The following is a 72,089-nucleotide window of genomic DNA, read 5'->3' on the forward strand; positions in this document are numbered from 1 at the left end:
CCATCCCAACCATTGTGAAGAAAATAAATATCTTTAGACTTCCATAAGGTGGAATTTTGATATGACTTGGACCTCTAAAACAAACTCCAGTACCACCACAAACTCATGGGATAAGAAGCTAGATTTTCTTCAACACAAACCACATGTTTCAGCAAACCAAACCCAAAAAAATAATAATAATAATAAAAATAAAAGTCTTTACTCCATATCCTATTCTCAAATCTGAAACCCAATAGTTGGTTGCCATGTATGAAATAATAAAGCTTTTTGAAAAAGAGAAGAGGTCCAGTCATACTGAGGTTGATTTCCCCACATGCATGGATCAGCAATTGCAGATGTGAAACCTATTGCGCTGAAAAAACAATAAGTTAAAGAAGTTTGATAGGTGGGGTCGATCGAGCATTACCTACTGGACAGACCTTCTTGGAGCATACTAATAATAATGTGAGAAGAACAAAAAAAAAAAAAAAAGACGACATAGGATAATGTGGGAAGGCGAAAGGATGTAAATAAAGCGAAAGCAACCAACGATACAACTTTTCTCCCACGTCTGATTCATATATTGGGGTTTGGACATTTTTGAGCTCACGTTTTCCACGCTTTAAATACTGTCAATGACATAATACGTGGCACCCTGACCTCTGTATCTCATGTCGGACTCTTTCTCACGTAGTGAAAGCAAAGGCAGAGAATATCTGTAGATTAGTTACATGGAATGATTACATTGTTTAATTAATTTTAGAAATTTTTTTATGAAAAAAATGAAAAAAAAAAAAAAAATACTAACTTTTTTTTATACAGTTTTTTCAATTTTTTATAAACAAGTTTCCTAAAATGGAAAATAACAGAAAATTTCTGAGATTGAAAGGCTGTGGAATCCAGAAGTTGCAGAGGTGAAGAACAAGAGAAGATGAGCGAGCTGGCTTTTTTATATCGTGTAGATTAAAACAGTGTTGTCAGCTCAAGTTAACTGTTTAGATTTCAAAATGGTGTCGAGCCTTAAGTGAAAGAATCCCTTTTAATTTTCTTATTTAAGTCATAGAATTGCAGTTTTGAAGCTGAGCTGGAGTATAGCTGTTGGTTGCTGTTCTTCCTCTTTCATGTTCAACGTACACCTTGTTTCTCCAAATATATATATATATATATATTCAACTTACAGTTTGGGGTTAACTATTTGGAAAGGTATGTTTTAATAAGAAATGGTGATTTATGAACTGCGGTAAGCATTTGATAAAACTTGTTAAAAAGATTGTTTTGCCAATTATGTGTTTGGATAACATTGGTATAAAGTGTTATTTCGGATACAAATTACAAGCGCTTTTTTTTTTTTTTTTAAGAAAGAACACTCCAAGCTTTAGTTTTTTTTCCCCTCAAGTTGCATCTTAAGTTTTATTAATTATTAAATTAATTTGTTGGGAGTAATCATTAGAGGTGGAAGTTATAAGTTGAAACTATTTCTCAAAAAGATTATTAAATCAATTTGTTATTAATTGTTAAGGTAAAGTTCCTTGAAACAAGGGATAAGCTAGAATGTGTGTGCATGTACCAACCGATTAAGCTTCTAGACACTTGGCCAAAGTATAAGATTTAACAAAAAAATTAATTTATATCAAACTTTATCATTTTAGTTTCACAAATTTAAATTGTACCCCAACTAAAAGTCTAAACACCTGTATTTATCATATAAATTAAAGTAATTTTTTATTTTATTAAAATTAGTTACTTATTTTATTAGCTATTATTACAATTCATTTAATAATTCAGTTTTAATTATATTTTTAAATTTCTTTTGGCTCACCCATGAATCTTCATCAATTTGTGTATAGTATGGGAATAATACTAATATATCGATAACTTCATAGGAGAAATACATTAAAATTTTCACAACACACAATCCATACTAGCCAATACATTTTAGTAAAAAAAATCCTAACCAATACATAAAAAATAGTCTGAAATAATTATATAAAAAACTATTATTAAGAGTCCACAAATTAATCAAGTTCTATTGTCATGAATAACTTTCATCTTTTCCTTGTCTAGATTCACTATATCTATATCTAATATAAAAGTAAAACGTTTGACTTTTTGTTAACTACTTCTTATTGCGTCACATGACTATATAAATTTATACCACGTATATATTTAAAAACACCAAACAATTGTGTATTTTCATTTTTCATTAAACATATTTTTGGTCAATAGGCAGATTTTTGTATATCTAATATGAAATGTTATGACCTTTTAATGTGCATCTTTTGATATATCAAATTTGAAGGATTATGACATTTCAATAGATACCTTTTGGTATATATATTACAACCTATCTTATATTTACATATGTAAACAACACAAACTTAACTAGATATGCAATATTCTGTCTCTTATTACTTCCTACAAAAATTAATAAATAAAAAAACATTTTTGCCTAATTATTAAAACTTGGTTCTATTTCTTTTAATATCAATTTTTTATGCATTTTTACTTACTACTCCAACTCAAAAATAATGATTTTTTTTTTTTTTTGAAACTCGTCCAGTAGCTATTCATATGCATCGCACGGGTTAGCGACTAGTTCTCTTAATTGCTAATACTCCCACCTTCACTGGCATTTTTGCCAAATTTATCTAAGTTATAATCATCCCACCTAGACCTAACATCGTCTCTATCATGTATTCTTGTAATATTATCTAAGACCCATGTAACAACTACAATGTTTTGTTGGGCTTTAATATAAATCATAACTTGACATTTGTTCAAAATTCTTCATCTATTCTTGCACATTCCAAAATTTCTCTTTTAAGTACTATGTGAACATAGTTGAATCACTACACCAAAATTACTTTATTACATTAAGTGCTGGTGCAACAAAAAGTAATACTATTGTAATAGTAATTATTGCAACTATAATAATTAGTTATAATAATTTATAATTTTTTTTCAGTTGCAATAGAAGCCTTAATACCTACTATTGCATTAGAAATTTTCTTAAAATGAAGAAATTGCAAATTGATACAAATTATTTTTGCAACCTATACCTATGACTATGAAAATCTAGAAGTGGTAACCTATTGTAACAAAGATTAGTCACTAAGAAAGTAGGGTCTCCTACTTCACTTAGACTATAGAAGTTTTGTCCCTTCTTCGAAGGAGAGTTTTGTTTGTTAAAATTTTGTCCCCAAAGAGTATCAAGCGTACTCTTCGAGCTAGTGGTAACTTTCATTCGTGGGGTGTGGGAAACAGTTCTTATCTTCTCTCCTTTGAAATTAGGAATTCTCATTGAGCATTGCTAGGAGACAATGGAGCAGTTGACAAGGAGCTGGAACAATCTATAATAATCGGAAAAAGAGCGAACTGGTTCCATCCTTCTGAAAGACCATAGGAGGGGTGAGTTCTTGATTGCTGCAAAATTCTTTACTACATGCTTTCTCCGAATGGAGGCAGTAGCTCGAACTTTTAGGCAACTATAAAGGACAACTAACGGATTTAGAATCAAGAACCAAGGCAACAAAATAGTGTTATTTGTGTTTGATAATCTCTCGGATGTGGATAAGATTCTAAAAAGCCAACCTTGGAGTTTTGATCAGCATTTGACTCATGCAAGGTATAAAAGAGATACCCTAGTGCAAGAGCTTGAGTTTAAAAAGGTTTCGTATTGGGTGCAAGTCCATGACATTCCTACTAGCTTCCAGACAAGGAAAGTGGCAAAAAGTTTGTGTGATACTATGGGAGACATTCAAAAATCCAATGGAGTGGTGGACGAGGATGGAGGTAGCTTTTTTCGTGTGAGGGTGGCAATTGATATTACCCTTCCTTTGTGCAGAGGTAGGGTCATTACTCTACCTAGTGGTGAGAAACGATGGGTCAAGTTCAAATATGAACGACTACCTAGCTTGTGTTATTGGTGTGGTTGTCTGACTCATGATGATAGGGATTGCGTTCTATGGGTCCAAAGCAATGGTACACTAACCTTGGATAAGCAGCAGTTCGGACCTTCATTGAGAGCGTCACCTTACACTTTGGCGAGAAAGGGTGTCATTTATGTCCCAGGATACTATGAGAGGAAAGGAGAAAAGGAAAAGACATAGAGTAGGGGTGAAGGTGGTGATCAGAACGTGGCTCACCAAAATTCAATCACCATGTCTCTGGTGGAAGCCGAACCAATCATGGAAGAGGAAGAGCGGAATGACAGGCGGACAAAAGAGGCAGTTACGAAGTTATATGCAAGGCAAATTTTGGGGGTTGAAATTGATTCAGTGGAGGTTATGAGGGACAATCATTCTTTTCCAAAAATTTAGGAAGCTATTAAGGCTAATGGAAAGAGCATTAACTTGGGTTGCCTTTCTCAATTTGTTGAAGTTGATAAGGAAGTTAACCTTGAATGCAATTACCACCAATTCGTTAGGTTTGGAGAATGACAACATATCATTGGTTTCAACCCTAGTCGCCTCCCATCAAACTAATCACATGGTCACCAATTCATGTGATGAGCTAAACATATCAACGGCTAAGGTTAATGTGCAACCAACAAACATTAGGTCATGGAAGAGAATTATGTGCCAAGCCAACCCTACTGGAGCCACAGACACTCTTGACTTGGAAAAAAAGAGAAAAGTGAGCACATGCATGGCGTCCACCTTAGACTTTCCCTATAAACGAATGCAAGTGTTGGATGACAAAGTTTTATCAGATTTAATGGTGGAGGCTACTGTGCAGCCCCGCCAGAAGCCATGAGTCTCATAAGGTGGAACTGTCACGGGCTTGGGTACCTAGTGTTCATTGTCGAGACATGGATAGATGAAGTAAGGCTAAAAAATAAAATAAAACAAAGATTACATTTTGATCATATGTTCTTTGTACCTTGGATTCATCGAAGAGGCGGACTAGTGTTATCTTGGAAGGAAACAATGAAACTGAAAGTAGAAACAAACTCAAAAAATCAGATTGATTGTATTATTGGGAAAGGCAACAAGGGTGCTTGGAGGTTTACAGGCTTCTATGGTGATTTTAACGAGATTCCAAGAGGAGCGGAGAAGAAAGATGGCAGTAATCAGGGTCATGCTCAAATGCAACTATTTAGGGATGTAGTTGATGGATGTGGATTCAAAGACATGAATGAGCAAGTGGTTGCGTCTATGGCTGAAACATTCCCACTACCTTTTTCGGTGATAGCAATGGAGGTCATAGCTGCAACTAAAGCTCTCTATTTTGCAAATGATCTTGGTTTGCCCTCTATCATGCTAGAAGGAGATTCCAAGATTACTATAGATGCTCTAGCAAGTGAGAACTCATCTTTGACAGAATATGGACACTTGGTTGATGAAGCAAAGGAGCTTGCTAAGGATTTTACATATATTGAATTTAGTCATGTATTGAGACAAAAGAATAGTACAGCCCATAACATTGCTAGACATGCAAGACATGTTAGCGAGTATTCAGTGTGGATGGAGGATGTTCCTCCGCATCTTTTTTCTATAATTCAAGCCGATTCGGTTTATGTTTGAATAAAATTACAGTGTTATTTCTCAAAAAAAAAAATATATATATATATATATATATTGTAACAAAGATATCATTGCAATAACCTAATAGTAATTTTTTTGTAATTTGCTACAATAACAAACACGAAGCAATAAATAATTACACTGAAGATATTATTCTAGTAACTTAACCCGAATTATTTTTGTCAATTTATTTCAATAAGATCCATGAAACAATAGTCTATTGTTATGCATGCAGTATATTGCAATTATGCCTTATTTTGCAATTATATTTGCCAGCATTCTTAACACTAATGGGTGATGAAGCTGTTGTTTAAACAATTAAGAAAAAAAATTAATCAAGGTTATAGAAAGATGATTTTAGATGGAGGTTGAAATGTACAACCCTAGAGCTTTGCTCTTCTTTTTCAGGCATGTGAATTTGGTTGTTTTGTTCTTTCCTAGAATTTCATATACACCTTCTAATCCCATATATTACACTTACAAATCACGAAGTTTTTATTTTTTTTTCAAATAGTGAACTAGCTATCATTGAACTCTAGTCCACAATAAACTATTGACTTAATTACGGACAAAATTCTTCTTTTTCTTCAACCTACTTAATTAGGAATAATTTTATTTTTCTAAAAAAAAAAAGAATATTTTTTTAAGTAAAAATATAGAGTGTAGTGTAGATCACATGAACATCTATCTCTCTAGTCTTGTCCGCCCCCTCGCCTCTTTTGTATAATTGTCCTACTCTCTCTTATGTTTTTTTGTTTCTTTAAATAATACTTGTGAAAAAGTAATTAACTTAATTTCATCATGTCTTAAAGGAATGGACCAGGCACATGAAAGGAAAGAGCAAATGCAAGAACCAAGCAGTGAGAAACAACTTATGCTTTCTTATCCTCCTACTGACCCACAATCATATCCTTGGTTAGTAATATGTGATGGGTATGATAAAGAAAAACAAACTTTTTTCAGCATATCAAAAGATTATTTTTACACCAGAAACATTCCTGAGATGCGCAATAAACTAATATACACTAGTTGTGATGGATGGTTGGTTGGCTGGGTACCTTATGTTTCTTAAAGTTTTGTTGTTCAGCTAGTTTTTTATTTGATTCTCCTGATTGTGGTACATACTTATAATATTTCTGGATAATTGTTATAGTACAAAACATAAATTATAGAAGTGGCACATTTTAATTAGTGCCTTACTGAATTAGAACCATTCTCAATGCCTATTGCATATATGTGTACTCATGGCCTTCCGGCTTAGTGGCATGTCCACCTTTTTGGTGGTTCAATGTTTGGGGTTCAATCTCTAGTAACTTTACCTAATTTTTTTTTTTTTTTTTTAAAAGCCTAATTTTGCAACCAGAAGCTGCCCCATGCCCACTTTCCCTAATTGCTTTTGCATTATTATAATGACATTCTTATTTGCATTTTGTATAGGTTAAACTAAAGCAAGTTCTGAAAATTGCAATGAGCATTTATAGTGAAGGGAATGGATATCTACAAGTAAGTCTAGAACATTTTTGTTTGTACTGATTTGAATGTTTGTTTAATATGTTCTTTTATGAGGATGCATGTTGGTTGGAAATCGCCCTTTGGCTGCCCATGAAACAAAATTTTCTCTCATAAGGTGTACTTTGCTCATGATTGCTATGTAGGAAAAGCCGATTCTGGAAGCTTTACAATGACGATCGACCTTCTTGCTCTCTTGTCATAAGAACTTCAGCTGGGCTAGTATATCTTCTCGCATGTTTGTTAGAAACTTTTATGCCATCTTTTTCACTTGAGGTAATTTAACCTACCAGTAGACCTCTCTGAAGCACTTAGGGCAATGCTAGTATTCTTTATTGTGAATTAGCTAATATGGTTGTGCATGCTGACAATATTTGTATTGTTGGTTGTGTTGAAGGTACTTAAGAGCCTTAATTTGCCTTCTGATACTCCAATTTTTCTTGAAAAAGGAGATATTGATAGGGTGAGCCGAACTTGGGAGATCCTACCTATTGGTCACAAAATTGGGACACCAAAGCCATTGTTTAAGGAATTGGTATAACTCTCCTACTTCTATGATTTGTTTTGTGAATTGTGATGGAGATTTTTTGTTTGGAATTGAGGGTTTTTTGTTTCATTAGTAAAATCTGCTCAAGGCTTAAAATAAGATGTTGGGAGATAATTTCCTTTAAAGGAACGTTAGATAGTGTCATTTCATTTGTACATATTCATTGTTTCCCTTGGATCATTTTGGAATTGAGAGAAGAGTTGAAGTTGGAGATAACGTCACGATTACTCTGTTCATTTATGTCACTGGATTAGTAAAATATATTTGCACTTAACCCTCATCATTTGGTTATGTTTTACTTGGAATCTTCCTTTTGTTATAGTTCAAGAAAGTTGTATGTACATATATGTATTTATGTATTACATACATAGATACATATATATATCCAATGCATTTGCCATCTGGCCAGGAATAAAAAATAAAAATAAAAAACTACAGCCGCGTTTTAAAAACGCAGCTATAGCCAAATTCAAAAAAAAAAAAAAAAAAAAAAAAACAAAAAAAAACAAACAAACAAACAAACAAAACAAAACAAAAGGGATGTAGCCGCATTTTTAAGATATGGCTGTAGCTGTCTCCTATAGTCACTTTTTATAAACGCGGCTAGAGTATGTCCTATAGCCATGTTTCTAAAAACACGGCCATTGGTCCTAGCCTATAGCCACATTTGTAAAAACCCAGCTATAGACCCCTGAGCCTATAGTTACGAGTTTTAGGCCACAGCTGAAAACGCAGCTATAGGCCGAATTGTCCTATAGCCACGTTTTTAGGAGCTATAGCCGCATTTTAAAAGCGCGACTATAGGACTTTTTTTGTAATGTCTAATCAATGCATTTACCAGGTCTTTTCCAGGTTTAAGCCTCTTTAGGAGCTTCCTTTCAAGCATGGCAATTTCGCCATCAAGTGCAACTAACACTTTTGGCAATGTTAATGCTGATATAGCCATTGTAACAATGCCATTAGAGCACTAGCATTAGGTGTGTCAAATGACAAAATTTTGCCATTTGGCACACCAAAAACCCTCTCACATGAGGTATTTTAAATGCTAAAAGTTTTACCAATAATTAACAGTAGAATTCTATCTTTGGAATGGTATGATACAAATGCTATTTCTTTTTTATTCATCTTCTCTCTCTTCTCAAACAAAATATCTCCTTATTCTTTCTCCCAACCACTCATTAATATGTCCTTATTCTTTCTCTCAACCACTCTCTCTCTCTCTCTCTCTCTCTCTCTTGTTCTTCACTTCTCCTCTTCCACTTTTGTGAGCCAACACTCCAAATCCTCTCTACAATTTTTATCACTCAAATTCTAGAGCATCATTACTAATTTTTATCTCCATCTCCTTCATTGAATTTTTTTTTTCTTAATTTTATCTCCACCTCTCTCACCGATTTTTTATTTATTTTTATCTCCATCTCTCTTATCAATTTTTATTATTATTATTATTTTTTTTTTTATGTCCATCTCCCTCACCAAATTTTGTGGTGGTGAATTGGGTGTTCTGTTTTCTTTCTTTTTTTTTTCTTTTTTTTTTTTCCTTTCTTTCTTTCTTTCTCCAGTGGTAGTGAGTTTCAAACATAAATAATGTGATTGTGATTTGTTTTGGTGGATGTGTGTGATTTCTTTTTTTTTTTTTTGGTTGTGGGTTTGAGTAAGGGTGGCAATTCATGTTTGTGGGTCGGGTTCGTTTTGTGTCAAGCCATTAGTATTCAACTATATAGGTTAACCTGAACCTGACCTATATAGTAAACGTGTCAGGAATCCTTAATCCGAACACGACCTATTTATTAAACAGGTCGACCCAACCCGACACATTTAACTCATTTAATTAACAAGTCATGTAAAGGTCAATACAAATGACCCATTTAATAACCTATTTGATTAATAGGTCATACCAAACCTATAAAATTTTTATCAATTCCCATATATCTAAAATTAAAATACAACTACAACTATAAATATAGTAATAAACATATAAAAATAACCATTAATTAAGCAATAATATCAAAATAACTAATAATTTTATAAGTTAAACGGGTCAAACAGGTTCGCATGTTGAACACAAACACGACCTACTTATTAAACGAGTTAACCTTGTTAACTCGAATATGACTCGAACCCGTTTAGCCTCAACCCATAACCTGTTTATAAACGGGTTAGTCGTGTCGGGTTCGAGGGTCGTGTTAGATTTTGCTACCCCTAGGTTTGAGGTGATGGTGTTTTGGTCTTTCGTTTCTGGTGGTGGTCAGTTTAGAGAGAGAGAGAGAGAGGTTTTGGGTTAAGAGAAATTAAATAATTTTTTATTGGTTATTTATATTATTTTAATGTGTTGTAATGTTAAAATAGAACATTTTATGAAAGGAAAATTAAATGATGGGGTAAAATAGATAAATTAAGTTTTGGTGTGCCAAAATGGCATTTGGGATAGCACAGTTAATGTTAGTGCTCTTATGTGATGTACAAGCTGACACCACCAAATTTTGTTTAGTCATTTTAAAAAGAAAAAAGTTAGGACCAAAACAAATTATACAAATTTTGCCATAATTTATCAAGTGGTAAGTTGTGAGTGGTGGGTCTACACCTTTACCACTGATCAAAATTCGTCACATGGTAAGTTGTGATAAAAGTTGTGTGTGTGTGTGTGTTTTTTTTTTTTTTTTTTTGTGGTCTTAGCATTGTTGTTATAAATTTTTCAATACATATAGAAAGAACAAAATACTATATGACAATTAAAAAAAAAATCAAACAAGCCCATTTAAAAATTGGATTTGTACCTTAAAGTTTTGAGAAGTTTGAGGAATGATAGATAAGAGTAGGGGAATGAAAACTTATAGCAAGAATGGAACAGAGGAAAAACAGATAGTAATGTCTAAGTTATTGAGCTGAAACAAAGAGGTTTGATAGATTACAAAATAATTGCCAAAGATCACAATTTGGCCTTATTTTTTGCAATTATTTTTGTCAATTATGCCCAGGGATGGACCCAAGTGGGGGCACGGGCCCTCTTGGCCCAAAAAAAAATTAGTAGGTAAATTTTTAGTAAAAAAAATATATATATATATATATATACTTGGGCCCCCATTACTTTGTAGCTTAGGCCCCTTTCAAAATCATGAACCATTAACCTAGCCCAAGCAAATCTTAAAAAAAAAACAAATATAAATCCAAAGTTTATTAAAAAAAGAAACGAAAAAATGAATGGAAAAATAAAAATAAAAATAAAGAGACCTAGAGACTAGAGAGTAGTCAAGACAGAGAAACTGAGAGGCGAGAGAGATCGAGAGGCCACTCACGCCCATGCCGACACACGAGACCCATCTCGCTGCCCTGACACAGAACCAAATGGCCACACCAATGCTGCGACGTGAGACCCATCTTGCCACCGGTTGCTCAATTTGCCCAACCCAGCTTCATTGCTCCAGCTTCACAATTCACAATTCACACTCAAGTATTTAATCTCTCCTTCAAAACCTAATATCATGTTAGTGAATCTCAGAATTTGTACTTGTGATGTTTATGTTTTTACAGATGAGTGATGGTAATTGTGAATTGAATATATGACACTGCAAAAAAAAAATGAGTTATAATAGTCGTCTTTTTTGTGGCGCTTACAAAAAATGCTACTAGAGCGGGTTTATTGTAGCGGATTTTCAAATGCTACTATAAATCTCTTTTTAACAATGGTTTTCTTTTTTGTAACCGCTACAATATACTCTTTTTTTTTTTGTAGCGGTTTTCTAGCTGCTACAATATATTTTATTTTTTGTGCTTCTATAGTTGTTTTCAAAATACAAATTTTTTTTTTTTTTTTTTGTTGCGGTTTCCCAACTGCTACAATATACTTTATTTTTTGTGCTTCTACAAGTGTTTTCTAAATACAAAACTACAAAGTTTAGTCCATTTTGTTGCTGTTTTTTTTTTTTTTTTTTTTTACTTCAATGTAGAAAACTAATACCTTAATGACCAAAATACCCCTAAAATACTCAAAATGACACAAATACCCCTAGAAATAGAAAATGACCAAAATATCTCCAAAATGTCCATAACTATAGAAATATTTTTTAAATTTTCAAAACGAACAATATACCCCTAGGCCTCCAGATTTACAAAATACATTAGGAATTATTAAAATGAACAAAAAAAAAAACCCTAAAATCACTAAATGATAAAAATACCCCCAAACCATAGTATTACTACTATTATCTATTGGTTTAAATTGTGAAGATGTTTATCCTCAGGAATCTTAGTGTGGTGTCAAACACCTATTGAGAAGACCATAATTTCCTAACTCATTTTAGTGACATGTAATACACACACACACACATATGTGGGGGGGGGGGGTGGGGGGAGAGAGAGAACTAACATTTTAGTTTTTATTATATGTGATTAGAAAGATTACTTATAGAATAAATATGTTTTTTTTTGTTATAGTAATTATTTTAAGCATAATGAAACTTTAATGTCATTTTTCTAAGATTTAAAAGAGAAACAATTGAATTTTTATTATATGTGAGAAACAATTGGTTTGAAATATGGTGTTCTTGCTCAAATTAAGTTGTTTTTGCAACAATTGAAACAATGTCCAACAAAAAGGGAAAAAAAATTTTAGTTACACACAATCAAGAATGTAAAAAATTAATAATAATTAAAGGATATTTGCATTTTTTTTTTTTTTTTAGTAGGCATGAAACATGCTTGTCTATATTAGCCACTATATCATGCAATTTTCAATTTGTAAACACACACACACACATATAGTGTAATCAAATCACAACAATATTCTTGCAATCTTTCTATTTTGTATATAAAATAACTAAATATTACAAATTTTTTTCCAGGAAAAATTATTGAAATAAATTTTTTGTACATCGATTGTTGGGGTGGGAGATTTAAACCTTGGATATCTCTGTTGGAAATGTGCCTACAAGTTAAACTACAAGATTCTTGGCTAAAATTATTGAAATATTGGAGAAAACTTAAGTTTCCCTACAGATCGTGTAGGAACTCAGCTAGCATTAAAGAGCGTAAATTCCAAACTATTGAACTAGGAAGAGAAACAAATAGAGAAGTGAAAGCAATAGAAACAATTAAAGAGAACCAAGGCAAAGCAATGGTTTGTGACTCTCTGTCTCATAAAGTACAATATTTTATTAAGATTCTATTTCTTCCTTCAATTAAAAAACTCAAATTCTCTCGCTTCCTTTATTATTTTAATGAATTGTTTATATTATTTTAAAAGAAGTGATAAAAAAAATAGAACATTTGATATTGAGTATATTGTAAAGTGGGTGGTAAAATAGATAAAGTAGCTTTTTGAGGTACTAAAAGCTAAAAATTTTAACACCACCACTGTAAATGCTCTAACTTTAAAAAAAAAAAAAAAAATTAAAATCCTAGCTAGCCTAGTATTAAAGAAAACATTATTTTGCTTTTGTTTTTGTCTTTGTTGGTAAATGATTACATCTTAATGTATTTAGAAATAATAATTTTGAGTATTTATAACTTTTTAATACTATATGGATGCCTATTTGGAGTTTTTTTTTTTTTTTTTAACTCCAGCCCCCGCTAACTTAAAATCCTGGGTCTGTTAGAATTGCAGCGGCTGGGCCGACACCCATGATTGCAGGATCAACACCAATGGTAGTAAAAGTCCTAAATACACCAAGGATGGGAAGTCCCTTTTGCACTGCAATGCAACTTCATGAGGAGAACAGACCCAGCACCGTCACTCACTTGGCAAGAATTGCCAGCATTGGTACTCCCATCTTTAAAAACAAGCTGCATCTCTGCTAGATCTGAAAATCCTGGGTCCTACCCTGATTTGACTATTTGTTGTTTGGTAGTTGGGCAATAATAGGGATATGTGACAGAAAGAGGAACAGTGATTCAACTTTCAAGGAATAAAAATGGTAAAGTTAGGAAAAGTGTTTGCTGGTAGTGCATAATAAATTTATAGTATCGGTAGTAGGACTGGGTGAGTAACATAAATATGGAAACAAAGACAATGAAAAAGAGATAAAGGCAAATAATATAATATAATAAAATGTCTCACAAATTTAAGAAAATAAAATTGTCACTTGCTCCTATTGTTAACTCATAATGCAATAACTAGTAATTTATGTCTTTTATTAACTCATAGATGATGTATTAAGAAACAATAGTGTTTTGTGTAAATTGTCACTTGTGCCTATTGTTAACTCATAGATAATGTATTAAGAAACAATAGTGTTTTGTGTCTTTTGTTTTTGTTGATAGATGATTGCATCTTAATATATTAAAAAACAATGATTTTGTGCATTTGTCTTAGTTGATAGTTTGTTAATACTATATGAATGCTTATTTGAAGTTTTTTTTTTTCTTGCTTATCTCCACCGCCCCTAACTTGAAATTCTAGGTCCGTCCCTGATTATGCTGCAATCTATTTTAATCTAATGACAATAAATTATTGTTTCATGGCTCTTATTGCAACAAATTGCAAATAATTGACAAAAAAATTGGGATAAGTTATTGCAACAATATTTTCATTGTAATTATTTATTACTTCATATTTGTCATTATAATAGATTTAAAAATAATTCCTATAAGGTTTTTGTAATAATATGGTCGCTGCAATAGACTGTTATTTCAAAAAAAAAAAATATTGTTATAATATATTATAAAAAATAACTGTAATTCATTTATTACTACAATTTTTTCCTTTTAGGTTATTGTAAGAAAATTTCCTAATACAGCAAGCAAGATATTAAGGCTTCTATTGCAATAAAAAACTATAAGTTATTATGACTATTATTGTTATTTTTTTGTTAACTAACCACTTCAATCCTTTAATCTTTGTAGATTTTTAAAAAAACATAATGTCAAATTATTACAATGCTTGCATCCTTAGATAAAAGACTTGCTTTGAACTACCCGGGGTCGCAGAGATCATCAACAGCATCCCCCTTTCAAAAACAGCAACTGCCCCCATTCCAGAGCCTATGCACATTGATATAACTCCAAAGCAACAGTCTTTTCCACAATGCTTCATCTCATGTACTTGAGTAGCAACACAGCGAACACCTGTAACACCTCCATTCGCATTGACTTTTTCTAGATCAAGTTCCAGCTTGTTAGGACAAGCTACAAATTAGGACGCAAATGCCTCATTAATCTCAAAAAGGTCAATATCACCAAGCTCTAAACTGACAGCCTTGACAATAGCTGGAATTGCAGCAGCTAGACCAACACCCTTGATTGTAGGATCAACAACAACGGTAGTAAAAGTCCTAAATACTCCAAGAATGGGAAGTCCCTTTTGCACTGCAATGCTTCTCTTCATAAGGAGAACAGACCCAGCACCATCACTCACTTGGCAAGAATTGCCAGCAGTGGTACTCCCATCTTTAAAAACAAGCTGCAGCTCTACCAAATTTGAAAATCTTGCATTAGGTCAAATCCCATCATCAATAGAGATTGTAATAGGCTTCCTGTCACTAGTTTTTGGAACGACTATTATTGTTGATACAATATTTTACCACTTTTAAGTTACTATTGCACTACAAAAAACGCGGGCTATAGCCGCGTTTTTTTTAGCCGCGTTTACAAAAAACGCAGCTATAAGGGATCTATAGCCGCGTTTCTCTGAAACGCGGCTAAAGCCACATGCTATAGCCGCGTTTTCTAAAAACGCCACTATAGCTAACTTAAAACACAGCTAAAGATAAGTTGTAGCTGCGTTTTTTAAAACGCGGCTATAGGTCCAACCAAATAATTTTTTAAGGTGGACTTATAGCCGCATTTTTCAAAAAACGCAGCTATAGGTAACCTGTAGCTGTGTTTTTGTGATTTAAAAACGCGGCTACGGGTCACCTTTAGCCGCGTTTTTACTTAGAGAAAACACAGCTACAGGTTACCAATAGCCGCGTTTTTAGAAAACGTGGCTATAGGTCCTGTAAAAATCACACTTAAGCACCATCCTATAGCCGCATTTTTAGGTAACCTGTAGCTGTGTTTTTTCTTTTTAAAAACGCGGCTATAGGTAGCGCTTAAAAAAATAAAAAAAAAATTTCCTGAAACTTCCCACGTACACTACCTTTCACACCTGCACCCCACTTTCCCACCTACCCCCACTTGCTCTCTTTTCTTCCTTTTCCCTTTCTTTCTTCATTTTTCAGATGGTTCCTTCTTTCTTCTTTTTTTTTTTCTTTTTCTTTCTTCCTTCTTCACATCTGGGTAAGTCTTCTTCTTCTTCTTTTTTTTTTTTTTTTCCTTTTTCTTTCTTCCTTCACATCTGGGTACTGCGTTTTTTTTTTTTTTTTTTTTTGTTCCTTTTTCTTTCTTCCTTCTTCACAGGTTTGTGTTCTTTTTTGATTCTGAGCTTGTGCTTTTGTTTTATTGAATGGAATTAGTGTTAGATTTGGTTGGTTTTGTTGAATGAGAGGAGATTCATGGGTTTGTGTTATATTTTGGAACACGTTTTGTTTGATTTTGAATTTTTTTCATTGTGTTTGTATTGTGAGAATGTTGTGTTTGTATTGTGAGTATGTTGTGTTTGCTTTTAATTTTCCGGCTTTGTGTTTGATTTTGAATTTTCTGGGTTTATGTTTGATTTTTAATTTTTTGGGTGCATGTGTTTGTATTGTGTGTATATTGTGTTTAATTTAAAATTTTCTGGGTGTGTTTGTATTGGGAGTATGTTGTATTATTTTTGAATTTTCTGGATTTGTATTTGTTTTTGAATTTTTTGTATTTGTGTTTAATTTTGAATTTTCTGGGGAAAAAAAAACCCAGAATTTTTTTTTTTCTTTAAAAAAAACCTATAGCCGCGTTTTCTGACGCGGCTTAAAGCTGGTCTATAGCCGCGTTTCCAAAAACGCGGCTATAGGCCGAATCCTATAGCCGTGGTTAGAAAACGCGGCTATAGGTCAGACCTTTAGCCGCGTTTTTGAAAAACACGGCTATAGTCTTTGAGCTGCGGTCTTTAGGCCACGTTATAAACGCGGCCATAGGAAACGCGGCTCAAAGCCTATAGCCGCGTTTTTGGGGTCTTAAGCTGCGTTTTTCAAACGCAGCTTTAGACCGGTCTTTTTGTAGTGTTGCAATGATAGTTATTTTTGTTACATTAATACTTGATGTGATAGAGTTATTTTGGTTGACATTTTAGTTATGGACATTATTGTTATCAAAAAGAAGTTCATGAGTGTGGACACAGGGGGGAGTCGCCACCTAGTTTTTACAATGGTTTAGGAACCATATATATAGTGTCCTCTTGAGGAAGGACCATTGATCTTACTACTAGAGATATGGGTTCGGAGTTTAGGTCCGTTCTTGGGAAGGTGTTTGGCACCCAAAACCATCCAATCCTAAGGTTGGCTTCCCATCATTGTGTCTTACGTCTTAACCTCAACAAAATCATGTTCAACACTTGTATTCTAACTCACACACACACTAGCATACATCTAAGCATACAACATGGCATTATTCATCCCAAAACACAAACATATCCACCCATAAAGCAAAAAGAGCCAAACCACACATATACAACCCTAGCATTCATCTAACATGGCCTCAAAGCATTGACATAAACCTTAGTGTCATACATCTAAACATGATTCACCATATTACATCATAGGATACCCTTACATCTCATCATAACATCTAACATCGAAACAAGATCATATCACAAGTGCATGAACATTTCCAATGCATGATTTACCTTTTAATTACCTTGCATTAATTCAGCACCTGTGGTATTATACATGAGCATATGAATGCATGATCATGGCATTGAAACAAAGCAAACACAAGTTAAACCCTAATTCTAACATGTGATAACAAACAAACAAACAAACATGTGAAACAAAGACTTTGGAAGCATAAAAACATGGAAAAGAAACTAAATAAAACAAACATGTGAAAGCAGAAGCAAAACCAACAAAAACGAGAATTAGGATTCCTAGGCAGCGGCTTGTGCACGCAAGAACAAGCTTGCGTACATAGCCTCTTGCCCAGGAAACCTAAAAACACAAAAACAGGGTAGAACCTCAAAACAGAAATTCTAACAACCTAACATGCATTTTAAACATACAAAAAACGTAAACCTAATCTAGAAATGCATACTAAAACATATTATAACCAACAAATAAAGCAAACAAAAAGATTTAAAGGCAGAAAATGAAAGAAAGGAAAGAAGAAAAGTTTAGACTAGTACTTCAAAAAAGTTCTTCAAGCTTGATTTTTGACCATTTCTCTCAGTCAAGTCTATTCACAAACCAATAACAAAGTGATTAGCAACGTTAAACTAAAAGGATTATGGCCAGAAAATGTCTCAATCAAATAAAATTGACTTAAGGGTGTTTTATAAAAAACTCTCTTTTGATTCACTATTTTCTAGTGAATCTTGTATTTTTCTCATGGGTTTTCTGTATGTTTTGAAAATATACCATGTAAGGCTTTTTATAGTGAAAATAATGGGGTTTGGAACGGCTCTCAGACGATGTAGGATTCGTTTCAAACCTTAGCCATTATTGCAGAAAAATTGCCTTTTTTATGTCTCTAAAACCCTAGCTGCGTACACAAGAGTGTACCTGTGTACGCATGCTTTAGCCTATGTACGCAGGCTGCTGCCCACATACGCGGGTCGAGGGCCTCTTTGGTCATTTAATTTCAAAAATAGATTTTTGCTCACTTAAAAATGTTATATTTTTCATTTTATCACTCCTCGAGTCAATTTGATATATGATTGGGCTTTAAATTGGCCTTAGGCCTTAGAGTTTAGGCATCATTGGGGAACGAGAGCCCAAGTCATAAGGAGTACAAAATACGGTGTCTACAATGAGATCTTCCCGCACTTGGGTATTATCTGAAAGGGGCTATTGTTGCTGATTGAAATTTCTTCCCCTCTCCCACTTTAATACTAGGTACTATTTGAAAGGGGTTATTGTTTGAATTTTCAATTTGGCTATTATCTAAAAGGGCTATTATTGTTTGAAATTTTTGCTCTATCTAAAATCTCCCATCTATGGAATTATTTGAAAATATTGTGGATATAAAGTCTTATATTTAAGCACAATATCATTAGGAAGGTGAGCACTTTGTCAAAAAAAGTAATAAAAAGGAAGGTGAGCATAACATGAAGATGTGGTATTCTCAGCCTCTGCAAGCCTCCGTGAAACGCCAGTTGCCTTCAGCTTTCGCTTAATGTCCCTCTTTTTCCCCCAATGTATGCCAATTTCATCTTTTCTTTTTTAACTAATTTAACCGTTAGGTTTTTTTTTTTAATTTATTTTAAATAAATGTAATCAAAACCCTAGCTTTGGCTTCTTGAAATTTTCTAAGTCACAATTCCATGAAATTTCTTTCGGTTTGAATTAGCAAAGCTAGGTCACTCTCTTGCACTTTAGTCGTAATTTTGTGGGTTTGGATAGTCTTCGAGTTTATTTGTTTGATGCTTACTAATTACTAAAAGAATGATCATTGATCTGCTGGGCTTAGATACACAAGACTCACTATCCTGCTCCTTGACACAAAATCATACCCTTTTGTTAAAAATTAAACATTGTATGATTTAGTTGCACACTTGCACTTTGGTAGCAACATAGAAGGAAAAACAAGCCTCTTTACTGAAGTGGCAATTATCAATTATAGCTTAATAAGTGGATAAAACATAGCTGAGACATCTCTCTGGCTCTCAAACCGGTCAAGCAAAGCTTTCATCGTTTGAAGGGTATTAGATGATTCAATCAAAACAACAAGCTACTCAAATTCGTAGAATATATTAAAGACAACGAAGATCATTGAAGGAGGGAGAAAGAATGAATGGGGCTTACAGTTTTCTCAGTAGCCAAACGGGTCAAGACAATCACATTTTCTACGATGGAACCTTAAATGCGAGGGTGGAAGTGGTGACAGTGCTATGGTGATTCTGATGGTGATGTTGATAGGAATTTCGGTTTTCGCAAGATCAGACCAATGCTGTCAATTGTGGTAAGCACAAGAGAGAGATACGATGGTGTGATATTTTTTTTTTGAGAATGTACGATGGTGTGATATTGGTATAGTGTTTTTGTATAATCTTTTGGTTACTTTTTTGTCACAAAAATACCTTTTTCTCGAACGTAAAATTTTTTTACCAAATATCTTCATTTTTTTTTTTAGTACTTTTAAAATTGTTCTAAAAAATAGAAGTCAAACATATATAATGTAAAATTGTTATCTAAAAAGTAGTTTCAATTTTTTGAAAACAAAAACAAGAATCCTCCTACCAAATAGTCTCATTCCCTACTTAGATTCTAATTAAAGACTACCAAACTAGAATTCATCGAATGCCAATTCGAAGAACACTCATTTGAATGCAGCCTGCCTAAGGGTTGTCTCCAATTTGGAAAATTTTAACTAATTCCAAATTCTTGAGAATCACAATAATTCCCAAGAATTTGGGTTCAACGAAAATAATTTTGGCTCCCAAACCATAATACTTAACCCATTAAATAAAATAACCAAAATAACAACAACAACAACAACAACAAAAAACTGAAATAATATAGCATAAATAGTTCAAAACGACAACAAATGAACAAAATATTCAACAAAAATCTCATTCAAAAATAAAAAATAAAAACCCCATAAACATTCATATTTGTAACTCATTCAATCAATTCCATAAAAAGAATCTCTAACTTTATTTTTCCTAGAAATGGTACTAAGAGAGATGTTGTGGCTATGAGTTCTCCTTTGCGGTGTTGGCAACTTTGCTTTCCTTGGCAACTTGGCTCGTAGCTACAATGGGTATCATCTCTCTCTCTCTCTCTCTCTCTCTCTCTCTCTCTCTCTCTCTCTCTCTCTCTCTCTCTCTCTCTCTTTATATATATATATATATATAACTTTCTTTTTCTTCTCTCTATCGCCATTTCAAACTCTTTCTCACTTTATCACTCTTTTTAGCATTTTCAATTTTCACGTTTTTTTTTTTTTTTTTTAGGGAAATGACATCGAAGCTTTATTGATGTGTAACATCTATATCAGCCTAAATTACAAGATAAATGCATGGTAAAACATCCTCCATCCACACCACACAGTCAACAATATTGGCAACTAATCTTGCCAAACTGTGAGCAACTTTATTACCCTTCTTCTTTGTAGGAGAGTAAAGTAATTTTGAATATTGTCTAGAAAAACAAACTTCTCAGTTTTCACTTCATCTCTCATTATTCTCTTTTTGCTTTTTTATTATATTATTAATAGGAATTTGAAAAAACTTCATGTATTTGCTTCTATTTTTTGTGTGTATGATGTCAATATATAAATATATATATATATATATATAAGTTTTCTTTTATTAGATTTTTTATAGTTTAATTTCCTTGACAACCATCATAGAAAAAAGTTCTAAAACTGCGCGTTTGACATGTCGCTGTATGCACATATATTAAGTTTTTTAATTTTTTATTTTTAGTGAAAAACATGTATTAAGTTAACACTTGAGTAAGAAGTTTCACTTCCGTCTCTCCACCTCATTGTTAAAGTTTTGGGCACGAGTGTCTCTTACTTGTCCTAGATTTGGCACAAGGCATTGATGAGGGAAGAATGAAGCGTACTGATTTGGAAGAAAGGAAAACAGATTGCGCTACAGCTTACATCTATGTCACAAATCAGTTAGCCAGGGGGAAAAAGTTTTACAAATCATTTGCTAGGAAAAACAGAAATAAAATCTACTGTGCTAATAAAAGTCCTTTGTAGGAAATTTTTTCTTTTTGGGTGGGGTGATGTATCTTATATATAAAAGTTGCTATGCCGCTACAATGCTTTGGTACTGTTCATTCAGTGTTTTGGCAATGTTTATCTACAATGCCATTTTGGTGAGGCACTTTTTTTTTTTTTCTTTTTTTTTTTTTCAGTCTTCCCTTTGTACTTTTTTTTTCTTTTATATATATTGTTATACTAACACAACAAATTTCACAATATTTTCATAATTATTGAGATGTAAAATGTGAATGCGCATACAGTATTTTTGCACGGTACATCTATAGTGCCATTTTGTTGAGCCACTTTGTCTTTTTTTTTTTTTTTTTTTAAGTTTTGAACAGTAGCTACAGTACCAAGCGGCACTGTAGCTACCATTGCTACAGTTACTACAATTCATGAATAGTGTTTTTTTGGTTTATTCAATTAGTGACATGCACTTTTTTTTTTTTCCTTCAAGTATGCCAGTTGGTTTAAGCTTTGTTTTGTTTTGTTTTTTTTTTTTTTTTTTTTTTTTTTAAAAATCTTTATATGTTTTCTTTGTACTTGCAATGCAACTTTATATTGTAAGTACACAAAAGTGGTTAATATTATACATATTTGCACAAAAAATGGTAAATATTGTACAAATTTTGTAAATGTGTACAAAATTTGCCAATTTTTTTTGTGTCTACAATATAAGTTTACATTGTAATTAAGTACAATGTATACATAGAGATATTGTAAAAATATTGTGATGCATGTGTCAATTCCTTATGGGTCAAAATAAAATATCATACCGAGATCTAGCACAACTAAAAATGTCGTGACATATTATTGTTATTACAATATATTCACAACTACTGAAGTGTAAGTTATAGGTCAAAATAAAATGATAAAATATTGGACTGGGATCCATCACGATTGTGGGGCCAGAGAATTTATGACTCCGGCCCACTTTACATTAGGGCCCAAGGCCCGAGCCAAGGAGAGGCATTGCCGAGGAGCTACAATGAAAGTTCAAATGGCCTAGGGATATAGCCGAGGACGATTTTGTCTTCGGCATCCCTGAGCGCTCCTAAAAGAAAGGACGAGCACAGTGTAGGAGCGGCCCAAGTAAAAGGCTGTCAATACTACAATTAAGTACTCTGCGCCTGATAGGTCCATGCTCTTCACCATGCTCTTCATTTTTTACAACCACCCCCAACCACTTTGGGTATGGGCTGAAAAGACAAGTACCAGCCCTAAAAAGAGAAACCTACACGTGGACGCATAAGATAGGGAAAAGGCTAGTATGAAAGAAGGGGGGAAGCAGCCAAGAAGAGAGGGGGACAGACAGATGGTCTCCCAAACCATTGAGCCCTAAAAAAGGAGAATAATAAGAACATGAAGCTCCTCGGACGAGGTCTAAGGACCGGAGTCACTTAGGTCATGTTGGAAAAAAGTCTTGTTAGATACGCCAGGTTCATCTTTGTGCAAATTACTATGAAAACCACGATTAACCACGGTCCGGTGACCAAGGCCTATCCTTTCAACCCACTCTCTACAAATTTTATTATTTGGACCCTTAACGTATAAACCCAAGACTAGTTTGGGATCATTACAAATTGAGTCCTTACAACGGTCTTATACGAATGAGATTAACTTTTTATAACATAATTATCAAAATTCTTAAAATTAATGTCTCTTTTTATTAACGTAAATCTCTATGTATTTTAAAAATCAAATAATTTATATCTTTATTTTATGATACAAATAAAATTTAAAATTAATCATAATCACTACTTTTTTTTCCCATGACTAGCACGTGTCTTGCACTTGCTGCCCTACCTAGTTGGAAATAAAAAGCATAGCAAATTGAACGACGTTAAACGAGCTGTGCTTACATTAGGCCCACTAGTAAAAAAACTCAGATTCTCATCCGTTTATGGACTTTTTTTTTTTTTTTTTTTTTTTGCTTTCTTGAGAAACTATGGACTTCGTATAGTTCAGCTTCTGTTATGGCCCAAATATAAAAAGACCGGATTGTAATTTGTGGAGATCATGGACGAATGTGATTTTTTTTTTTTCCTCGTAATAATTCAATAGATAAAATGGGGGCAGGGGAAACTTAAATCGTGGCACCTTTATTAGAAATATCAAAATTCGATAGTTGAGTTACAAAATTCTTGAAAACATATGTGAGGCTTTGGTACTTTGATGTAGAAGTTTTTAATTTGGGCCACAAGACAACGATGTATCTACTAAAACTTTGTAATTGTTTTGCACTTTTTCCACAATTGATTTAGCTCAGCCCCTTAACACTTAAGTAAAATGGTGTGTAGTCATGTACATATGCACGGATACAATATATATACATATATTACTAATTATACAATTCAAATTATACATAGTATTAGTTTACACTTTTTTTTAAACCATTCATTTCTAAAATATGTAATAGTCTCTCAAATATATATATATATATATATATATATATATATATATATATATATATATATATATATAATTTAGTCTTTAATTGGTTTTAAACTCTTAAGTTTACGCACCCAATAATTCACTTGCCACAAAAATTTAAAACTTTGATGGACACGTGGTGAAAAATTGGACTCCAATTGAAATTTAATTTAGAATCTAATTGAATTTGTACTTTTTAATTTTTATACTCAATAATTCACTTGATACAAAAATTAAAACTTAAATAGGACACGTGGTGCAAAATTGTGAATCCAACTAAAATCTAATTAAATTTTCTCTAATGTTTCATGCCTAGTAGGAAATAAAAAGCATAGTAAATTGAACGACATTAAACAAGCTGGGCTTACATTAGGCCCACTAATACAAAACCAGCTCAGATTCTCATCCGTTTATGGACTGTTTTTTTTTTTTCTTGAGACTCTATGGACTTTGGATAGTTCAGCTTCTGTTATGGCCCAAATATAAAAAGACCGGATTGTAACTTGTGGAGATCATGGACGAATGTGATTTTTTTTTTTTTTTTTCTCGTAATAATTCAATAGATAAAATGGGGGCAGGAAATCGTGGCATCTCTATTAGAAGTATCAAAATACGGCAGTTAAATTACAACACTCTTGAAAACATATGCAAAGCTTTGGTACTTTGATGTAGAAGTTTTTAATTTGGGCCACAAGACAATGATGTATCTACTAAAACAACTTTGTAATTGTTTTGCACTTTTTCCACAATTGATTTAGCTCAGCTACTTAACACTTAAGTAAAATGGTGTGTAGTCATGTGCATATGCACAGATACAATATATATATATATATATATATATTCACAATTATACAGTTCAAATTATATATAGTATTAGCTTACACTTTTTTTTAAACCATTCATTTCTAAAATATGTAATAGTTTCTCAAATATATATATATATATATATATATATATATATATATGTAAGGACTCAATTTGTAACGATTCTAAACTGGTATTGGGTTTGTACGTTAAAGGCCCAAACAATAAAATTTGTAGAGCGTGGGCTGAAAGGCTAGGTCTTGGTCACTGAACAGTGGTTAGTCATGGTGTTCATGGCGAGCGCACAGAGGTGAACTAAGTTTGTCCATGGATCTTGTCCATGAAGCTTGATGTTCTTATTATTCCTCTCTCTATTTGGATACCATGGTTCTAGCCTCCTTTCTTTGGCACATTAGCCCTTACATTATATATCCCTTCTCAGTTGATCCTGACCTTCCATCTATTGATCAGGCAGGCAACTATTCGAGTACCTATCCCATCAGCCGCCTTCCCCTACTTTCTGTTAGTTACTTTCTGTTAGTTACTTTCTGTTAGTTGCAATAACCGAAATCACACTGTTTAGGAGTTTTTTCCCATCAATATGGCTAGGATGTTTGTTGGCGCATTCAATGCGGAGGTGACGTCTTCTCCTTGAACCACTCCCACACCGTACCCCCATGCGAGTCTCATTCTACTCGCCTTTTCTTCTAGGAGCACTTTGGAGGCTGCCTTTAATAACATGTCGTTCTTCCCTTTTAAGCCTTGGGATGCCAAGGACAGGGTCATCTTCGGCTGCATCTCTAGGCTATTTGGTCTTTCACTACTTGTCTTCGGCAACTACTCTCCTCGGCACAAGCCCTGGGTCCTAATGGAAAGTGGACCGGGACACAAATTCTCTGGCCCCACACACACACACACACACACACATATATATATATAGATGAATTGGACTTTCTTCGGATATCCTTAAGTATACATCTATGAAATTCTCGGAAACTTAGCCAAAAAACGAAAGCAAAAAACAAAAAACCCAGCAAAAATAGAAAAAAAGAAATATATATTGTAAGGACTCAATTTATAACGATCCCAAACTGGTCTTGGGTTCATACGTTAAAGGCCCAAACAATAAAAATTGTAGAGCGTGGGCTGAAAGGCTAGGCCTTGGTCACTGGATAGTGGTTAGTCATGGTGTTCATGGCGGGCACACAGAGGTGAACTAAGCTTGTCCATGGATCTTGTCCATGAAGATTGATGTTCTTATTATTCCTCTCTCTATTTGGATACCATGGTTCCAGCCTTTTCTAGCGCATGAATCCTTACATTATATAGCCCTTCTTAGTTGATCCTCACCTTCCATCTGTCGATCAGGCAGATACCTACTCGAGTGCTTGTCCCATCAGCCGCCTCCCCCTACTTTCTGTTAGTTGCAATAACCGAAACCACACTGTTCAAGAGTCTTTTCCCATCAATGTGACTAGAATGTTTGTTGGCACATTCAATGCGGAGGTGACGTCTTCTTCTTAAACCACTCCCACACCATACCCTTATGCGAGTCCCATTCTACTCGCCTTTTCTTCTGGGAGCGCTTTGGAGGCTGCCTTTGATGACATGTCGTTCTTCCTTTTTAAGCCTTGGGATGCCGAGGACAGTGTCATCCTCAGTTGCATTTCTAGGCTATTTGGTCTTTCACTACTTGTCCTCGGTAACTACTCTCCTCGGCACGGGCCCTGGGTCCTAATGGAAAGTGGGATGGGACACAAATTCTCTGACCTCACAATAGCCCCTCAAAATCCTGCTGTCCGAATTCTCGGACGGAGAGGAGGGTTTTGATAACATCAGGCCTCTGTCAAAGCTTGTCAATCCTTGTCACCTATCGGTTTCAGAGACTCTTTGTCTACCTGAGACACGTTCTTGGAGCCTTGGAAGGTGAAACGTGTCTTCATTAAATGCGGGCGGCTCTATGCTTCCCACGTTCAATGGCGCGATGGTGATCTAACGGTGGAGATTTCCTTACCTTTATGGGCGGAAAAATTCGTGCAGTTACTTTCGATGAGAGGTATAAATGATTTTTGGAACTGATTTGTCTCTTCACTTTTGCACTTAAGAGTTCTAGTGCATATATCCTGGGTTCATCCAAACTTTCATCCAAATTCAAGTCTATCTCCAGCACAAAAAACCTATCCGAGGAACCTTTCCTCTTTTCTATAAGTTCTCTGCCTTCACTAACTCGTGCTTTTTCTTTTCTGGGTTTATTTTTCTCTTGTTCCTCTCCTTCTCTCATCATCCTCTGAGTTTTTTTAGTAGTTCTTAGAGATGGTTAAATTGAAAAAATTGGTTAAAACCGAAAAGGCGATGGAAAAGTTCATCACCGACTATAGGATTCCCCCCAACGTAAGTTTGAGGCACTGCAAGGTGGGGGAGTGGCATCTTCAGAGAAGGACGGGCGAGGTGGTAATTACCATTCTCGCCTTTGTAGAGGGGGGTATGAGAATCCCCATGGGGCCGGTAATGAGGAGTTACCTTAGGCATTTCCGATTAGCTCCCACCCAGTGCGCTGCTAATATGTTTACGATTTTAGGTTGTATGGATGCCTTAAACGAAAAAATAGGGCTAAGACTAACCCATTATGACGTAAATTGGTGCTACAATCTCCAAAATTTGAAGGGCAAATCCTACTACATGAAGATGAGAGACGATAGGATTTGACTAATCCAGTGCCTCCTCGACTCCAACAAAGGGTTGAACAAGGGCTTTCTCATCGTATCTGGGGAATGGCATGATGGCCTTCCTTGCCCAATGGTAGAGGGAGAACCAGGTGGGGTATAGAGAGTAGAAGGGTGCCACTCCTTTGCACCGACTTAATTTGGTGTAGTTCGGTTACTAACCATGTACATGCCTCTTTTTGCAGATCCAAACGCCTTTCACCGACATTTTCATCTGGTTAACCGGGTTGATTTGGAGACTGTTCTTCAAGCGGTGGTTTTTGTAAATGACGACGATGGTCAAGTCAGAGCCGCTCACAAAATATTAGGGTATGACCCCATCTAGAAGTCATTTGCCGACCTAAAGCACGTGATCAACGCTAACAATCCTCGGCTTCCGAAAATCACCGTAGTCGAGCATGGGTTTTTGATCTCCGAAGGATCTCCTGTCCCAGAGGGCATCCCATTGGTGGACTCTTCCTCGTCTCATCAGGCAGCGGAGGACGAAGTTGATTTGGGTCTGTCCAAGGAGGGATTTGGGGCATTTGACCAAGCTGACCCATCCGAGGATCCTTCTAGTGATCTGGGTGACCTTGACTTGTCCGAAGTGGAATTGTTGTCAGTGGGAACATCCTCCCGAGCTGAGATGGGTCTTAAGAGAAAGCCCCCGACTAGCTTATTCGACCTCATTGAGGGTCAGCTGGGGAAGGGTGCACAGGAAAAACCACAATCCAGTGCCCAAACTCCCCCGTCTCAGCCCCAGTCCATCCAGACTAGGTCCTCCTCTACTAAGTCGCAGTCATAATCTCCCCGCCCCAAACTTCCTACTCCTCCTCAATTAACTCTGCCTCCTCGGTCAAAGCCCACTAACTCAAAGAGAAAAAGGAGTCCCAATGGTAAGGAACCCATGGATGGGAGAAAATCCCAATCCTCTCAGAAGAGGGACGAAACCCCACGAGCTCAAAAACAGTTAAAGATCGGGCACCAAAGCCGGGGAAAAGGGATCGAAGCCCAATCCACGCCGAGTGCTTGGCTTCCTGCCCCAATGCTCCACAGGGAGCCATTGTTGGAAAACGCGTCCATGAGGAACCTTGGAGATGGCAAAGGCGCTTATGTGGCCGACGCGTTAGGGAGGACCTTGCTGCTTCCTACTGATATGGAAGAGTTGAAGAATATAAGGATGCATGAGGTTTTCCTCAGCGCGAAGAGGTACCTGGGTATGGTAAGGCTCCTAAAATTTATAACTCCGTCGATTCTTGCTCCTAGATTCTCGTTCATAATGTGTTTGTTTCAATTGACAGGCTATCCAGGCTACCTATAGGATGGAGGAAGAAGTTAAGGGGCAGAGTAAGACCACCGAGCTTGAGTGCAGTAAACGTATAAATGCTGTGCAGACCCTCAAAACTTTCGAGACTGACCTAGCGAAGGCCAGGGAGGACTTAAAAGAGACTGCCCGAACTAGGGATAGTGTCGTGGTAGGTTTAACTAGTGCCCAAAAATAAGCCGAGGAACAAACAAAATGCCTACTCGCTGCCAAGGAGTAATTGCAGATTGCTAAGGAGCAAATCAGTGATTTAAAGAAGAAACTGATCGAGGCAAACAATGCTAAGGGCGTGGCGGAATTTGCCAGGGACGAAGTCGTGAGGGCCAAGTAGAAGGTTGAGTTTGCCAGAACTGAGGCCAAAACTGCTAAGCACAAGGCCGAGGAGAAGGGTTACAAGGCGAGGGTGGCTGAAACCCAGGCCTCCCTTAAAGCTCAAATCCCTGGAGTATGTAGGCTATACTACTCCCAGGTTTGGGACGAGGCCCTCAAACGAGCTGGGGTGGAAGCTTCGTCCGACTTGTGGAAGGCGGAAAACATATTTTATCCTTCAGCCATCCGTGAGACCGCCTCCGCCAGCTCCGAGACTATGAGCGTTCCACAGGAGGCTGAGGCTGCTCAGTCAGAAGCTGCTCAGATCATCGTCACTCCTAGCGAGTCGACTGAGAGAGGAGAGCCTCATGATGCGACAGAAGCACCTGGAGGTCTAAATCCCGAGATGCCTAAAGAGGCTGCCGAGCCTGCGGTCAGTGCTCAGATCTCTGGTGCGCCAACCATCTTTGTTCAGCCCCTACAGGCCATTCCCTTTACTACTGTCCCCAAGAGCACCGAGACTGATCCTGCTTAGCCTTCCCAAGAAGGGGATGTCTCCCAGGGCCCCGAGGCTAGTCCTGCTCGGCCTTCCCAAGATGTGGCCAAAACGAAATCGAAGAAGTAGAAGCCCTGGCCAACTTTTGTATTTGTTTCTAGTTTAACTGTTAACTAGTTTCTCTTTTGTTTTGAGGACTTTAGAGTTTGCTTGCAGTTGTACTCTTTGACCACTTATATGAAATTCTTTTCTTCCTTTTTCCTTTAAATTACATGTTCGTTGCCCTTACCGATATTTACTATTGTTGCGAATCTCATGGTTTTTGAACTAGTTATTTTAACATGTATGAATGGCTGTGCATATGATTTATTTGGGATTATGTCCCAGAATTCTAACTTACCCATGCCCATGGGGCGTTGAACTTGTACCTGAACATACTTCTGAGGAGCCAAAGGTATCATCCGAGGTGCCGAGTGTGTTGTTAGGCCGAGCTTGGTACTTAGATTTTTTTTAAGTAGTTGGTTTCCCCATAAGTTTGAGTTTGAGAATCATGCAATACCTTGGTTCTGTCCAAAACTTAGAATTTTCCTTAAGTAGTTGGTTTCCCCATAAGTTTGAGTCCGAGGACCATGCAATACTTTGGTTCTGTCCAAAACTTATAATTTTCTTTAAGTAGTTGGTTTCTTCATAGATTTGAGTCCGAGAACCATGCAATACCTTGATTCTGTCCAAAACTTAGAATTTTCCTTAAGTAGTTGGTTTTCTCATAGGTTTGAGTTTGAGGACCATGCAATACCTTGGTTCTGTCCAAAACTTAGAATTTTCTTTAAGTAGTTGGTTTCCCCATAGGTTTGAGTCCAAGGACCATGCAATACCTTGGTTCTGTCCAAAACTTAGAATTTTCCTTAAGTAGTTGGTTTCCCCATAGGTTTGAGTCTGAGGACCATGTAATACCTTGGTTCTGTCAAAAACTTAGAATTTTCTTTAAGTAGTTGGTTTCCCCATAGGTTTGAGTCCGAGGACCATGCAATACCTTGGTTTTATCCAAAACTTAGAATTTTCTTTAAGTAGTTGGTTTTCCCATAGGTTTGAGTTCGAGGACCATGCAATACCTTGGTTCTGTCCAAAACTTAGAATTTTCTTTAAGTAGTTGGTTTCCCCATAGGTTTGAGTCCAAGGACCATGCAATACCTTAGTTCTGTCTAAAACTTAGAATTAAGTAGTTGGTTTCCCCATAGGTTTGAGTCCGAGGACCATGCAATATCTTGGTTCTGTCCAAAACTTAAAATTTTCTTTAAGTAGTTGGTTTCCTCATAGATTTGAGTCCGAAGACCATGCAATACCTTAGTTTTGTCCAAAACTTAGAATTTTCTTTAAGTAGTTGGTTTACCCATAGATTTGAGTCCGAGGACCATGCAATACCTTGGTTCTGTCAAAAACTTAGAATTTTCTTTGAGTTTCGAGGATTAGCCCCTCGGCCAAGGTGTGGGCGTTGAACTGACGTTGGAAGCCCCTAGAACTGTCTGCGCCACTGGCGCTTCGAAGCGTAGCCCCTCATAGAACTTTATATTAGGGTAATAACAACGGGCTGCTGGAAGTGATGGAGGGGCTTTCGCAAGCCCTTGTTTGATAGGAGCTCAATCCACCGCTTATGCTAACGCATAAACCTTTCCCACAAACGGCGTCAATTGTAAGGACTCAATTTGTAACGATCCCAAACTGGTCTTGGGTTCGTACGTTAAAAGTCCAAACAATAAAATTTATAGAGCGTGGGCTGAAAGAGGTGAACTAAGTTTGTCCATGGATCTTGTCCATGAAGCTTGATGTTCTTATTATTCCTCTCTCTATTTGGATACCATGGTTCCAACCTTTTCTGGTGCATGAATCCTTACATTATATAGCCCTTCTCAATTGATCCTCACATTCCATCTGTCGATCAGTCAGATACCTACTCGAGTGCCTGTCCCATCAACCGTCTCCCCCTACTTTCTGTTAGTTGCAATAATCGAAACCACACTATTCAGGAGTCTTTTCCCATCAATGTGGCTAGGATGTTTGTTGGCACATTCAATGCGGAGGTGACGTCTTCTCCTTGAACCACTCCCACACCATACTCCCATACGAGTCTCATTCTACTCGCCTTTTCTTCTAGGAGCGCTTTTGGAGGCTGCCTTTGATGACATGTCGTTCTTCCTTTTTAAGCCTTGGGATGCCGAGGACAGGGTTATCCTCGGTTGCATCTCTAGGCTATTTGGTCTTTCACTACTTGTTCTCGGCAACTACTCTTCTCAGCACGGGCCCTGGGTCCTAATGGAAAGTGGGCCAGGACACAAATTCCTTGGCCACATATATATATATATATATATATATATATATATATATATATATATGGATTTCTCAAATATCCAGTTATGTGCAAAGTGCAATTGCAGAATTCTTTTCATTTATTTCGGAATAAAAGTACTTTTAGTTAAATCCCATTCCATCAATAAAGAATGCCAATTAATTTCAAATAGGAAAAAAATATTTTTGGTCATTATATTTTAACTCTATTTTCAAAACTTTCATTTTGGTCCTTAGATTTTTAAACTTACCTTCTTTTTTGTCCTTTTTGTCATCTTATTTATGAAAAATACTTACATGACTAATGGACTATATTAAAAATAGCATTTTTTTTTTCTTGTAACTGAAAAAAATGTAAGTCGTGAAATTAATAACCAAATTGAAAATAAAGACAAAATAAAAGAACCTTTTTACCTTTTAAATAATGTGACATGTTATTCAACTTTAACTTTATAAAATACTTAATTTTTAGGTTTATGAATTGGTTATGTTTATTTTAAAATGATGAATTTAATAGAAATTCTAATTTTTCGTATGAACCAAATGCGAAAAATATTTTCCAGAAAACAGATTACGGTTTACATTGAAACAAGCAAAACTTAACTCATTTTTATTTCATGGTCGATATTGGCTATAGTTGATTGGACCCAACATGATTACTAGACCCAAATTGTTGCCCATCTTGGTTTCATAATAATAAGACTAAATTTCAATTTGCACCCTTAAATTTTGAGATAATTTTGATTTTTCTCCTTAAATTCAAAATTTGGATTCATACCCTACCATTCATTTAGATTTAAGCCCCTCCATGATTAGATGTTTGTTAAGTGTTAAATAAGCTCAAAACGACATTGTTTTAAAATCTATTAAAGTTATATAAGATATTATTTTCATCAAATTGCCATTTATTTACACCTTTAAAGTTTAGGAGCAATAATTCGAAATGAGAAGGGCGAAGTTATGGCTGGTATGTCTGCTATTGGGTCGAAGGTGGATACAAGTGAGGAAGCTGAACTCTTTGCATGTAGAAGATCTCTTGAATTCGCTATGGATGCTGGTTTCACTAGATTAATGATAGAAGGAGATAATACCAATGTTGTGCAAGCTATTTCTTCAGATGTGGCTAACTATTCATTCCTAGGCAATGTGGTTGATGATATTCGTCATTTGATGTCTAGTTTACAGTAAGTTACAACTAGTAAGATTAGGAGTGGAGACAATAAGGCAGCGCATGTTCTTGCTCAACATGCTAAAAATTTATAATATAATTTGTATTGGTTAGAGGACTCTCCCTCACCAACTTTGGAAGCCTTGTATCAAGATTCATTAAAATTACTCAATGAAATATTTCATGACGAGGCATAAACGAAATGACTTGAATGAATCTAGACCATAAGTAACATCGAGGGTACGAATTTAATTTTAAAACTTTAAAGGGATAAACCAAAGAAATATGACTACTATATAAAGCTGGTCAACAGTCGGGAAGAATCTTCTTCTTCATCTCCCAAAACTTGAGTCTTCGCACAACACAAGTATCTAATAAGAGCCAAGCAAAACCAAAACCATCTTCATATATTTTTTTTTGGGGGGGTTGTCCAAAATTACAGCTTTGTCCTCAACAATGTCGACAACCGCCGAATCCCTGACCGCGACGCTCCGGCCATGGCGCGACTTCCTGGACCCAACCTCCCTGAGCCTGCCGCCGTCTCTCTCCGACGCGACCAGCCGAGTCTCCCAAAACCTAACCCACTTCTTCTCCAACTACGCCCTCGTCATCCTCCTCGTCCTCTTCCTCTCTCTCCTCTACCACCCTCTCTCCCTCATCGTCTTCCTCCTCATCTTCGCCGCCTGGCTCTTCCTCTTCTTCTCTCGCACCGAACCCCTCACCGTCTTCGGCCTCTCCCTCGACCAACGGCTCGTCGTCGGGGTTCTCGCTGTCGTAACCCTCGTCGCACTCTTTTTCACTCAGGTCTGGCTCAACGTCGTCGTTTCGGTCCTCATCGGCGCCGCCTTGGTCTCTCTCCACGCCGCACTTAGGGGCACCGACGATCTCGTGCGCGACTCTCCTTACGGTTCTTTGCTCCCGGATAGTCCAAGGGGAGCCTACACTGGTGTATGACTTTGAATCTTTGACCCTTTTGCGCTTTTATTTTTTTTTGGGTTATTGTAGGCTTACAATGAATTGAAATTCGAAAAATACACACGCTTTGGTGATTTTATTTTCATTGTAGTATTGGGATTATGCTTTATAGTCTTGACAATTTGTGTATGATAATTGGCTCTTTTCTCATTGCTTCGTTATAATCTGTGGTAGGAGAATTGAAACAAAATGGACTAGATTGGATTTATGAGTGTATGCATCAAGGAATAGTGTTTGCCTTTTATGTGTTACTCGTGATTTATGCGCAATTTTGTACACAAATGCGTTCTTGATCATATTAAGCTCGTTTAGGGAGCTTGGTGATAGCTCTGACTTCTACTATTGAAAAGGAACCGTGTTTTGAATTTATCATAATTCCCATTTTCTAATCAAGTTATAGTTTAGCTTTGCTTCTTTTTTTAGTTGCGTTATTCTAATTTGTGCTCGGATTGAAACAAAATGGAATGGATCGGATTTCATGCCCTTACATAATTAAATTGTGTTATTAGTAAAACTTTATGCGTGTATACGTCGAGCAATAAATTCTTCATTCGGTATTTCTTATGCTATGCTTGTATGTGTGTGTTATAGGTGCGCTTGAGCTATCAAGATACATGATAGTTTGGTTGTTAAATAATTCTTGCCTTATATGTGTTAATATCCTTGTGATTTATGTGTTCTTGAATCTTGATCATATTAGATCATCTATGGAGCTTGGTGATAGCTCTTACTTCCAGTATCGAAAAGGGACAGTATTTTGAATTTATCTTAATTCTCATATTCTAATCAAGTTATAGGTTCACCATTGTTTTTTACTTAACCATAAAGACTTATCAATTAAGGAGATAACAAGAAATATGACTTTGGATATAATAAAATGGAGGAAAAGTATACATGTGGCTAACCCAAACTAAATTTGGGATTAAGGCTTGTTTGTTGTTATATAATAAATACAAAAGAATTTCTTTTGGAAAACAGCTGCTATTTTTGTTTTTGTTTTATATTTTTTCAATGTGTATCTTGTCATGTCAATTTGGTACGCAGCTCTCTATGTTGAAGTTCTTCCAACTGAAGAAAAATAAATTGCAGAACTGGAGTTGGTTGACATTAATTGTCGCATAGTTTTTTCTTTCTCATTGGAGAAAATCATCATTCCATGGTACAAGTTCTTAATCTAGTAGTTGTGATGTTGTGTCGTTCTTATAAACTACCCGATTTTTAATGGGTTAGCATTATAATTTATCAGTGTGGAATTTGTTTCTTTATGCCAAATGTGTTATTACTTATTGGGTTCTCTCTTGCTATTTAAACTTTAAAATTTCCTTCTGATAGTGATTGGCTTAGCAAACTAGCCCATGATAGATATTTGTCTTTGAAGTGATCAGAATAGGGCACTACGATGTAATAATTCCTTTGCTTGAGAATTTAGACTCTTTAAATACTCCTTAACTGTGCTATGCACAATATTTGGTCGGTATAAGAGTCAAACTTTCCACCATTTATATTTTACACAGACTGGACATGGATTGGAAACTATATACCCACATACAAATGTTCACTATGATATTTACAGACATAGCTACAAATATAATGTGCTGAAATTTTTCTGAGAGTCTGCATCTTGCTGATGCATGGTGCCATGGTCTAAAATTAGTGATTAGTTTGGTGCTTGCATCTGCTGTTCTTGTGAAATTGTGTGATATATGTTTGCTCAGTAATTGTGATAATTTTAACTGTTTTACTTCATTAATTTTATTTGGCTTTTAGTAATTTCATTTTAATTGAAGTCTTCCTTGTCATATGTTTACTTTGCATTTTAAATGCACAGAATGTTTTGTTTAAAATTTAAAAAGACATTTTGTTTCCCATAGTGGAGGCCCTGAATAAAATGGATTTGTAAGCTTTCTATGATATCCATTCATCTTCCTAGATGATGGAAATAGACAAATCTTATGAGGTATCATGAATGCAATAGAATGAATCAAGTTTTAAGCACTCTAAAGTCTGAAATTATTCATATCTGTGGCTCATCAATGCGTGCCCTTGCTTATAAAGAATAGATTTACATGTGATGAAAAGTTTGGAAGGTAGAATGCTGGTTGCTTTACAAGTCTTTCTGGCAGGTGTGCAAGGTGGCTAGTAAAAGTTTCGATAGTTTCGCTAATAACCAGCTTTAGCTCTCAGCTCTATCTGGCTAATTTGTGTGTATTTTCAAATTACATTCACAGTAACTTTCTAGATAAAGGGATGGTTAATCATAATTTTTTAAGGTTGCCTTTTAGCCTTACCTGAGTTTTATTTTTTTGAAGGGGGTGAGGGGAAAAATATCAATAAGAGAGCCTTTCTTGGTCCATACTCAATAGTACTTGACTTGGTCTTTGTTGTTCAGATTTGTCTTGGCTTCTCAAGAGTCAAGAGTCAAGACTATTCATTAACATGTAAATAAATTGCTTAACCAACTAAAATACTAAATGTTATGGCCTTAGGGGTGAGGAACATGTATCTCGATGGTGATTTATTATGGTAATTGTGGAAGAAGCAAGGGTGAAAAATAATAATTAAAAAAAAAAAAAAGCAGAGACAAATGTAAGTCTCAAATGACTCCCAAGAATTATTGCCAGAAAGGATCCCTGTAGTGATAGACTGCAATTCTTGTAATCATTTTATTGAAGGATTTTAAACTGGCCAATTTCAGCTGTGGAAAAGCCAGAAAATTTTGTGCCTAGAAAGGCTAGAATTCAAATATAATGAAGGGGTAAAACTTAGGTACAATTTTAAGTGGGAATTTAGTTTTTGATAATTCAATAGTTACAATGAAAGATGGTGGATTTGAACTTTGGATGTCTTTTCAAAGAGGTGTCAATTAGTTGAGTTATAAAATTCTTTAGCGTTGCATTGAATGTCATGTCATTGTCTTTGAAAAAGATAATACTTGTGTTTATTGTAACCATGTATGTATTTGAATGTAATTGGGAACACCTAAGGATTTGCAAGATTGCTAAGTACTAACGGCTCCCCCGATCCTGCAGTGTTCAGCACTGAATACTTTTTTTGTTTTTTATTTTTTAATGTCATTGCTCTACTCTTTATTCATTTTTTGTAGAGAGCATTCATATATTACATGAAATAAAAAAATAACTATTACTGGTCTGGGAGGAGGCTAAAGTGTTTTTGTTTATTTATTTTGTGAGAAGAGAGGAGCCTTAAGTTGTGTTGCTGTTAAATGATCATGGAACATGGATAAACAGCTTGGGAAATTTTCTAGTCAGGCTAGTCCATTTTTAGCATGAAGAGAATGGCTATTCAGTTTTCAGTGTACACACACACACACACACACACAAAAAGAGAAAAAAAGGATATGGGATGTATATATTCGAAAATGTAGTACCACTAATAATTTTGGAATGAATGCTACTGGCCTAAAATCATAAATCCTACGCCAAATGTTCTGGTTCTCATCTGAAAATGACCAGGAATCAATCATAAAAATCTCACCGTGGCTGCGTTGGTGCTGTATGCTATCGGTATGTTCAACCACGTATAAATACATTGAAACTAAAATATATACTTGACAACATGCAATGGCTATAGGTTAGCTTTCATATTTAGTTGTCTTTACTATAATTTGATTTTAAAATGTCTTTTTAATAGATGGAAAATAATAACATAACAAACAAATTCATGAAACCAATTACCAATAACATGTTAATGTTATGGAGCATATGGCATGAATTTCATTTATCACGTTTGTATTTTTCTATCCATCAAATGGCAATAAAAAAAATTTGGAACAATTTTGTAAGTATAGAAATCAAAGTGAAACAATTTGAAGTATAATGACGATTTTGAAATAAATGTCAAAAGACAAGAATCAATTATATAATTTTATCTAAAATATTCTGCCCGAAAGATAGAGGAGAGAAAGAAAGAAAGTGATATAAAGGGTCCGTTTGGATACAACTTATTTTTGCTGAAAACTAAAAACTAAAAACTGAAAACACTGTAGCAAAATAATTTTTAAACGTGTGAATAGTACTGTAGAACCCATTTTTAATGAAAAAGTGGCTGAAATATGAAATTTGTGAAATCCATAAACAGTGCACGGATGTACTGTTCACGGGAGAATTGGTCAAAAGTTGCGGCTGAAAAAAAAAAAAAAAAAACAAAACAAAATCCCAAGAATTGAAAGAGACTGAAAAATGTGTATATATTTTTCATTTTTTTGTCCATATTGGGGGATTATATGGTTCTTAGTATAATGGCTAGGGCGCTATATCTATGCTATCCTTATCAATTGTTCCTTCAATACTATTTGATCCTGGACGCATTTCCTACCAAATAAGACTTGCCTGAAAAAAAATAAAAAATAAAAAATAAAAGAAAAAGAAAAAGGGAAATGTGAATTGCTTAAGAGTTGGGATTGTCCTTTAATTTGTATCCATAATTTAAGCTAGCATCACATCTTATATTACTTCATTTAAGTATGAGCAAGTTTTATAAAGCAAGAAAAACTCCTATAGTGAAAGCGCATATATATCCACATAGCATGTATATGCATGCCTGAACGCAATAAAACATAGGGGAATTTAAGATTTTCCATGCAAATGCATGCTGGGAAGATTTGTGCTGCCTCAGATTGCCTTGGCTGAGATAATTGTTGGGATACAGCTGACTCTAAGCATCATTGAAACATGTTCATTTTAGCTGGGCCTTTCGACAATAAGACAGAACCATCACAAAATTCTTCGCAGAGCTGCCCACAGATGTATTTATTCCTTCTGATGATGGTGCTGTCTGCAACCATAAATCTACCAAGTTGTGAAGTTGCAGTGTAGAATTCACAGGCTGACCCCGCAGCAAGATCTCCACCTGTAAGAAAATTTTCCTTTTAGCAAACAAATCCCCATCCACAATTCCATGTTTCATATGGTGGCCACATAGAGAAACAGCTCAGTGTTAAATGATATATATAACCCAAGGACAGAAAAAACTAGGCAAAGATAAAGTTACCTCAGCCTCACTAGCAAGATGCAGTTTTTGCGCAAGATACTTTTTGATAAATGAAACGGGTAAACTACCATCCCTGTGACAATTCGAAGAACAAATCAGTAAAATTGGGAGTATTTTCTCAATGAAGTTACAGGAGTCATCTATGCCAAGAATTCCAGTAAAAAATTATTTTAAAGAGTGCTCTCAATTTATGTTGATGCAGAGACCAACAAAGGCAAAAGGCACATATATATATATGCAGCACCCAGCACCAACCAAACTAATTGGATGAACACAAATGCATCAGTGTCACCTGTAACTCTTAATCATATAGGAACTTTCATTAAAAAAAAAAATTAATTAATATATTGAAATTCATACATTTAGGCATATTGCCTTTCCCATTTTCAATACATGATTATTCCATCATATTCTCCATGGCACTAAAAAGGCATTAATTGATCCCTCTTGGTTACCCATTAAAGATAATTAGGATCATTTTAGGATTTCATACAAACAAATCATTCAAGCTTTGGAACATCATACATTATTATGGATCCAATTTCAAATTAACTCTAAAAATGAGAACTTTTTTTATTGATGAAAGAATTATCAACAAAATCTAATGCAATAACTGTTTAATTTCAACAATACAAAAAGATGAGACTTTTTAAATAATGCAAAAGTTATTCAGAAACAAGCAAGATCGCGTACTCCAAGAAAGAAAATTAAAAAGAAGCAAAATGTCTAGAAGGGAGCTTTAGTTCTATAGAAACAAATATAAGTTGGATCATCCTGTCAACACTTGTGACTCCCCAATTAAGGTGAGATTAATGAAAAGGCAGTTATATTTGTACCCAAATTTTTTTTTTTAATTTAATTTAATTTTTTAATAATTCAAAAGTTACAATGGGGGAGGGGGAATTTGCACCTCGGATGTTTTCATGGGAAACACCAGGAGGTACTAATAATGTCATATGATTTCTATGGAGTATTATGGATATATTATCTCTCATCATAAGATGCTGGTCTATTTAAATTTTTACGACATTTGAAGGCACAAACCTGGACTCATTATGAAATACTATAGAATCTGATGCAGACAATAAAGATTAGTTGAGTAAAAACAAGATTAAATATGCAAAGATCTAAGAATTGTGGCCCAGTTTTGTACATGGTCTTCTTGGCACCTTTCATAGGTTATTTTAGTCATTATCAAGTCTTAGTTATAAGTTTTGTCGGTTAGAAAGCTGTTGGTTTAGTTTTCAAAAAGTAGTAAACAAATAGAGATAGTTTGGTAATTTCAGGATTTCCAGGAATGGGCTGTATGGGCTGTCCTAGAGGCCCATTACTCTTTTCTTGTGACTGAGTTCTTTTCCTATTTGGTTTAGAAATTCTTAAGTACTTTTTGTATGTTATTAGTAATCCTAGTCATTCTAGGAATAGTTTATTTAATGCACAATACACTATCAGTACATTATCATACAGAGTTAATTAGTGAATTTAATGGTCAATTGCAATTGCAATGGTCAATCAGCAAACAGAAAGGTTTTGATACTACAGAAATTCAGAAAGATGTGTGCTCCTTGGCCACCAATGTTTGTCCTAGTTTATTTTATTGATTGCATGTCATTATTTTGTAATACCAATATATTTCAGTTCAAAATCACACATTTTTATAGCTGTGAAAGGAAGCAGACAGAAAGGGATCATCAAAAAGCTTTGATAATTGTATGTCTTATGAGTGTCTGATCTTTGTTTAGATAACAAACAATTATAAAGCATGTAATGTGATATGGTAACCTTATTTCAAATTTATTACCATATAATATGTTCCACAAAAATAAAAACATACTGCATTAGTGTGCATGCAGGGGTTAGCTTGGGATACACATGGCCTTAGGTAAAGTTAAAGTCAGTTAATTTTGTAGTATTTAGGCCTGACACTAGGTCTGTAAAGTTCATCCTTAGTCTACCTAGTGGGTAAACAGCTTAGTCTACCTAGTGGGTAAACAGCTAGGGTGGTTCAGTACAACCTGATGTTTGCAGCCTAAGTAACAGAGACTAATAAGTGAGCTAACAAGGGACACTGAAATTGCAGAAATTCTTGTTTCTACCCAAAAAAAAATATGTAAAAAAAGGAATATTCAATTTGAAGAGTTGTAGGTTTATAAAATCTGTCTTAGGAAGCATAATATTTCCATCAGCTGAATTATCCTACACCTTACATGGGTAGATCACTGCACTGTATAAATTTGCGCATATTTCAATAATATAGAGAGTATGGGGCTGATCACCCTGTTTCTATCACATTTCTATATTTAGGTGGCTTAGAAAGTAGTCAAGTCTCAACACATTACCCTAGACAAAAAGATTTTATCTATATTTTAATCAAATTCTAGTATGGAAGCTTCATTTTAGTCAAGCACATTTTTATGGTTTTTCTGCTTATGTCTTAGGTTTTATACTAAATAATACGTTCCTAATTGATAGTTTACTTTTCCTTTTCTTGATCAGAAAGTTCCACCTTCATGTGTTCAAAGTTGTTGTGTCTTAGGTTCCGCAATTGGTTGATAAGGTGTTGCAAGATTATAAAAATCCATGATAATAAATTTTCTTTATTGGAATTGAAAATTATGTTTATGTAGAATTACTTGATATTCCTTGTCCAAAGAGGGAAACAAAATTCCAGACTACTAAATATGTATCTGAGAAAGTACTACAAAAATTCTATAGAAATGGTCATTTTCTAATCTGACATTTTTCCCTAAATAAATCTTCTCTTGCACTGTATTAAGTTTCTAAAAGAATGTGACAAAAAAATATTCAGTCAAAACCTTGCACGTATCAATCAACCAAAAAAAATTAAGAAAAATAATAAGACACACCCCATGCTCCATATAAGGCATCATCAACTTGGACTAGAGCATATTAAGAGTAACATAACAATAACATTCTAATATTTCATAAATTCCAAAATACCTCCAAACTTATACCAAAACGGACAAACATGGTGTAGAGAATGACTTCAACCACAAATTTTTTTATTTGTCATAACTAAAATGGACAAGAATAAAAAAACCAATTATAGAAGAAGACAGCAGGAAGTGGGGTTAATGAAACTCACTTAACCCTCAAGTAGCAAGAGGATATCTGTGGCAACGGTGCATCTTGTCCCCTGAAACCATTAAGCACAAAATCAAAACTCAGTAATTGAGATAGGATAGAATAACTCTTTGATGATGAATTATTTTATTACACCAAAGAAACAAAAGCTCACTGATCATTAGAAGTGACTAATGAGAACCAAATTGGACTAAATCTTCTGTCACGTTTACTATTTGCTTTAAGCATGGCTTGTGCTGGCAACTTCAATCCCTTAGAGACAGCTCTTCTTTGTCGAACACCTTGCACCTTTCTAGGTTTCCTTGAACCTGATGGTGTAGGAGTCGAGCCATTTTCATCTCCATGGCCTTTTAATTTATTACCATGTGCCTTAATTTTGGTTTTAGGTACATGCGCTTCATTGTCATGGCCATCAGACAGCACTGGCTTGTCCATGGGCCCATGCCTGGTCAACTTACTAGGCCTTGTTTTGCTTGCAGCTTCCACCAGGTCATTCAAGGGTTTCCACATGTCAGTTTTCCCTTCACATGGTTTAGCATGGTCCTCTGTATCTTTATTAGACATGTGTTGCTTAGACTCAGTATTAGAAGAATTCTGCATCACAAAGATAGTTATCAAGGAAATTGCTATAAATTAAAGGCATACTCATGTTCATAATAATATACAGACAACCAAACTATCAGAAATTTTCCTTTTTCCTTTTTAATAAAATATATAGGCAAAAAAAAAAAATTAAATTTGAGTAAGCTCAAGTAAAAAAAAGCTTTTGATCCTTTACCTGCTTTCCATTTTGTGGAATTTCACAGAGAGTCTCTAGTGAGCTTAAATTTACAGGGGAATCCTCCATTGTCTTATCATCTTCCACTTCGTTAACAGGCCTGTCAACAGAATGAGTGGATTCTTGTAGAGAATGACGCTTTCTTGCAGCACTTTTCATTCTTCTTCCAATCAGACCAGACTGGGCTGATAAACTTGGTGTACTGACCCCCAATGAAGACAGAGATCTCTCTTTCCTTTTGCCTAGCAATGGAACTAAGGGCACAGCTTCAGGTGCCACGGCCTTTTTTATTTTTAAAGGGAAGAGTTTAGCCCTTAAATCTTGCACATTGTGGTCCGTCCTGCAGTTTAGCACAAAATTGAAGCAACTTAAAACAAAATTAAACAACTTCCCCAGTCAATTTTATGAATACACCTTTAATTTTTGTTGTTTCTTTTAATTTAAAAGGATGTACTTTATCAACAATGGCTTTTTAAATGTGACATTGTAAGTCAGGAAACCGAACAACAGCCTCAGGCATAGAATGGGCTACATGCAGTACCCATGCACACACAAACATGCACGCACAAACATGCATGCACAGAGGCGAGAAACCAAAGACCCTGCATTAAGTGGGGGAGGGGGACTATTCAGGCTTGTCTTCATCATGATCATCAAAATTTCAATCATTAAGATCTATGATCTCTGCTATATATAACTTTATTTTTAATTTAAAACTTAAACGAGAATGCATCAGAATAGCCCCCAAGAAGACCATGAATTTTGTAAAATCATGGCAGTAATTTATGCAACAATACTTCAAACAAATTCAAATTAAATGAAAAAAATTCCTTAAGGTAATCAAAATGGGATTACTGGTTCATAAAATCCAAAAATAACTGAAATGGGCTATACCACCAACCATCCTGTAAATGGAATTACATTTGGACAAATTAGCTCTACCAAACTAATTGATCAATAGTTGAATAGCATGCCCAACTTCCGAAAGTGACTAATTTTTCCTTTCTAACATACAAAAGCACGTTTCCTACTACAGTAATATGTCATTTAGAGTAGACCAAAACACTTTCCCTGCTGGAATTACTACATCCTCCACACAGAAACATAAAACAAACAAGCAACCTTATAAATCACAACAATGTGGCATGTCATTGAAACAAAATGTACCGTTCCTTTGGCTTTGCAATTACTGTCTACAATTCTTCTGGCTTGACAAGCACAGAAACAAAAGGAAGGAGTTAATTCCATGAAACACATTTTATTAAAAGAGCCAAATAATTCTTTGCTTTAGCAAAGATGGCATAATTTCAACAGAGTATGCAAGTTAAATTCATCTTTTCCACATGTATTGGTGGAAAGAACTATAAAGAGGGTCAAATTTATGGTTGAACTGAGTTTAAATGTTTGAATAGCAAAGAGAATTCTCATTCAAATATCTGAAATATATTTTGTTTTCATAACAATTTTACATTAATGAACTATATAATTGCAACATTCCACAGCCGAAATATGCCTAAACCACATGGAGGTATCATGCAGGTTCCTATAAGTTTTACCCAGAGGGAACATGAATTGTGCATTTTGATGCTTCCAACTAAAACATATCTATGCAATATCCTTACATTAAGCAAAAATTTAATTACAACTTTAAGCATACAATCTATCACATCTTTTGGACACATTTAACAGAATAAACACTAAAAATTAACTGAAAGAAGTTATGGATATGACAATCATCAGTTCACTCATTCCATGTTAAATATGCCCAATAGTCGCTAGTAAGTAAATTAAAGGTTGAGTTCCTTGCTAGTGGTTGAGCAAAATGTGAATCACATATAATGCTGGAATGATAAGAAAAAGTATCACTTTGGCATACGTAGAGTTACCATATTTATAAAGCAAGTCTGAAATTTGTAAATTTCCAAAATCATAGGAGCAATGATGATGAAATACCTTAGTTTCTCTAGTGGAGAGCAACCTAAATCTATATTGCACACTGGACAGGAGTTCACTTCCTCATCTGTTAACTTCTCATATATGCATCCCCTGCAAACTGTTTTCAAATTTATAAATAATAATAATTATATATTGTTTGATAATGGATACTTCATAAGCATTCATGCAACTTGCAATGCACATGATACTGAAAGGAAATACAGTCTTTGATGCAGCCTATATGCATCAATCAAAATTTTTTCAAGGAAACAAAAATTAATTAGATGGAAAATAAGGAAATTAATTTTGTTACATGCAAGAACTAGAAATTTAATTTTTTTGAGAAGTCTCAATAAAATTTCTAAGTTACACAGCCGCAAATAATCCAGCCATAGGAAGTGTATTGCTTTGAAGCACTGCCATTCATAAGACCAAACTATTTAAAAACACCAATTTTTTTCCAAAAATAGAATGTAGCGAACAAACTTTATGGTTATAATGCAAATCATACTATTCATCAAACTAATATAAATGCATCAAAATATCAAAATTGCCCCTTGTGTTAGTATACAAAGGATTATATCTCAAAGCTAGAGTCTAATAATTTACTAGGATTACTAACATGAAGAGCATTATTCAGATTGATAACAATAAACCAACATGACAAAAATGCAAATTGAGGAAGACCCAGTTCATAAAAACGAAAATTACAAAATACCCAGATCACAAAAGAACACACAGAACGTAAACTACAAAGAACCGAGACAAAAGAAACGAATACACCACGTAAAATCACATACAAAAAATCAGAAATTGGAGGAACACAGCGTGAGAAACAGAGAGAGATTGAGAAGGAGAGAAGCACTCACAGGTGTGGAGGCACTCAGATATGGTGGTGGCGTCAATGAAAAGCTTATTGCATAGAGGACAAGTCATGCATGCCGCTAGCTTCTCTCTCTGCACCTTCGCTACTTCTCTCTCGCTTGTCATCTTCTTCTTGTTCTTGTTCTTGTTCTTGTTCTTGTTTTTCCTCCGACACTGACACGCCCACAGAGAAAAACAAACTAAAGGAACACAATTAATTAATCAAGCAGCTTTCTTGTTCACGTACCCACATGGTGCATGTCACCAATACGCTACAAATCTTGAACTATTCTGCCGTGGTTCTTGACGAGAAAGACCACGGCAATCACGAAGAATAATCAATCGTGCAACAACACGATGATTGGTAATTTTGGGTGACTCTGTTTGGTTTTGTTAACGACAAGGAAAAGAAGAGAGAAAGAGTGAGATTTTGGAGTCTTCGACGTGGGTCTTGTACGATTTGGACAACAGCAAAGGGGTTGATCATTGATCAGTTCGAGGTTCAATAGTTCGAAACCATATTCACTCACCCAAACAGCATGAAAAAATAGTTTATATGTTTTCTGTGCGTGTTGTGTGTGAGAGTTACGAGAAGTACAAAAGTGAGTTCGGGAGCGAGATATATTATATATGTAAAGGGATTGGGACTAGAGTGCACTGATGGGTGATTTTGTGTTAACCTGCGCACCCTTTTACCCCAAGTTTTCACGGTTTTTTTTTTTTTTTTTTTTTTTTTTTTTGTGTGTGTGTGTGTGTGTGTAAATCCCATTAAACTAAGGATTGGATTAATACCAAATTGGTTTAAAAAATTTTACAACCAACTAATTTGGTCCTTCAGAGTAAAAAGAAAAATGACTAAAGAGCCTAATAGTGTTTATTGTTTAAGGGCCAAATTGAATTTAAACCTTAATGACTAAATTGAACAGTTTTAAAATATCCTGAATTTAATTAACATTAACTCAAAAAGGTAAATAGAATTTTCCCTTTGTTTTTTAGCAGGCTGCGCACATTAGCGGAGAACATGTGCTGGTCACGTGATCAGTGTGTTTGGGAATTTTCCGCAAAGTCAAAGAGGATCGATTGTGCCAAGTGGGATGTGGGATCTAAAATCAAGAACTTGGGATAGTGTGGATCCCACACCCACAATGTTCATGACTGCTGTGCATTGACGGCTCTGATTTTGTCTCACTTGAGATGTGTTTGTTTGTGTGTTAATTGTTGGGTGGTTTTATGTGCAGGTGAAAGTGCAGAGAGAGATTGTGAACTGAAATGAAGATGGGTAGCCCTCCTGGCCCATGCAGTTTGCGTGTGTCTCTGTGCATATGTTTTGAGTGAGTACTGTGAGAGTGAAAATCGTATCTTTATGGTCAAAGATATGTGTGTGTACTTTGTGAATCTCGGCCGTCTATGTGATGTGCCACTTCATGAACAGTCTACATCTGACACACACACACATGAAATTGGAATTGTAATTTGTATTGTATCATTGTATGTAACAAAGAGAAAAGAAAATGCAGAAAAATAACAAAGTTTCCGGGATTTCCAAAGCGATACCCGGATTCAATCTGAGTTATTAAGGAGAGGATTTGCGGGGGGACAACTATCCCTTATATTTTTGTATTTATTATTGCCAGGGATCACAATAAAACTTTTGAAAACTCAATCACACATAGTTGAAGAATCTCAACTGATACTTTTAGTTTTAGGTGTTTCAAACAAACAAAGGCTTATAGGTTGAAGTCTTCCTACACTTATTATAACTATCAAATTATAAAAATAAAAAAAAAATCAAAAATAAATAATCAAAAATAAATTAAGAGAGCATTTGGATTGCGTTGAAAACCAGCGCGTTTACGTTTTTCAGCTTTTTTTTTTTTTTTTTTTTTTTCACGCGTTTTTTAGCTTTTTGAGTGCTGCAGTTACTGTTCATGTACTGTTCAATGAACAGTAATCGCAAATTTTGACTTTTCCCATTTGTTTCAGCCAATCACAGCACATCGTGTACTGTTCACGGACCCACAAATTTCACTTTTCAACAACTTTTTCATTAAAAATGGGTCCCACGATACTATTCACACATTTAAAAATTATTTTGCTACAGTGTTTTTCAGTTTTCAGTTTTCAGCTGTATCCAAACGGACCCTAAGAGAGATTGTAAACTCTGTCATCTCTACCAAGAGTTTATAACTTAACTGGGTCTTTTTAGGGTCTCCAATAAAAATATTTAAAGTTTAAATCTTCATTTTCAACTATCGAATTAGCAACCAAAAAAAAAAAAAACTCTGTAATCTCCTATTAAATTTAGGTAATGCAAATCTTACATTATTAATACAATATAAATTAAGAATTTTCCTTTTAACTTAATGTTATAATTGCATAACATTTGTTCACATAACATTTTTTCTTATGTGCACGAAATAGAGCATGTGGAGAATGAAAACGAATCAAAACTGATTAACAAACTCACAGTATACAGCTACACATGTCTAATACTTAAACTCTTAGATACAAGATCAAGATGGTACTAACAGAACTTGTAGCTCGAGTTTACTGAACCAATACGACAGTCATTTATTAGTGTAGCATGGTATAAACGGCATGTTGTATGGTATATGTCCATTTGAATGACTGGTTAAATACCATATTTTCTCGAATAGTGATAGTTATATGTTGTTTGTATGGGACACACAATACCACGTCAACTAAAATGGTGTTTTCAATTGTCAAAAGCACGATTTCACTATTGTGAAATTATAATTGAAATTGTGTTCTCAAAATATTTTTTCAAAAGAAGTGTGTAACAATAATTAACTTAGTGTGTGTTTGGATCCACTGAAGCTGCGTTTCACGTTTACGTTTCAGCTTTTTTTTTTTTTTTTTTTGGCACGCTAAAACGTTACTGTTCATCACTGTTATGAACAGTAGCCGCAACTTTTGACCGTGAACAGTATATATGTGCACTGTTCACGGACCCACAAATTACACTTTTTAGCAACTTTTTCATTAAAAATGGGTCCCACGGTACTATTCACACATTTAAAAATTATTTTGCTACAGTGTTTTCAGTTTTCAGTTTTCAGTTTCAGCAAAATAAGTTCTATCCAAACAGACCCTTAATTTCTATATCTTGTAGCATCTATGTGTTGTTGAGCAATGAAGAAAGTGTTGAGAAGAACATGAAATGTGCAAATTAAACCAGCCTGTATCTTGTGTAAAGCAGCTTGATTATCACAAAATAAGGGCATTGCTTGAGGATGTGATACTTCAAGATCATGGAACAATGAAACTATGCCCACACAATATTAATCCAAATAATTTAATCTAATTCACACAATTTGGGGTATCACAATCTCCTCCTCATGCCCTCAAACTACATGGCATTACTAGGTTTGCACTAATACCATTTGTAACGATGATAAAAGCATTCGTCATATCTATGCCTAAACCCCCAAAAGGACTGGTCGAGTTACAATTGGAGCTCCTCATCATCACTTATAAATCTAAGATTCACCTAGTAAATGCTCAATATGAGACTCAACACGTGCCCATATAGCACACACACTAAAACAATCAAATCCACATAATTTGGGGTATCACATTGGAATCTATAGCCTTGTACTCTGCCGTAGTTGACGATTGTGACACAGTTTATAGCTTCTTTGTTGTCCAAGAGACCAAGGATTCACCAATGAATACACAGTAGTCTATTAAAGACCTTCCAGTATCAAGACAAAGTACCCAATCTAAATTTGTAAAGGCCTTTAAATGTAAGGATGAAAAGGATGGGAAGAATAGCCCCTAATCTAGACATTCCTTCAACTATGTAGCACCCGAGGAAGATGAGGGACTCTTGGTTATCCATAAATTGGCATAATTTATGAACACTATAACTCAAATCAGGTTTAGTCAGGATAAGGTTAATTAACCTACCAATTAATCTACTATATAGGGGAGGAACCTTAAGAAGCTCACCATCGTCACTTGTAAGATTTAAGTTTTGTTCCATGAGATTTCACAGATTTAGACCCAAGCAATCCAGTGTTTGAAAGTAGTTCTAGTGTATACTTGCATTGACCTAGTGATATTCCTTAATTTGGAGAACCTAGTTACTTCAAGGGCCAAGGTCCATGAGTTTGAATTGGTCACACAAATATGTTTTGAAACGATTAACAACAGGTAAGTCATTACTAGTTATTAAAATGTCATCCACAATCCACATAAACTAGAACAATGATTAATGATGTACCTTGAGACCTTGTGAATAATAAGTGATTAGCACTAGATTGAACAAATCCTTGGTTTAAGATAGTAGATGAAAATTTATAAATCATTGTTTGCTAGCTTGCTTCAAGCCGTACAATGATTTATTCAATTTACTCACCTTAATATGCTCCCTTTTGCTGCCAAATCCAGGTGGAAGCTTCATGCTTCCTCATGGAGAAAGGCATTATTAACATCATGTTAGATTAGATGCCAATGATTAATAGCAGATACTGCAAGGAGACACCATTGTGCAAATTTGGCTACTGGGGAAAAGGTTTCAAAGAAAACAAGCTTTATAAACCCATTGACAACCAATGGGCTGCTTTCCAACAGGTAAAGAAGTGAGATTCCAAGTATTATTTGCTTCCAAGGCTGCTACTATTTTAGTAGTTGTGTCATCTCTCCAATGAGAATGTTGATGTCTAGTGAGAGAATTAAGGTTCAACATTGGAAGGGAGCAATGCTGAAGGCGTTGTGCTTGGAAGACAATTTAGAATAAGATAAAGTATGTGAGAGAGGATAGGGCTAACCTGGAAGAGGACTAGCAACAGGAAGAGAGACTAGATCAGGTGCAGTAGAATTGGAAGCTAGATTACAATGGTAATCATGAAGATTTTGAGGTTTGTGTACCTTGACAGACCTTATAATTAAGTGGATGTGTGAAGTATGATCCACTATACAAGATGGAATTGGGGAAGGAGAAGTAAGATATATATTCTACCAGAGCAAGACCAAGAGACTAAGAAGAATCTGCATGGTCAAGATCATGTGAAATAGAAGGAATAGAAGTAGGATCCAGAACTAGTTGAGGAAGAACAAGTGGAGCTGTAGAGGAGGATTCTGAGAAAACAGAAGGAAATAAGTGTTCAGAAGGAAAGATTGTATCAGAGGGTGCAGGCTGAGTAAGGTTGACATTGTAAGGTTGGCAAGGAAAAATGGATTCGTGAAAACCACTACTTTGGAAATGAAAATAGTTTTAGAGCGAAGGTCAAGGAATACACACGGCTTTGCTCTAGGATCAAATTTGGACATATTGTGAGGGAGTGTAGAGACAAAACATAAGCAACCAAACACCTTAAGATGACTATAGGAAGTAGGTGTATGATATAACATTTCATAAGGACTCTTGTTACCTAAAATAGGACAAGCAACCTATTAATCAAATAGTCAGCAGTCAAAACACAATCACTCCAATAGAGCAAGGATATATTAGATTGAAATTTGAGAGCTCTTGCCGCTGTTAAGATATGTTGTTGCTTTCTTTTAACAACATAGTTTTCCTATGGTGTAGAAACACAACTAAACTGATGAATAGTACCTTTTGAAACAAATCTCTTTTTCATCGAAAATTAATGAGCATGATACGATCTAGTACATTTTATTTTAGCATCAAATTGGGTCTCAAGTTAAAAATTTTACAAAGATTATGGCCATTAGAAAATTTTACCCTTACTAACCAACTGATTCAGTTGCTTAATTGTTTGGTGTTTCTCATAAGAACTTGAGATGGAATCATCTCTCCCCCACTTATTGTAAGAAGAGAAAAAAAACCTGATTTTGAATCACCCCTCTCCCTCTACCACTTATCCAAGAAACATGCATCGGAATGGTTTTCTTTTTTTTTGGGTTAATGTTTTCTAACCCACCAGACTTGACTCCATCAAACCCCAAAGTTTATTACCTTATAAATAAATAAATAAATAAATATATATATATATATATATATATATATATAGATTTAAGCTTTGATTGCTAAATATTAGCTCCAATACCATATTAAATATGCTAAACTAAATGCGAAAGCACAAGCATAAAATACAGTAACATAAAAACATGATAATTACGTGGTTCAGTGCTACATTTTTATTATATAAAAGTGAATTGCAATTCCCTAAGCTAGGCCCTAAATTAACTATATATTAATTATAGTTAATAAACTTTTAATATAAGTAAGAGATTTGACTTGCCCACAAAATATAATTAAACTTGGTATATTACATTGGCTAATATATCTCTAACATTTATTTTGTTAGTATTTTATTATTATTTGATTGTCAAAGAACCCAGTTAACAACAAAGATTGGTGGCTAAAAGACACTCACTGAGATTGAAACTAAGCAACAAAGGAAAGACGGTTTGGTTGTGTGTAGAAGCCTATGCATATATGAACGTGCATCCAAGTGGCAGGTCACTGTCAGGCTCATGCATGGTTCGGTGAGGATGAAACTCTTGCGGTTGCATATAGCAGCTTTCACGCTAACAAGAAATAATTCATGTCTTTGCACTAAAATTATATAATTTTTATATATAGAAGATATAAAAATGAAAATAAAAATAAAGCAGAAAAAAATTGAGACCAGACATCATAGCAAGGATCATGCAATTATCATAATGACCCATACATCAAAATAAAAATAATTGAGTATCATCCTAATCTCTAACCTTTTTTTTTTTTTATTCGAGGAAAATCCTCCTCTCTAACCTTAAAAATATACATTAATTTCGTTCCAAAATGATATATGAGATTTTTTTTATTGTATGGCTCCACCTTTATTTTTTTGTGCATAATAATGAGAAAAATATATAAAATAAATGATATTGAAATAATTTCTTAATGAATCTAAAAATAAGATATCTTATGTATTACATTTTTTTTTTTGAGAAAGTTATGTATTGCATATATGTATGATCTTTCACAATATATGTGTGTGTATATACATATATGTCATATATATATATATATATATATATATAAATGTCCTATATATAACTGTGAGGTCCACATATTTTAAAAGGAAGAATGAATACAATTGATTCATAAAAAAATAAATAAGAGAGAGAGAGAGAGAGAGATAATTATTGGAACCAAAGGCTAAATATTTTACAAGAAATCTCTAACCAATCTTCCCACAAAAGATCTTTTCTTAACATCAAGTATTTTAGCTTGCTAGCCTTTTAGTTGAGATAAAGTGTATTTAGGCTATGTTTGTTTCAGTTGAAAAACATATATGGAAAATATTTTACACCAAATAAGATGTTTGGGTGGACTGGAAAATACGATCAAACTAAAATCATTTTCTGTTAGGGGGGGTGGGAGTGTAAATTGTTTTACAGTTTTAGTTTACCTTCAACCATTTTACACCTCACTCCCCACCCAAACCAAGATGATGATGGTCATATTTGCCAGATTATACATATTTTCCAGTAACTATTTTACGTGCAAACCAAACACTAGAAATTATTTTTCAACATATTTTCTAGAACACAACCAAACAAAATTATTTTTCTTTCCAAAAAATATTTTCACCTAAAAAAATTTTACACTCCGAAAATACTCTATATAGAGCCAAACACGGCCTTAACCTTGATTGGAATATAGGAATTGAGATTGTGAGCGACAAACTAAGAATGAATTAAAAAAAGAAGAAGAATTATCATACACATCAACATTAATTTTAACATCAATTTGTTTACCAATTTTGAAAAAATAATAATAATAATTCCTTTGTGGCTATGCTTTTTCCAAAATTAATTAGACCCATAAACATTTTACAAAGTAAAGGAAAGAGGAAATTTTTTACTTCATTATCACTAGTTTCATGTATTTGCCAGATTATACATATTTTCCAGTAACTATTTTACGTGCAAACCAAACACTAAAAATTATTTTTCAACATATTTTCTAGAACACAACCAAACAAAAATATTTTCTTTCCAAAAAATATTTTCACCTGAAAAAATTTCACACTCAGAAAATACTCTATATAGAGCCAAACACGGCCTTAACCTTGATTGGAATATAGGAATTGAGATTGTAAGCGACAAACTAAGAATGAATTAAAAAAAGAAAAAAAGAAGAAGAAGAATTATCATACACATCAACATTAATTTTAACATCAATTTGTTTACCAATTTTGAAAAAATAATAATAATAATTCCTTTGTGGCTATGCTTCTTCCAAAATTAATTAGACCCATAAACATTTCACAAAGTAAAGGAAAGAGGAAATTTTTTACTTCATTATCACTAGTTTCATGTTTCTCTGCTATGTTTGTTTTTGCTAAAATTCAATAAGAGAGAAACAGAGAAGGGAGTACCTGATGTTGAATCAAACCCTAGATCAATATGTCACAATGCTCCGTCCCTCTCTCTTTTTTTTGTGTTTGGTCTTCATGCATCTTTAACTCTTTGTTCTTCTTCTTTCGCCCTTAAAAAAAGGTTTAAGTAAGCTACGTGAGTATACGTTTTTTTTATCTTAATGAAATGATACGTGTAAATTGCACGCTATGTATGATATTCTAGTGACTAATATGAAAAGTAATTTACTCCTACATATTAATTTTTTTTCTCATAGATAATGACAATAACTTCACTTTACTTTCAACCAAGCTAGCCTGTAACCCTTATATATGCAACGACGCATTTAAGAATATTCACTTAAATATATATCAAACCTTCTTACCTAAGTTTAATACTACCAATTCATGTTAAGTAAATCTTTTATTAGAATATGCAAATTTTTCATTCTTGATTGTTGTATTTTAAAGCCCATTTGGCTCTATAATTTCGTGGGCAAATAGACAATTCTAAATGATAACGTGGAAAAGTTGACACTTGGCTTTGATTTTTAAAAAGGTTAAAAAGTGCGTTTTTAAATTTCAACTCAAGAAATGCTTTTTCGAACTGTCAGTTTAAAATGATTTTTTTTTTCACTGCAGTTTTTCGCAAACTTTACTAACCCTCAAATGTGTTTTTTTTTTTTTTTTAAATGCGTTTTTAGTCTCTACATTTTGGGTCGATTTTTAATTTAGTTTTTAAATTGATTTTATTCTTAAGTTAGTTCCTGATTTCAGAACATCATTTTTATTTTGGTCCCTGTCATCAACTCAATAATAGAAAAATCAAACCCCTAGACGGAATGCACTGTTTGCTAACATAGCTAATAAAATAATAAAAAATTATATTTAACATTTTTAAATGCCACGTCAGTATATAAATTAATAAAAAAAGCTAACTCAAATTTTTTTTTTAAGTAAATTAAAATTTTAAAAAAAAAAACCTTAAATCAAATTTAAACTTAAATCATTTCTTAAAAAATAAAAAATCATTATCTTTTTAATTCTTTTTGTTTTTGTTTTTATTTTTCTTTAACCTCATCAGCTTTAAAAAAATCCCTACACTCAAAGACTAATCTCAAGTTCTCTCACTCTCTTCACGCTACATGGATAGATCTCTCTCTAACTCACTCTCTTTCTTTTCCTCTCTTACTGCTGGTGGTGGTGGTGGAGTCATCCCACGATGAGGAGTTGAAGGAGTGGTGGTGGACGGATCGAGTTGTCGTAGACGGACTAGACCTCAATCTGCATTGGAGGGAGCTGATTCAGTTGGAGGTTAGTGGAAGAGAGAGATTGTAGATTTGGATTAGCCTCAGTCTGCGTGGCCTTCATCACAAGCACAATAGCAACAAAAATAAGTCTCAAATCATAATGGTTCAAGTATGAGAGCTGGTGTTTTGCTTACCCAAATGAAAATATTTAAAGCTCTCTTTCTCAGATCAAAATCTCCCTCTCTCTCTCTTTCAGCTTTCTAAAGCTCTAAAACTCTAAAGTCTCTCTCTCAAATCGTAGATCTGGGAAAATCTCTAAAGCTCTCTCCCGGATCAATAGTTGTGAAGTGGTGGTTGGTTCGGTGGTGGGTGAGGGTGGATCGTTGGATAGGTTTGTTGTTGGCGTGGGTTGTAGTGGCTTGATGGACTGATCGGTGACAATGGTAGTGATTTGTGGTTTGATCTATTCATGTGGGTTTCAAATTGCAGGATTAGTTGGTTGGTTGGTTAGAGGTTGGGTCTGTTGTTGGTTTGGGCTTCGGATTGCAAGGTATTTTCTGCGTTTCGAGGAGGCGATTGACCAAAAATGCAGAGCACAACAATGTGGGTTGGGGTTGGGTTTCGAGTTGTTGCTGTGTTTATTTTAAATTTCTGGGTTTGTTTTTTTTCATTTGGATTTGATGATTTTTCTGGGTTTATGGGTTTGATTTGTTGGAGGATAGGGAATTTAAATGAATTTTTGCATGTTTATTTGCTAAGAAAATGTAATAACAGAAAAGAAAATATTGATTATTTTAATTTTCTAGGCAACTTTCATGTTCTTTGTAGAACATGTTACTTTGTTCTTCCGAAAATAATGAAAAGAAAATAAGAAAATAGTTTAATACTCTTTTTAATTAGATTGTATTTTATTTTATTTTATTTATTTTTTGTTTGTTTGTTTTTTTATATTTTTTACAATTAAAATTAAATTTGAGAAATTAAAATTTTTTTACTTTTATTTTTAATTAATTTATATGCTTATGTGGCATTTTAAAAAAATTTTAAAGACCACATCAGCTCTATAATTAACCACATCAGCATCTAACATGCCAACAATGCGCTCTGTCTGTCACGTTTGATTTTTCTGTTATTGAGTTAACAGCAGAAACCAAAATAAAAACAATTTTCTGAAATCAGGGACTGATCTAAGAGTGAAATCAATTTATGAGCCAAATCAAGCATCAGCCCAAAATGTAAGGACCAAAAGTGCATTTTTGCACTTTTCTATAATCATGTTTCAAGATGCACGTTTTGATTTTGATTTTGATTTTTTTCAAAATACACATTTTTAAACAACTAACCCATTTTTAATCAACTTAGATTGAACAACTAAATGTATTTTTTTTTTACCTATTTATATATTTAATTTTTATTTCTTAATGTAATTTTTCAGGATAAATTACACCAATACCCTCAAGATATATAGCAAAATTAGACTTGCTATACCCAATTTTCAAAAAATGACATTACTTATCCAAATAATTATCAAAATAATTGATACTCCGCTCCCTTAACCTCCCTCTTGACTAAACAATATTAAGAGTCAACACGAAATATCCCTTTTTTGAGAAATATTCTCAACAAAAAATAGGAAAGATATTTTTTTAAATGTATTTTTAATTTTTATAAATTAAAAATAAAAGAAAAAGAAAAAGTGGTTGCCAAACAATCCCCAAAAAACCAGTAGAGTCAAACTTCCTATAGCTTTTTGTCTTTACCATCCATTTCTTTTTTATGGCTGGCTCCTAGGTTAGGAATATGATTCTCTCCAATGACAACAACTTTCACTAAAAATATTAACATAATTACATATTGTGAAAATTTAACTGTTGGATTACATATTCTTATATTCTTAATATGCAGGTCAAATTTCGTGTCAAATGGATCTTATTTACTATTTGATCCATAAACTTATTTTTTTATGCATAATTTTAGACTATAAAAACTCGAAATTTAAATATTTAATTGATGACATAGATATTGATTTTTGATCTTTTGGAAATTTTGCAAGTAAAATAATATTGAGTGAAGATATAGTCATTGACCACAGTTAAGTTTGTAGTCAAACATTATCCTTTAAAAAACGGTCACTAAGATTGACTATACCTAGTGGTTTTTAGGAAAGCACCGCTATAGGCTAGGTGTATAACAAGGGTTACTAAAAAGTGCTGCAATAAGTGACCTATAGCGGGGATTTTAAAAACTGCTTGGGAAAAAACATCGATATAACCTGTGTTTTTTGTAGTGACTTCATGATCCAAGTTTTATTTTTTGGATCAACATTGTATAGACAGACTGACATATTATTTAAAATTTTAAATGACTTCTTAAGTTTTTAGTTTTACACCTTTAAATATGTAAAATCTATCTCAACCATGAAATGGAGGAAATTAACAAGATTAAAAATGGAGAGATCCTTCTCATTAAAATCAAAAGAAAGTTCAAAAATTGAAGCTCTTTATATTATTTTTTTTCAATAGAGATCCAAGCCCTTCACGATCAAAATCTTCTCTTTTGACAATTCGGAAACAAAAAAGGTAAAATCGGTTAGCATCTGACGAGGAAATTAGAGCATAGTGATAATTCTTCTCTTTTCAATGCCGCAGCTCCCATTGGAACTCATAGATTTCAGCACAAAAATCGAAGAATCCCCTTATCTTCAAGGCGAAGCAAAATGAATGTTCATCAATTATTGTCTAACTTGGGGATTTCTTGGCTGGCCTCGACGATATGTTGGATTCTTGGTGGTGAAACGATGGTGTATAGGAGTTTTTGGGAGAAGGATTTTAGCTGCTTCTCGTTGTTGGGTGTTGTTTAATTAATTAAATTATTAATTATTAGTTTTCTTTAAAAAAAAATGTTGTGTCGTTGCATTAGTTGAATTAGTTATAAGGAATGTGATATTATAATTGAGAAGGAGGATACATGTATCCAATACATGATAAATTTTCTAATGATGAGAAGTGGTGCTAACTCTAAGCCGTAGGCCCCTTAGGACTAAGGCCCCTACCTAAAAAATTTATAAAAAGATCCCAAGGCTCCCTATTGAAGAAAAAAAAATCCCTAAATTTATACCCAAAGAAAAGTTGTAGGATGATAATTAAGATTTCTTAAGAGAAAAAAATATTAATAAGTTTTGCATTCTTTCTCTCATCTCCAAAAAGGCTCCCAAAATATTAGCATTAGAAATCCAGCCCAATTGAAACCCCTAAATTACCACCACATACCCTTGGTATAGTGGTCACTCCACAAATATAAATGCTTGTAGGGTGTATGGGGCAAGAGTCGGGGTTCAAGTCTCCAGGAGGAAGTTTTACACACATATACACTTAGATTAGGCTAGAGTAGAAATTCTATCTTGTATCAAAAAAAAAAAAAACCCTAAATTGTTTCACCAATAGAAAATTGTTATTAGTGTGTTAATTAAATGGATTAGTTATTTAGTTACTACCAACTGCAAAATAGATGATAAAAAAAAAAACATCATTTAGATTCTCCAAATACTTGAACCTCTTACTTCCACCATCAAATCTCCCTAGTTGGTTGTACGCATCCTTTAGATTCTCCAAATACTTATTTAGTTACACCTGTATACAACTAGTTAGAACTTTGTGTATATGGACGAGCGCAATAAAAACACACGCACACGCAAAGTATCTAGAAACTAGAAGGTGTCAATGTTGAGAAATGATGTGATGGTGGTAGTGATAATGGTGGTTGTGGTGATGGAGGTAGAAGTGATGGTGTCGGAGGTAAAGGTGGTGATGGTAGGATTTTCATCTATGCTTGGAATAATGGTACTCCTACCATGTTCTTATTGAAAAAGTCTACGGCCACATCATCAAAACACTTCCAAAACTTCAATACAGACTTCATCATACCCATGATAATATATTATCGTTTTTATCCTTCTCAGCCACATCCTTTTCTGCTCAAACAAACTTACGATTTCTATCCTCAATTGAATTACTTAGTTTGCTCCAATTTCTTATATGACTTCTGATGGTGTCATAAAAAACATCCAACTCCATAACTCGTCCATATGTCTCGTCCAAGGAAAGACAAGCTATGACAAACCACAGGCGAAGTGATCGTTCCAAGCATCCTGGCTAACCTCGTCCGTCTTCGGACGGACGAGATCCCATGGGAATCTTACCCATCATCATTCGGGCGAAGGGCAAGCCGTCCAAGATGATCTCGTTCGTCTTTAATAAAAGATGGACGAGTTCATCATGGAACGGCCCATCCCACCTAGGTAATTTCCATAGCGGTTATGGAAGTTACCCCCAATTCTCCGGACTCCTCGACATTGGGAACGGTTATTAAATTATTAACCGTTCTCCACACACTATATAAGAATTCTCTGATGAAGGGTAAGGGATTCAGTCAATTTTATTTAAAGAAAATACTCCTTCCTTACAGAGAGAAAAAAGTAAGTAACTTCATCATCAGAGGACTTTTGGCCGGTCTCCACCGGTCTCCTCTGATCCAGTGTTCTTGTTTTATAGGAAATAGCCCAAAGATCATCATCGTTCGAGACTCGTCAACCTACTGATATTCAAGGAACTATCAACTTCCATTAAACAGTTTATCAAAATAACTCTTCCACCTTTCTTTAATCTCTTCTTCCTTTAATAATACCCTATTCATCCTTAATGCACTTGACGCATCTCAAGTATCTTATTTTCATTTCCCTTGTCTTAGAAAGTACAATTTTTTTCTTCCATCCTTCATCCCTTGCTTGCTACATAAAGCCTCATATCTAACCTCACATAGAGCTTCTTTTCTTTCATTTTATTTTTTATTTTTGTAACACCTCACACACAGCCTTTTTTGTTTCCATTTGTTTCCATCTATGCTGCTTTATAATTTTTAAGAGCAATATTATCTCTACATCTAAGTAGGCCTCTATAGCTTTTTCTTTTTATCCATCACTTTGAACCTCTTCTACCACCAAATCTCCTTAGTTGGTCATACACATCCTTTAGATTCTTCAAATACTTATTTAGTGTAATTGTATACAACTTGTTTAGAACTATATGCAGGAGCATAATTAAAAATTAAAAATTAAAAATTATTGAAAAAAAAAACGCACGCACACACACACACACATCATATCATATCATATGTATAAGTTTCTTTCTAATAAGTAAAAAGTTAACAAATTTGAATTATTTTTAGCTAGACAAAAAAATGACATTGGAAAGCAAAATCTTTCAAACTCTCTATTCTTCTAATTTAGATATAAAATTAGATATATTATTGGGTTTTCTGTGGTTCATGTATATTAGACTCCTCATATTTTATATTGAATTAACTCAGTAAAAAAATTAAAAATTAGACAAGACACATGACACAAAATTAGACTCCAAGTAAAAATCTAATTGAATTTTTCTTAGACTTTATATGTATATATATAGTCATTCTATAACTCTCTTTAATCTAACTACTATTTGATCCTTTTCATTCAACAACCAAATCTCAATAGTACACATGCAAGTTCACTGCATTCTCAATCACCCCCACCCTCCACCTCCCCCCACTCTTCTTCCATGCCCTAAATTTTTTTCACCTTTTAAATTATGTTAATCAACTCTTCAACCCAAGTTTGCCAAGAATCTTATAACTCAACTTATTAGAACCTTATAGAGTTTCTAACGAAAACGAGTTGAAATCCTCCTCACTCCCAATTATCAAAAAATGTTATTCAACGCAGGTTAATCGACAGAAATTCAGACTTTGCAGGAGGATATCAGTGGTTATTTGCACGTGTTTACAAATGAAAAATAACGTTTCTATGATTCAAGACAGTAAAATCTATAATCGAAATTGCGCAGAGATAATAAATGATGAAACTGATTAACAAAATGCCGTAACAAAAAGCGATTAATAAATGTGATTGAAAAATGTCATAATTGTGGGTATAGGCTGTCAATATGGCACACAGTTCCTATTATACAATTCTGCTTAAAAGATGCTACACACCTGACAGTAGCTGAGCTTCCGCCTTTACATATATTAGAGGCAATAAAATGAATTGATATGAGTTGGTGCCTCAAACCAACATCTAGTTGACAATTTAGTGAACTCATGTTCCCTTGGGATTAAAACACTGGTGCCATATGCAATCCTGGTCGATACATTCCAACAGAAAGAGAGAGGAACCAAATTTATTATGCTGCACATGATAGTAGGTGCCATAAGGTTCAAGCTTGGAAGTCCTTTCCAGCAACAATATTTGGTGCATGAGCGTGAATTCAAGATCCAACCAATCCCTTGTAGCGTGCATAAGAAATAATCAGTGTAAAGAGAAAGGCACAGATTGCTCCTGAGACAATGATCACCTGCCAGCCCAAACGGGAAGATAATTCAATGTTTTAAGAGAATTTCATCCAGAAACCTACAGCCAAATTTACCAGCAGAAATAACTTCTTACCCATTTAAACATGTAACCATAATTGTTATTCCAGGTATATGGGATATTCATTCCAAATATTCCGGCAACTAAAGAATAGATGGATAAACAAACGGTTCCTGAACTTAGAAAGAGCTCCAACTGCAGCCATTGAGCAGAAGATAATGTAAAAAACTAAAACTAAAACTAAAACATTCCAGGATTTGGAAATATCATCAGGAAAAGAAAAAAATGCACTAATATAGGTAATACACAACACAGGAAGATTGGAGCACCTGAATCAGCTGATTTCGATGATTGTCAAGCTGCGAAAACAAAGTTTTATTCAGATCACACAATATTGATATGCAACCCAGGAATCTGGCACAACAAATTTAGAGAATAGGTTACCTGAATATTGATGTAATCTTCCGTATCATCAATGTATTCTCGAAGCTGCAGAAGTTCAAGATAGCAATTAGAAAAGCATAATATGTGACAGAAAGAGTGTGTATAAATCTTATCAAACATCAAAAGATTTAGCTACTTTTTACAAAACCTAACATATTGCACGAGAAGCAGAATTGAAAGTTAGTATAAAGGAATCGTGCATGTGGAAGAATAAAGCAACACAGCTCAATAAAAGGTGCCTCATTTTGGCTTATCATGATTATTAAGCCTGCCTTTCCCAAAGGGGTGAGGTTATTCCATTCTAGTATTTGCTGACAACTTCCAGGGTATGCAAATGACATTTAGCACCAGAGTTTCTGTAAATGTTAAACAGAAACCAGTCTATTGTGTACAAAGAAATATACTTTAACTCCCAAAGAAAACAGCATCCATACTGAGACTGGAAATGGTTATGAAACCCACGACCAAATTTTTAACCTGGTAATACAGGCCCATCAGGCCATTGCATGGTGCTTCAATTTTCTAATCAGGTTTATGAAAAGCTCTTCCCCCCATTGCTTTTCTTTTCAGTTTTCTAAATTCAAGAAGCTAACAAACTACAAAGAAATAATAGTGGATATCAGAAAGTAAAAATCTTTATATATATCTAGTTTGCATACCAAATTGAACCAGTGGCATGAAATGTTCTTTGGACAACCTAATACATGAACTATGAAGATTTGGATTACATTAAGATCAAGGAAATTTAAATGATATAATCTTACCCTTTTCATAACAGCTAACAGTTTTTTTTTTTTTTTTTAATAATTTGATAGTTACAATGGGGGATAGGGGATTGAACCTGGGACATTTCTGTTGGAAACATAGTTGAGCTACAAGGCTCTTGGCCATAGCAGCATAAAATTTTCTTTTTTCACTAAAATATGAATCTTCTTCTACACTCTCATGGAAGCAAGCATAATTTAGCAAATAATTAAACAAAGAGAGAGAGAGAGAGAGAGAGAGAGAGCAGAGGGGTGGGGGGGTGGCTATTCAACCTTAAATTAAAAGAAACCTGAAAATAATTCTCCCTCTTTGCATATAAGAACCAAAACACAATGATAAGAAACTTTCAAGTGAAAATATCATTAAATATAAGAGAAACAGATTTTTAAGTAAAAAAATAATAAGTCTCATAATCTACAAAAACCCATATAGTACTAAAGTTGGTTTAGCCAAACTTCAATTTGATCAAGATACACCAGAAAACCTAGTCCCAAAAAGAAAAAAGTCAAAATCCATCCAACTCTGCTCTCCACTAGTCCAGTTCAAAAATTACTCCTCACCAGTCACCAATTGCTAGCATCAGCCCTACATGATCTTTTACAAGCATCACGTGTCTAAAGTTTGCTTTTACCAGTGAAATATGCATGCACATGATCAGTCATATTGATAAGTACGAACCATAAAATAAAAGATAAAGAAATAATATCCAAAATAGCACGTACTGTGGTTAATTTGTTCAATGTGCCATCAATTTGCATAAAGTAAGCCTGCAAAATAAATTACTACACATTTCAGACTTCACTGCAGATAAAACATGACAAATGAGAAGTAAATCAATGTTATAACCTCCAGTAACATTTCAAGCTCCTCCACGTCATTCTCATCCCCACGAACTGTTACCACACTTGCTCTACTCGCTCTGGATATCTTTGAGCCAATAGTAGGGGAGGCAGCAAACCAATTGGCAGCGCCAGAGCCACTAACTGGTGAAGACGTACCAGCCAACTTTCTTGACAAGTAGAGGTCAGCCATATCATCATCATCATCAAGTAGTTGTTCAAGTTCATCTCTAACCTGCAATTTAGTTATCAGAAGTGGATAAAACTATGATTTTAAGGAATTAAAGGAAAGGTAAACATATTTCTGTCATTGTAACCTGGTCAAGTAACTTATTATCAAATCCACATCACAAATTCAGAGTGGCAGTGGTCCATATAGTTTCCTATTGGATTACACAGTTTACACTTATATGTAACATGATCTAGTGGGGATGATACTGCTTACGAAAACAGAAGAAAAGGCAGAACTGCAAATACATTTCTCAGCCAACGACTTGCACTGATGTGGCATAGCACACTTAGAGCAATAAATGCTATCTGTCAAAGTTTTGAGATTTCTTTTATCATCAGTAGATTGTTTGATCCATTTCCATTTTCCTAAAACCATATAATCGAGACAATCAACTGTAACCTAGATGGTGCATAACATGAAGTCAACAGATTTGTTGCTCCAAATTTTCATATAGATATCATATCAGCTCCAAATTTTTGCTGACCCAAACCTATATGGCCAGTTACGCGCAGAATCCAAAGCCATAACTATGTACACCGCATTCTATAGATCAAGTTACAGGTGACAACCTTGTCAAATCTATAAAATTCACTTTCTATTGTGTGAGCTAATTACAGATCCTTCTTCTAAGTAATATTGTGGAAGAGGAACTTCTCTTATTTTCTGGAATAGATAGAAATTTTTTAATGGTGGATAACCCAGACTTCATTTTTTTGGCTTCGTTGCAATTAGATTGTTTAAAATAATGATTGAAATGCAAACCAATAAAAACTAAATAGAAGGGCCCTAGCTCAAACAGCACCTCCTCCCTCCATAAGGAAGGGTGGAGGATGATGCTATGGGTTCAAAACCCATTGGGTGCATGTGTAAACTTACCTATCAAAAAAAAAAATTCGTCAAAATCCCCCATGACTGTTTGTTAATTATTATCTAAACCCAAATGTGTATATTAAGTTATTAACCATATTTACAGATATCTTTTTTCCCATAAAATAAAGAAATTTATAATGAAAATTTAAATGTTAAGACGTAAATTTGTTAAAATAGAAAGGCTAAAATATTGTTTTCGTTCCTAAAATTTGCATGAATTTCATTTTTTGTCCCTAAACTATTGAAAATGTTAAACTTATCAATCTTCAAATTTCATCCAAGCTATTGAAAAAAGTCCATTTTTCATCCCTAAACTATTAACAAAATGTCTTTAAAAAAGTTTTGGGAGGAAAAAAGAATTTTCTAAAGTTTAGGGACAAAAAGCAAAATTCATGCCAACTTTAGCAATGGAGACAATATTTTAGCCAAATAAAAAATCTATACATTAGTTTTGATCAGTATACTTCAAAATAGGATTCCCCCCCCCCCCCCCCCCCTAAAAGCACAAAAATTGGGAGAACAAAAGCTATGTTTCAACTAAAGAAAATATTAGGAATCCAGCCATCACACACACAAAAAAAGGAGCAAAATTTAGTAGGTTAGTCAACAATGTTTCTTACATATAATGTTCATAATGCATATCATAAAATTTTCTAACAGGATAAAACACTAATGGTCTGTTTGTCTAGCCCTAAAATGCCAGCTTATTTCACTACCAGCTTTTGTAGAGTTTTTTAAAGCATCACGTTTTAAAGGTACAGCTTTACTTCAAAAAAAATTATATTTGCAACAAAATTAGCCAAACAAGCTCATCAAACACACACACTAAAAAGAACGGGTTTGATAACAAAAATTTTCTTTTGGTAAGCAGAAATACATCCTTTCTCACATCACAACAAAAGTGCATACCTTTTGAACTCGAGCAGTTAACCTTGTCATTGCACTCTTCAATTTACGAACCCTATCCAAGTTACGGCTACTAATCTGTCAAGAATAATTGTTCAGAAAAGATTGACAATAATGAAACACTACAAGAGGCTGAACAGCATTACAAGTGTGCAAAGCAGGAAAGAGTGATGAAGAATAAAAGAGCCCAAAGAGCCAAGGAGGTCGGATGTATATAGCATTAAAATGAATCCAAAATTAAAAAATAATAAATAAATAAATAAAGGAATACAATAAAAAAAGTGCACTCCCAAAAATTTTTAATCTAACATGAAGGATCATGAACTGTCCAGTGCCATGAGTCAGTACAACACCCTTAATAATTCTCCCCTTGAACTCCTACTAAACATCCAAAAGTAGACAATAAGTCTTATAAGCATATATAAGCAGTCTACCTGTTTCCTTAACTAAACCACTAACCGAGAGTCTTTTCCTTTTTTTTTTTTTTTTTTGGGTGAGGTAGTTGGAAGTGGGGGCAACTACAAAAAACAGCAAGACAATGGACCAGTTAAAGAAAGAGGAAACACATAAGCAATCACCTTAGATGTAAGCTCATCTAATGCAGGATAAGCATCAGTCTCCAATTCTGTTGTGCGTGCAGCAAGGAAACTACAAATAGCTTCCAACGCTACCTCCAGGGCCCGGAATTCAAATGGAGACTCTACATTGCATAATTTAGATCATTCATATAACAAGAAATAAAAAAGGACCGACAAGGTTCATTCTAATATTGAGAAAATACACTAGATGAAAAATAATGCACATTTCCAAAACAGCAATAACAGTCTGAACTCTTCACTAATCAAGATTGTTTTGATTCAATTTTTAACCATTAAATTAATATTGCTTACCATCTTCTTCACCAGCATCAACGTCATGTTGGCCCCCTGGGTACTCTTTCCCATCACCTAGACCTTGAGGAATGGCATTTGCAGGAGGCAATCGCCTTTGAAGCTCCTCAACAACAGGGATAACATTTTCATCTGATGGATCCCGAAGCAATACCTATCATTCAATAAAATTAACGATCACAAATTGCAAAAACAACTCAAACTCACAGTTGTTTTCTAATTATTGAGTTAATTGTTAAATAAACATCAATCAACCAATAAATCTTGACTCAGAGGCACTCTTGATCCACCAAAAGTCAATCTTTAGTCATCCAAAACACCAGAAAAGTACAAATTTTTTAATCCCCACCATTTGCTTAGTGAGAGGGGGAAAAATATGCATCTAAAAATTATAATTTTCAGGTCATTGCTTTTTCTTTTCTTTTTTCACTTCTCTTCATTTTTTTTTTTTTTTTTGTCTACTTCTTAAGCTTATCATCAAATTGGGGAATAATGATCTCTAGTGTGCTCCTAAGGTCAAGTTTGACCTTTCTATCAAGGCATACAATTCACATGTGCATTTTTTTAGGGCTGCACCTGACGAAAAAGCTGATAAATTTTTTTTTTTTTTTAATTTTTATAATTACAATAGGATTTGAAACCTATAACATCCGCTCCATGATGATAAACACTGGTAAGCATTTTCCCTTATTCAAGGACAATATACTTTACTAGTTGAAGCCACAGTGGATAAAGTATGATTAACCCATCACTTTTTGATAATCAAACACCAAAGCTATAATAAACAAAATGAAAGTGATGAAATTGAAACTGGGTTTTTCTTCAAATTTCTTTTTTCTTTTTTTAACAAACAAAAAATCTCAGACCTTGAAACAAAAGCTGAAGAAGTCAACGGGACTTGATAGTTGAGTTGAGTGAAGTGAAGTAAAGTACTAAAAAACCCACAATCTCTATTTTTGAACATAACTAAAACTGTCTCCTATTTAAAAAAAAGACAAAAGAGAGAGAAGACAAACCTCTTCAGCAGTGATAATTGCCTTGATATGCTGAACACCCAGATATTGAAACCAAAAAAAAAACCATCAGTATGAAACGAAAGCAATGAAAAAAAAAAAAAAAAAAAAAAAAAAGGAGTAAAGTGACCTCTAAGTTGAGAACGATGGCTTTGTCACGACCAAGAATGGTGGAAGGGTAAGACAACAAGGGATCGAGAATACGGAGATCACGTGCGTGGATGTGAACGCGGTGCATTATAGCGTACTTGTCCACATCTAGATTGGTCCCTTCTCCTCTGGAGTCTAACAGTATCCAACTCCTCGCAGACTGGTTTTTCTTCTTCAAATTCACATTCACATTCGCACTCGCGCTTATCATGGCTGCACCGGCACCCGGGTCCGCTGGCACCACGTACCCGTCTCGCCCCATCTCTATTTACCATATCCCAACCCCACCCACCACTTCACGCCCACAACCAAAAATAAATCAACTCTACTTCTCTCTCTTTCTCATACCCAATTCTCTCTCACTCTATTCAAATCAAATTTGTTGATTTGGCGGCTGAGAGAGAGAGAGAAAATTTTGGGTTTTTATATTGGAGGGATTGGCATGAATGATTTCAGAGTTTTTGTTGTTGATTGAAGATGAGTAGAGTGGTTTGAAGTTATAACAATTTTTTTGTGTTTTGCTCCTTTCTTTCATTGGGGGGTGTGCGTGTGGGCGGTGGTGGGTTTCGGAGAGTTTGGGGAAAGGGAAGGCATTAAATGGGGATGGCTGTTTTCGAGTGTGGGCTGGTCTACCTTTCTTATCAACTGCCTTTATATAATACCCTTTTTTTTTTTTTTTTTAGCAGGCCTTTGAGAAAAGTTAAAATTTTTAGCTTATTTGTGCAAAATTTATTTCATCTTTTGATATTATTTATAAATTTCACTATACTATTAAGTTAATTTTTACTTTATTTATAGTACTTTTAGTAAAAAATTTTCAATTCAAGTTAAATAAACTATTCTAAAACAGACACTTAGAGCATCAGCAGTGGGCTTGCTATATGCCAAATGTAAGGTACATTTGGCATTTAGGCCCAAAAACTTCTCAGCAAAGGGAAGGCCAAATTGGAAAAGGCCAAATTTTTTTGAGATATAGCTACAGTACCATCTTAAATGTAAGATAGTACAGTAGCGGAATGGGATAAAAAAAATAATTTTTTAATGCTTGAGGTCCTTTTTAACCCGGGAATTTCTCTCTCCTCTCTCATTTCTTCTCTTCTTTTCTCTCTCTTCCTTCTCTCTTTCTCATCTACTCCATCCCTAGTTCAGACCCAAGACTCTCTCCGATGCCCCTCTCTCACCAATAAGTTAGAAGCTTCTCTCTCTCCGATGATGGGTAACGGTGGCCACCACCAACACAGAACCCATTTTCTTCAAACCCAAAACCCATTACCCATGGTCTCGATGGTGGCGGTGTGGAAGTCAGTGATCAATGGTAGCTAGGTCGTAAAATTGGGGTGGGTATGCTGAGTTGCTTGTGATGGCTAAGAAGCACGGGCTCAAAGTCCAGGTCGTCAAAGGCCATGGGTGGCTGGGTTTTTTATCTTTGAATTTTTATGGTTGCTGGTGAGAACAGATGGGTTTGGGATGAATAGATATGGCTACAACAAAAGTAGGGGATGGCGACAGTGACAGCAGTGGTGACTTAAAGACTGGGTCAGTGGCTGTTTGGTAGTTGTTATGGTGGCAAGATCGGCGTGGCTGTGGGTGATTTTTTGATGGTTGGTTAAGTATCTGTTGATTTGGGTGATTTTTTGATGGTTGGTTAAGTTTCTGTTGATTTGAGTGATTTTTTGTTGTGATTTTGTTGGGTATGGGTTTGCAAGAGGTTAAGGCCGGTGCTAGAGGTTGAGGGAGAAAGAGAGGAAAAGGAAGAGAAAAAGAGAAATAATAAAGAAAGATTAAAAAAATAATATTTTAATAAAATGGTAAAATAATAGAGATTTGGGATGTTGAGTATATTGTAAAATGGTATGATATAATTGATAAAATAGTTTTTTGGGATGGTAAAATAAGATAAGATGGAAAACTGGTTGGAAATGCTCTTAATGTTCTGGTTAGTTTAATTGGTATTTTTTTTTTTTTGGAAAAGGGAAGCTGCATTCATTCATTTATAAAAGGCAAGCATCTTGATACAATTGTTCAATGATGGGAGGAGGGGAATCCTCTATCCAATACAATTTGTCAATAATAGTTCTAGCATGTTGCGCTAACACATGAGCCACCTTATTGCCACTACGCCTTATGTGAGAAATAGATACCCATTGTAGACCCCTAATGAGATGTTTAATATCTTCCATGACATTCCCCAGCAAAGATATGTTGGCTTCTTTTGACGAAATAGCTTTTATTACATTAACATTGTCTCCCTCAATAACCAACCTGGAAAAACCTGCATCAATAGCAAATTCAACAGCCTTCCTACATGCTAACAACTCACCTTCCTCACTACTATGTACTGCTAGCCCTCTTGCAGACATGGCTACCATGACTTCGCCTTGTAGTTATGAATTATAACCCTAACACCAGTTCTGTTCACCTTAGAAAAAATTGCTGCATCAAAGTTCAACTTAAAAGCCAATTCTGGAGGTGGTTCCTAATCTGTCCTATTGTTCTGCATAACCGATTCTGCATGAAGTTGCTGTTGAGCATGTTTGTACTCTTCTAAATACTCTATTGCCCTCTGATTAAAAGTAACTGGATCAATGAATCTACCACCATGAATAACGTTGTTGTGCCTATTCCAAATGAGCCAAGCATGAATCAAGAAGACTTCCACTTCCTCCAAAGACAATGGGTCTAGTACGTACTCCAATAAGTGCAGCAAATCATTCTGACCCGTGCATCCCTTCTGTAGAATTTTAACACTGCTAGCCCACACATTCTGTGCAGTGGCACACTCCCAAAGCGCATGAATTGTTGATTCTGGACATCTACAGCAAATCGAGCATATATTGTCTGATATAATCCTTCGCTTGGTCAGGTTCAATCTTGTCAGTAGAATATCATGACACGCTCTCCATCCAAACACTTTGATCTTGTTTGGAATTTTAAGCTTCCACAAGGCAGACCAAACTTGCTACCCATACCTCCCATTAGAACTTTCAGCCCCTCTTCCAACCTTCAAAACCTGTTGTGCAACCCTATATGCTGATTTAACAGTGAATTTTCCATTCTTATTATGCAACCATGTAATGGAATCAAACACACTCCTTCGACTAAAGGGAATTTTACATATTGCATCAGCCTCCTCCTCATGAAATAATGCCATCACTACTTCAATCATCCATTCATGTAATTCATGATCAATGAGGTTTGCCACAACCCAACCTTCAACATCATCATTGGGCGGATGAAGTATTCTATGTAGGCCTGTCCACGGGTCGAGTTGGATCGGGTTTATGCTCAACCCGCATTTGACCTAACCAGATTGGGTGGACAAACTTTGAACCCGCCGCCGACCGAGAGGATGATTGATTCGGACGGGTTGGAACATCAACGAGCGGTGGTCGGATTTGGTCGGAGTCGAGATTTGGAAAATAAAGGAAATCCGATGAGAAAACGATGAAAATTGGCCAAAAACCTCTGAGATTTCGCCGGAAATAGCTAAGATCTTGACTAGATCTGGCAAAATCTCGCTAGATCTAGCCAAGAACTCAACTAAATCTAGTGAAATCTCACTGGATCTAGCCAAAAAACATCTCAAAAGTCATCGGAAGATGAAAATTGGCCAAAATCCTTTGAGATTTCGCCGGAAATAGCCAAAATCTCGACTAGATCTGGCGAAATCTCGTCGGATCTAGCCAAGAACTCAACTAGATCTAGCGAAATCTTGCCAGATCTAGCTAAAAAACATCTCAAAACTCATCAGATTTATCAAATAACGCCGAAATATTTGTGGGTCGATCGGATCAGGTTTCTCAGATTTTGAAGAAGGAGAACCGACGTTCGACCTGTCAAAGTTGGGTTTTGGAGGAAGCAATCCATCACCGACTGTCGAAGAAGTCGGTTCGGTTGGTGGCGAGTCGGGTTCGGTCGGCAGAGGCAGGTGGGTCGAGTCCATTGGTTGACTGGATAGCCCTAATTCTATGTGATGGAAAATTAGGAATCCACTTGTCACCTTGAACCCGAATTGAACAACCATTCACCACTTTCCAATAATGACTGAACTTGAGGATTGGTAGGGCTGCCAACATGCTTTTCCATATATAGGAACTATTTGGTGATTTAACTGCCTCAAGAAAAGAAGTCTGTAGGAAGTATCTCGCTTTAAAACACTGATAGAGCAATGAATCAGATTCTTGGATCATTCTTTGCCCTTGCTTGGCTAGCATGGCTAGATTAAATGCTCTAAGATCACGAAAGCCCATTCCACCATCTTTCTTTGAGGTTGATAGCTTATCCTAACTTCTTCAATGAATTTTCCTTTCATTCCTAACTTGTCCCCACCAAAACTTTGCACATAAAGCATCCAATTCATCATATAATTTCATTGGGATTTGAAATACACTCATTGTATAAGTGGGAATAGATTGAGCCACCGCCTTAAAGAAAATGATTTTATTTCTTTTTGCTTG

The 72,089-nt window shown here is 34.8% G+C and overlaps 3 protein-coding genes and 1 pseudogene across 3 annotated transcripts; 1 reads left to right on the plus strand and 3 right to left on the minus strand.

Moving 5' to 3' along the window:
* Positions 1 to 14,420: 14,420 nt before the first annotated feature.
* Positions 14,421 to 27,051, minus strand: LOC126690189 (3-ketoacyl-CoA thiolase 1, peroxisomal-like; annotated as a pseudogene).
* A 6,131-nt stretch (positions 27,052 to 33,182) lies between these two features.
* On the plus strand, positions 33,183 to 33,989 carry LOC126688747 (PRA1 family protein D-like). The gene has a single exon (XM_050383554.1). It carries the CDS (start codon positions 33,321 to 33,323, stop codon positions 33,816 to 33,818), a length of 498 nt encoding a protein of 165 aa, XP_050239511.1. The 5' UTR covers positions 33,183 to 33,320; the 3' UTR covers positions 33,819 to 33,989.
* Positions 33,990 to 38,283: 4,294 nt separating this feature from the next.
* Positions 38,284 to 45,690, minus strand: LOC126689721 (E3 ubiquitin protein ligase DRIP2-like). Its single transcript, XM_050384911.1, has 7 exons — positions 45,537 to 45,690; positions 44,686 to 44,785; positions 42,787 to 43,072; positions 42,109 to 42,548; positions 41,956 to 42,006; positions 38,850 to 38,922; positions 38,284 to 38,708 (listed from the first exon to the last, which is right to left on the minus strand). The coding sequence occupies exons 1-7, from the start codon at positions 45,655 to 45,657 to the stop codon at positions 38,535 to 38,537; spliced, it is 1,245 nt and encodes a 414-aa protein (XP_050240868.1). The 5' UTR covers positions 45,658 to 45,690; the 3' UTR covers positions 38,284 to 38,534.
* A 15,345-nt stretch (positions 45,691 to 61,035) lies between these two features.
* On the minus strand, positions 61,036 to 68,249 carry LOC126688748 (magnesium transporter MRS2-I-like). The gene is made up of 11 exons (XM_050383556.1): positions 67,613 to 68,249; positions 67,486 to 67,515; positions 66,470 to 66,623; positions 66,158 to 66,279; positions 65,583 to 65,657; positions 63,579 to 63,806; positions 63,455 to 63,499; positions 61,968 to 62,012; positions 61,853 to 61,882; positions 61,599 to 61,718; positions 61,036 to 61,506 (listed from the first exon to the last, which is right to left on the minus strand). The coding sequence occupies exons 1-11, from the start codon at positions 67,892 to 67,894 to the stop codon at positions 61,420 to 61,422; spliced, it is 1,218 nt and encodes a 405-aa protein (XP_050239513.1). The 5' UTR covers positions 67,895 to 68,249; the 3' UTR covers positions 61,036 to 61,419.
* Between the last annotated feature and the right edge of the window lie 3,840 nt (positions 68,250 to 72,089).

The sequence above is a fragment of the Quercus robur genome, chromosome 6, assembly GCF_932294415.1.
Source record: "Quercus robur chromosome 6, dhQueRobu3.1, whole genome shotgun sequence".
In the NCBI taxonomy this organism is placed as follows: Eukaryota; Viridiplantae; Streptophyta; class Magnoliopsida; order Fagales; family Fagaceae; genus Quercus; species Quercus robur.

Bases quoted from the DNA above. Each gene is read 5' to 3' on its own strand.
- LOC126688747 (XM_050383554.1), top strand. From the start codon at position 33,321: ATGTCGACAACCGCCGAATCCCTGACCGCGACGCTCCGGCCATGGCGC.
- LOC126689721 (XM_050384911.1), bottom strand. From the start codon at position 45,657: ATGACAAGCGAGAGAGAAGTAGCGAAGGTGCAGAGAGAGAAGCTAGCG. The intron at 44,786-45,536 runs GTGAGTGCTTCT...ATTTGAAAACAG, and splicing joins ATCTGAGTGCCTCCACACCT to TTTGCAGGGGATGCATATAT. The intron at 38,709-38,849 runs GTAACTTTATCT...ATTTTCTTACAG, and splicing joins ATCTTGCTAGTGAGGCTGAG to GTGGAGATCTTGCTGCGGGG.
- LOC126688748 (XM_050383556.1), bottom strand. From the start codon at position 67,894: ATGGGGCGAGACGGGTACGTGGTGCCAGCGGACCCGGGTGCCGGTGCA. The intron at 66,624-67,485 runs GTTTGTCTTCTC...ATTGAATGATAG, and splicing joins CAATTATCACTGCTGAAGAG to GTATTGCTTCGGGATCCATC. The intron at 61,719-61,852 runs GTGCTCCAATCT...CAATGGCTGCAG, and splicing joins ATCGAAATCAGCTGATTCAG to TTGGAGCTCTTTCTAAGTTC.